Genomic DNA, 60,948 nt, shown 5'->3' with positions numbered 1-60,948 from the left:
TCTAACCAGCATTTTCCCCTCCATATGTTGCGGCCGCTACTGTGTCTTCTTTCTTCTTCGATTCAATCTAAGTATATTTGAAGATCTGTCTGTGATTAGATGAGATTATTGATTTATTATATTTTTTTTTTCATTTCGATTCTAATTCATAATTTATTTGTTCTTTGTCTATTTCGATTTAAATCTGTGTATTCTTTTATTTTTTATGATGTTACTTTTGATTTTAAATTTTTTTATTAAGAGAGTTTACGTTATTTATGATTATATTAGAATATAATTTAAAATATATTACGAATTTTAATAATTTTTTGTTTATCTCTCTTTCTTTTTTTTACATATAAAATTAACTTTTATGCTCTATGGAGAAATTTTTAAAAAGAAAAGGTTCAAGTGGAAGCAGTTTCAACAGTCTTTCTCAACCAAAATGTTCTCTATCAACACCATCATAGATAATTGAATAGATCTTACTAATATGGCTGCATTGAGTCCGCGAGAATCATTTTCTATGTTTAATGCATCAAAGTTAGTAAAGTTAAGTACATTCTATCCATATGATTTTAATAATATGGAAATAAATTTATTGGAGCGTGAACTTAACATCTACTACGAGACTATGCTTCGAAATGAAAATTTTACTAACTTAGATGGTATCACCAGGCTTGCTAGATTGATGGTGCAAACAAGAAAACACATTTCATATCCACATGTCTTTCGATTGTTGAAGCTAGCTTTGGTTTTACCAACCGCAACAACAACAGTTAAAAGATGTTGTTCTGCTATGGAACTTGTGAAGTCAGATTTGCGCAATCAGATGGCTGATGATTTTTCGAATGATTTGCTGATTTGTGCTATAGAGAAGGAAACATTTGTTAATGTTTCGAATGAAGTCGTAATTAATCGCTTCCAAAGCATGAAACTCACCAAGAACAGTTATAGAATGTAAATTGTTCGTATGTTTTTTTATTTTAATATAATAAAAACTTTTAATTTTTTTATTTTAAAATTTATATATTGTGTCACCAGTAAATAATTTTTCTAGATCCGCCTCTGGATCCATAGGTGGACAACATCGATCCGCTCCAAATTTCATACTAAACAGACCTGGCTTTGTGCGGCTCTACCAAAGTTCTTTTCCCGGCGATTAGAATGACAAATTAAGACCCAACCTTTGGTTATGATCGACCTTAGATGAACATGTCTCAATGCAGAAGTCGGCACATTATTTCAAGCCTAGACACTCATTGTAATCCGCACAAGGAAAGAGAGTTTGGGCTTGGGTTTGGATTAGAGGATTTGGGCCGAGTCTGGTGGAAGGAGTGGATCAACTATTGTATTTATCGAGGAACTCGTTAAATTAGGTTTCAAACGGCCAAAATTTCCAACATAGATCCCATCTTATTCTTACGTTTCCATCTTAATTTCTACAATATTATAATATTTTGATATATTATTCTCAATTTTCTTGCAATTTATTTCTCTAGATCCCCCTTTCGTTTATTTCCAAATCATTGATGCAAGATCGAATTTGAATATTTTGTTCAATAAGCTGAAAAATTCATCCCGACTATCCAACCTGTCAAACTCAATCGCACGTCGAAAGTGAATTTTTGAACGAGAACAAACACCATCTAAGATAAGTATATGTAAATACTGTTGCTAATGTACATATAACTTTGCTATTCTGGATCTTTTATGATGTGTTTCTTCAGTTCCGATTTCGGCCAAAATATTGTGTAAACACTGTGTACAGTGCCGATTGCACCAAATCGGGGCTGCCGTGGTCTAAAGCTGACAATTACTACAGTTGCAGCTTTACTTGTAATTTTTTTTTTACTTTCTTTTTTAAAAACTTTTAATCCTTACTCACTGGCCGTGCAAGAACCAATGCATTCATTTATTTTATATTTATAATAGTTATATTTTAATAAAATTTATACAATATATATGTCATTTCGTAAACAATAATTTTTTTTTATAATACAAATAAATAAAAAATTATAATATTTATATTTTACTAAAATATGTACAATATATAAGTCATTTCATAAAAATTAAAATTTTCTACAATAAAAATAAATAAAAATATAAAAATATATACATAGATATAATATAAATTTATACTCAAATTATACTCTTATTAATTTTAAAAATTTAAATTTAATATACATTTATATTATTATATTTATGACACATTTAAATTTAATATATATTTATATTATTATATTTATTACCCGTTAAATCAATACATATCAAAAGTTTCAAAATACAAGCCAAATCTACAAACAAAAGAACACAAATATTCAACTCATCTTAAAATTCTAATTAAACTACAAAATTTTCGAAACCACCCTTAAAAACACATCCTTAGGTCTTTTGATTTATTACTTTCACAATATATAGCAAAACCCAAATGAAAAATAATAATAAAAAAAAATAATAACAAAAGAAGAATAATATCCACACAACTATAAAACTTAAGTATTCCATATTCCAATTCAAAATAATGCGAAAAAACTTATACATAGCATGTGACGTGGAGTCCAGCCAATTTATATATGTCATGTGACTATTAAATGGGAGCTTAATAATTATGATGGGTCGGAGCCCCGATTGGACACCGGGTGTATCGAATATAGACGTTACGCATCCCGTAACGGCTACTTCCCACTTTAATTCAAATCATTCCATTCCCAACTCAATTCATCATCCCTTTATTCTTCTTCTTCTTCCCTGTTGCTCCTTTCTTCTTGGGACTTAGTAGATCGATTCATCTCTGATTTCTCTCCATCAACCAAGAAAAGGATCTTTCCTTTCTTTTTCTTCGTCTTAATTTCTCTGTAATTGTTGTGTAAATTTCAGAAATCTCGTAAGGTTTTGCGATTTTCGCAAAATAAGATTTGAGTTTTTTTTGCATCGGAGAGGGTTGATTGAGAGAGAGAGAGAAAAAACCCTAGGTCATTGTTGCAATGGCCCCTACGCCTACCCCGAAGTCGAATCACTCGACGCCTTGGTCGAAATCGAACGCAGTGCATCAGCAATCGCGGACTCCTCAGTCGAAGATCCGCCTAAATTTCACCAAAGAAAGCTCCGCCGAGCACCCGGTGGAAGTGATCGGAAGAATAAGGGATCATCCGGAGCAGAAAATCAAGCACAACACGAATCCGTCGGCCTTGCAGATCAACGGCGATGGAAAATCCGTGAGGGTGAAGACGGAAATAGGGTACAGGGATTTTACCCTAGATGGAGTCTCGGCTTCGGAGGAAGAAGATCTCGAATGTTTCTACAGAAAGTTCGTGGAGGCGAGAATCAGCGGCGTCAAACTAGGGCAGAATTGCACAATAATGATGTATGGTCCGACAGGGTCCGGCAAGAGCCACACGATGTTCGGGTGCTCGACGCAGCAGGGGATTGTCTACAGGTCGTTGAAGGACATTTTGGGCGGCGAAGGCACCGAGAAAGTAGGCCTGGGAACATTTGTGCAGGTCACTGTTCTGGAGATCTACAACGAAGAGATATACGATCTGCTCTCATCAGGCAATGCTGGTGGTGGATTTAGTCTTGGATGGCCTAGAGCTGGCTCTGCTTCTAAGGTAGATAGATATAGATTCTTCTTCACTTTCTGCAAATTAACTGTATGTAGTTTATGTGGAAATGATTATTCTGTTCATATGCATACATTGCACAGCTTGATTTTGCAGCTGGAACCTTGATTTTTAGTGGTTTTACTTAAGGTTTCTATCAGTTTAAGTGAATTTTAGCCTAGCTTGTTAATTAATGGCCAACTGACTAAGCATTGATTCTTTGATATTACAGGCAAAGCTGGAAGTTATGGGTAAGAAAGCCAAAAATGCAACCTATATTTCAGGAAATGAAGCTGGTAAAATTCTCAAGGAGATACAGAAAGTAGAGAAGAGAAGGATTGTAAAAAGTACACTATGTAATGAAAGAAGTTCCAGAAGCCATTGCATGGTATCGATCTTCTTCGAAACCCTTAATGGTTTTGTTAGTTCTTCTGTATGTATTCTCTTTTATATTTGTCTGCCTTTTCTCTTGCAGATAATTCTTGATGTTCCGACAGTTGGGGGCAGGCTAATGCTTGTGGACATGGCAGGTTCAGAAAACATCGAACAAGCCGGACAAAATGGTTTTGAAGCAAAAATGCAGGTAAGGTTTCCTTAGATATATGTCAAAAGGGAAGTCCACTACATTACACATGTTTTTTTCCTCCAACTGTTTCAATTCTCAAGTTATTAATCATGTTACAAATAATTGCAGACTGCGAAGATTAACCAAGGGAATATAGCACTGAAGAGAGTGGTTGAATCGATCGCGAATGGTGATTCTCACGTGCCATTCAGAGATAGCAAGCTAACCATGCTACTCCAGGTTTATGTTGTTCCAGCATAGGATAGTGTGTATTCTACTATACAATCCTTTGTTGGTTTTTGAAACTGGTGTGAAATTTCAAACAGGACTCGTTCGAGGATGACAAGTCGAAGATCTTGATGATTCTTTGTGCTAGTCCAGATCCAAAGGAATTGCACAAGACTATTGCTACCTTGGAATACGGTGCTAAAGCTAAATGTATTGTTCGAGGTCCTCAAACACCAGTTAAGGATGAAGACTCATCGTCAGCTGTTCTTTTGGGTTCGAGGATTGCAGCCCTTGACCAGTTTATCAGCAAGTTACAGTTGGAGAACAAGCTAAGGGAGAAAGAGTGCAACGAGGCTCAGAAAGAGCTTAAGAAGAAGGAACAAGAAGTTTCTGCATTGAGGGCTAAGCTTGCAATAGCAGAAGGGAACCGAAAGGAAGGGAGCGAGGAAGAGATAAATTTGATAGTAAAAGAGCGAACGTCTAAACTCAAATCCGAACTAGAGAAGAAGGTACAAGAATGCCAGCAAATGGCGAATGAATATGTCGAGATGGAAAGGAGGAAGATGGAAGAAAGGATGATTCAGCAGCAGCAAGAAGTTGAAATGTTGAGGCGGCGGCTGGCAGAGATCGAATCTGAACTTAATCAGACAAGAGCCGGGAGAGCCTCAGTAGACATGGAGGGAAGCAGGTTCGCAAAAAAGCTGTTGGAGGTGTGCTCTGAGGAGTCGGATATGGTTAAGTCCATGGATTTGGTCCAGTCCATCGACATGGATATGAAAGTGCTTCCGAAGACAGAAGTTTATGGATCTTCTTGCACTGTTTCGGGCTATCCCTACACGAATAATGTCTGTGAAGGAATCATAGGATTGCCAGGAAAAGCATCCTTGACCACTGTGTATGAGGAGGATGAAAACGAATCCGAGGAAGACAGAGAGAATCTTTCGGAGGAAGAAGTGCAGAAGGAGGTGATAGAAGAGAAAAAGATAACAATTGCACCTCAAGTTTCTCATCCAAACATTGAAAAGTCCGACTACTTTAATGACACAGCAAAGATCAGAGGTTCATTAGTCTTATACGACGACGAGCCTGAAAATGCTGTTGATGCTCCAGCTTCTCGTGAACTAAGGATTCAAAATATTTTCACTCTATGCGGGAATTACAGAGAACTCTCTCAGAGCAATAGCAGCACAGAAGCACCTGCTAAAACAATATCAGACGTAGATGAAAAATCCGAGGTTCATCAGAGTATTTCCAGAGATGCACCTGAGATTGAAACTTCGAAGGTCGAAGCCTCTGATCATGTCGAAGTATATGTAAAATGGGAAGCATCGAAAGAGAACCCCGGAAAATTTATCACCACATTGAAGATTTCAAAAGATTCGACTCTTGCAGACCTACGAAAGGCAATAGAGATCAATCTTGGTAGTAATCAGCAAGCTTTCACTTTCCTTGTTCTCGGGGTATGTATATGCTCTACTGCAGAATTTTATTTTGTCATCTGTTTTATTGGTATTTTCTTACACGTGCGAAATCATAGGACCCGTCGGGTGCCCCTGTGCCTAAGGAGAAAGAAGCCACAATGTCTGCAACTGCGCTTCCCGTCTGCAACAGCCAATTACAGGGCCATCTAGCTTGTCTGCGCCCGGTGAAGAGAATTCAGTCTCCCGGTCATCTACCATTCAGTTCCTTGGAGAACATGCTGGGAAACACCCCGAATTCGCAAAGGAAGAGCAATGATTGCTACTCACCCAAGGTAACTCAGCACATTAATTCGACACCTTTTATTGCTCTGTGAAGACAGATTGATTGTGTTTTGTGTTATATAGTTAGAACTTCCTGTAAAAGTATATGCGCCGACTATGACATATGTATTGTGTTTGGAGGAGTGGTGTGTCTGTCTAATGTGCACAGCTGAGTGAGTATGTTATCTGTAGTTATGTACTCCTTGTGCATGTTCTTCTATTAATGATTGTTGGTTCGATTGTTTTTGTCGTAAATTGAAGATTCTGCATCAGAATGTTGTCTGAAAGCTGGAAGAATGCATACTAAAACTACATTAACTTTAGATTCATTACAAAGTAGTAGTAAATGAGACTGCGCCGATAGTATTGGAAACTTAGGATCGAAATGAAAAGATGTGACAAAGAATATAGTGAAAATGTAGGATGGATATCTATTAGAAGTCGGAATTTCTTCAGGAACACTTCATTTCATCTAGTCCACTACTTGCCTGCACAACCCAACCACAGATTCTTGGAATCAAATAGAAAATTGAAGAGGAAATTGCAGCAGATAGGAAAGCAAGCTTACCAGATAGTTGTGGATCTCTGCGAGGACGGGGGAGAATTCTGCGCAGAGCTTGTTCATATCTTGGAAGACATTCTCTTCTGGCCCTAACACCTCCAAAAACTTGTTCCTGTCCGGAACAAGCTTCATGGCGACCTTTGTGTGTTTTTTATAAGTTAGTTATTCTGATACATACATATATGAAAATTGTTGAATGACGGGCGGTTGTTACCGAGAAGCTTGAGCTAGCGAGCCAGCCGTGCCATTTCTTCAAGGTGGTGGCGTAGGCATCGTTGCAGCACTGGGACATGGACCAGTCTTGGTGCTCGCACAGGTTGCGGAACAGCTGCACTAAGAAATCCATTGCTCTGCCGCAAACCAACCAACCGGTGGAAAAGGAATGAATGAACGAGTGAGTGAATATAGATGTAGATATAGATATAGATATACATGTACCTTGTTAGCCAGAGCAGTCCATTGGTGCAGCTGGATGAGCCTTTAGCGGTGTTAGCTTCCACCTCGGCTTTCACCAAGCTATACAGCAACTTGAATCTCGTCGGATCCGTATCATACTTAGATTCCAGCCTCTGCCAAACAAACAAACAAACACATATCTATCTATGGATAGAGGGAAGGATGTAATCCTTGAATACATACATGGATCAAGCAATTCTTTATTAATTAGATCGATCGATCTTACTTACGGATATGTTCCCGCCAATGTCAGCCTTGACGATGGTCATTGCAGCCCCAAATTTATCTGTGAATGAGAATTAATTAATTAATTAAAATCGAAAAAAATGAACAAGAAAGGAAAGAAAGAAAGGTGATAAATATAATATAATATATAACCTAAGAGAGGCAAAATATGTTTGCAGACATCCAAGAAAGGTTTGGTCTGGAAATCGCCACGGCCATCGGTTTGTTGGGTTCTTACAAGCTTCAGTCCCTCCAGACACGGCACAAACACTGTTCTTGTTTCTTTATTTGCTGTTGCCATTTCTCGATCTTCTCTTCTGCAATTGATTGGATGGATGATCAATGAAAACAAGAGAATGAATGAATATAATATAATATAATATAATATTGTTATTATTATTACTTAATTTGGATTGTCAAAATCAATGATCTATATATTGGATTATTTGCATTGCATCAAAATGATTATTTATCTATTCATTTATTTTATATGATCACGATCTGAAGAATAATGTGTGCTTGTTTTGTTTATATATGATTTATTAGAAGACTAGAAATTAATTAATTAATTAATTAAAAACAATGGTTATGGAATGGAGGCTAGCAGTAGTGGTTGGTGGGTGGTGAGTTAATAAGTTTAACTGATTTTCAAATAGCATGGCTGGCTACACCTTCGGATAAGGATTTCCAGCCAATGTAGCAGAGTACGTACTACTCCTAATTAAATATATCTGCGACTCTTTTGTGTATCTATCTCTCTACGGCTTTTCTTTATTTTTTGTTTCTTTTTTAAATAAATATTGATTGAGAATGGCAATTACACCTAATATTTTAAATATATTATATTTTAAAAAAATAGATATTCTATTATGAATAGTACAATAAAAGGAAAAACAAAAAAAAAAAAATACGAATGCAACCATATATTATAATTTTAAAAATTTGTTCAATGTGTGACAGTAAAATAATTATTTTATACTGTATAAGTAAGATGCGACCTCGTGTCATTTATTAATTAATAGTTTAAATATAATAAAATTAATAATATATTTAATAATAATAATAAATTTAGTCTAGTCAAATTAAAAGTTGTTTAAAACCACTTTATTATTATCCACGTTGATAGAACTTGAGGTAAGGATCCAACTCATCGTCTCAATCAGAAATCATCTCATCGTCCCAACCAGAAGATCCATAATGGTTTCCAACCAAGATCAATGTATAAGTATATTGCATATTTAATTGATTTTGTGAGAATCATAAAGTTGAAGGTCTGCGAATTAATCAATTTTATTTTATTTTAAATTTACAGTAAAAATATGTATTGATATAATATTTTTAATGTATTTTTTAAATGTAATATACTAAATAAAAAATTAAGTATTTAATTTAATATTGTTTGAATTATATATATATTTAAATAATAAAGTCAATATCAAAATCTCACTAAGTAATTTTTATTTTTTTATTTTTTAAGTTTTATTTCTTTCTTAACAAAGTTAACTGTAGGATGTGGAATATTAAGGGTGTGTTTCTTCTGCCTAGTATTTGCACAATAAACCAGCCCAAATCTGAGTTGTCTGGTTTTGGGGCAGCCGTTGATACATGTTTTTTTTTTTTTTCATATAATTTAAATTAAAAATATAAATTAAATTTTTTATAATATGTATAATTTAATAAAATATATACAATATATTTAACTACAGATACATAAAAATTTAAAAATATATGTGTAAATATAATATAAATTTATAATTAAATTATACAAATTAATACACGTTTATATTATTATATTCATCACCATCAAATAAATATACGTCAAAATTTCTTAAACTCAACCTAAACTTAAACACAAAAGAAAACACATAAATTCAAATAAAAATCAAACTCAATTTTCCCAAACCCGCAAGACACACACCCTAAGATGTATTTAGATATATTTTCAAATATTATTGAAAATTTGAAAAATAATAGGAATACTAAAAGAATTCAATGAAAATTATTGGTTCCTGTTTGAGTTTAGATTTGTAATTTGAATTTGAATTTAAATAATAATTTAAAATTATAAAAAAAAGTATATTTTTATTAAAAATTATGGGGTTGAATAATACTTATTTATATTTGAACTTAAAATAAAACAAACCCTATATATACTACTCCCTCTGTCAAATTTCTATTGTTCTAAAGTATATTTGGACGGTTTTTTTTAGGTGATTGTCTTTTTATTATTATTTGACAAATTTTCCGTTAATTGTATGATAGAAATTAAAAGTAATAAATAAATGAAAGATAAAAACGTAAAATTTGTGTTTAAAATAAAAAATAAAATAGGACAATAATTGTTGGATATCCCAAATAAAAAAAATAGTACATTAATTTATAGACGGATGGAGTATAATATAAATAAAGATTAGGTTAATATATACTCCATCCGTCCCATGTAATATGGGTGTATTACTGTAGACACGGGAATTTAGGTAAAGTATAATTAGTAAGTAATTAAGAAGTTCATTAGTAAAAATAATTATTATTTAGTAAAAATAATTATAGATTAACATTAAGATAAATAAATAGTTTAATTAAAATTAAAAAAATTATAAAATTTAAAATTTAAAATGCGATTAAAGTATATAATTATATTTTCAAAAATAGAAAGGACAAGTTATGTGGGACGGACGAAAATAGAAAATAGGAATAAATTATGTGGGACGGAGGAAGTATTATAATAATACATTTTTTATGTTATATCCTTAGGTCAGGTTCGATTCTATTATGGTACATATATTTGCATAGCATATATGGTAATTACTAATTTGCATAATGAGCAGCACTAACTCGGTTTTGCTACGAGATTTATTGGTACCAAGTACAAAATTATGATTAAAATTTATTTTAAAGAACTTTTATCCGATTAATTTACCGTAAAGTAATTTTTTAAATGAGTTCATTTCTAAAAATCTAATTTATTCAAGATTTTAAAGAGGTTTTTTCACTTTAATTTTATTTATTTTATATTTATCCTTAAAAATTAATAATTTATTTCATATTTGTCTCCAGGTCCACTTGCCACACATGATTCGCCTAGTGTGACTTGCTTTATCAAGCCTAGTTTGCAGGGTATTAGGTTCCGCCGGAAATTTTACCAAGTGCGCACTTTCGGATAGCGACTACGAGTTTCCACGTTATCAAAAATATATGTATATATAATTTTATTGTAGTATTTATTAACTATTTTTAATACTCCCTACGTCCGACTCCAAAGGTCCCATTAAGTTTTTGCGTGTGATATTTGAATATTAATTATTATATGAAAATGTAGTACAAATAGGAAAAAATGGCAAAATACTTATATTAGTATCTTATAATAATATTGTAATGATATTTGTACAAAAAATAATAGAAATATGAGGATATTTTTAACGTTAAGTACAATGACGCAAAAAATAAACGAGATCCTTAGAGCCGGACGAAGAAAATATAATTTATTTATTAAATTATAATTTTATTTTTATAAATTTAAAATAATTACTATTATTAATTATTACATATAAATTATTTTATTTTTAAAATATATAAATCTATTAAAATTAAATCCAAATAGAAGAGACAAATATTATTAATTTAGTTATATATATATTTTTATAATATAAATTTTATATTAAAAATAAATAAATTAGAATAAATTAATAAACAATAACTAACATAATAAAAATATAAATACGGAAGATTTATTATTTTATATTTTACACAATTTAAATAAAAATTATTATTATATTTAATAAAAATATTTTTCTCATATCTAAAAAATAAAAACAAATATTTTATAATTTTCAATAATCAATAACAAAAATTCTTAAAAATTCTAAAACAAAATAAACAAAATTGAATATTTTAAATAATAACATATAAATATCTTTAATTGTTATTTTACGTATAAATAGTTAATATCAAACGTAGTTTTATGAAACACTTTAATAAAAAAACTAATGGAATAAGCTAGTCAAATCAGTTAATACAGTTAATAGCTAATTGAATCAGTTAATACAATACCGCTAAAAACTATCAACTAATTGTCAACCGCACCCTAAATATTATTTTTGTCATTGTCAATGTGTGTTTTAATTTATGTGCAAAAAATAGTGTTATTTATGTAATAATAATAATATAAAAATGATGAATGATAGTTTTTGTTAGAAAATTTAATTTAATTTTGTGCTAATGTATCCCATAAACATTGTATTTGATTGTAAATCAAAGTAAGCGATAAGATCAAAAGCATATCAAAATCAGAACCGAAGTTGTTACATTAGAGAATATTACAAGAAAATTGGAGAGATATTACAACATCCACGTGACATTATTTGAAGTAACTAACAAATAGTTTGTTTTGAGCTGAAAAGGTTAGTTGGGGTGTGTCGTGGATTATTGATCAACGAATTTTATTCGAACAATACTTCGTATACAAAATACAAAATATTAATAACATAAACAATTAAATCGAATAAACCCAAATTAACTAAGTCGAACCGAAATGAAATTAAACACATAATATCAAAGGCATATTCTGGAAATTAAAGCAAACACAAACAAAAATGACCCAAAAATTAACGAAAGTAATTGAATTAAGTTCCTTCATGTTCGTATATGTTTCTCTCTTTGTGAATCTGAGTCCAAATTGGACGAATGACAACAGCGGATTTGATCGTCTTCTTGGGAGGATAGACCTGATGAACAGCAACAGATTGTCGGCGACGGCGACTTCTCATCCGATCGTCATCTCTGGTGGACTTTGATCTTCTTCGATTTTTTCCGGCGATTTTCGGCTCAGTTCATGGTGCGAAAATGGCCCGATATAACCACGCCTCAATGTGGAGGTCGACGCTTCACTCTAAGCCACGACATCCAACGGAATCGGCACTCGGAAAGGTTTCTCACTCACCATAATTCACTCGTGGTTCTCTTCTCTCCCTCTCCTCTCAAATTGTTTTTTCTCACTGAAACTAACTCTCTTTTGGTTAGGCTTTGGATATATGGGTTTGGATTTACAGGAATTGGACCGATTCGGTGGGGCGGGTTAAGGAGTAGCCCAACTTATTTTTATTTATCGAGGGACTTGTCTAGTTAGGTCTCGAACGGCCAAAATTCTTAACATACTCCACCTAGTTTGGCCGTGATTTAACCAAATCTCAAAATACATATTTACTAGATATAGACTTACCTTGCACCAATGGATTTCATCACCGCCTTTTGTCCCTCGTTGTATCAACGAACAAATGTTAACACAGACAAAATATAGTACACATAGATCTTAACATGCATCTAGATAGCTCACATAGCAACCTAGCATAGAATGAACACAAGCTACTAACAATCCAACAACATACATGCATATACACAAAGACAATCAATCACATGCATAATTCAAAATTTTAGAATCATACAACAGGACTCCACCTTATTTGATATCAACTAGAGAACACTCAACACTATACAAAAAGAATACCTAGGCACTAAACTCTACGACTATAGCACAAAGTCCTACGGCCTAAGAACCTATATCGACCGATCACTAACACTAAGATCTCCAGAGACAAAACCACTTAAACATCCTACCTAGAAGAACATTAAGTAACCTAGGAGGAAACCTAGAAGAACACTAAGAAACAAGGACGAAAGCTAACTCTAGAAGAACACTAAGCGACTAGACCAAAAATAAAATACTAAGCACTTAGTCCGGCTGAACACTACCACAAAGAATATTCGGGAACACAATCACAAAGCAATCAATCAATATGACTAGCAAACAACTAATCACATATTATACAAATTAAGAATCATGCATTTTCACCAGAAATCAGATAATGCAACATTTTTATTCTTGATTATTCTTTAATTTACAATTCTTTTTAGGCATTTTCACTAACACCTAAAATGCAATATCTAACACACAAAAAAAGATTTAGCATGCATTCTACTACAATAATTTGACTAGCACAAAACAATTCACAAAACTATCAACATAACCCAAGAAACACAACAAAAATATAATAAAAGAACAAAAAAAATCCAAGAAATATCACAATAATAATAATAATAATAATAATAATAATAATAATAATAATAATAACAATCAATTCTATTATTCAATCTAATCACCAGAAATGCATAAACAATCAACAAAGAAATTCAGCATATTATTTAATCACAAATTCACCAAGAAAAAAGTAATACTGAATATAAAGAGACGATGGTTAAGCCTTTTTACCACTGATTGAGTCCTATCAATCTCGAACAAAAAAATTCTTTCAATTTTGGAATCGGTTGCTGGGCTCTGATACCACTGCTGTGAATTTATTTCCGGATCGATAGACTTTCTTCAAACAATACCTCATATGCAAAATATAAATTATTAATAACATAAACAATTAAATCGAATAACCTAAATTAACTAAATCGAAAGGAAATTAAACACAATATCAAAGGCATACTCTGGAAAGTAAAGCAAACACAAACAAACAGGACCCAAAAATTAATGAAATCAATTCAATGAAGTTACTTCTTGTTCCTGTTTGTTTCTCTGTTCGTGAATCTGATTCAAAATCAGATGAACGACGGCGGCGGCTTTGATCGTCTGCTTGGACGGACAGACCCGATGAACAGAAGGCGATGGGCGGCGGTGGCGACTTCTCCTCCGATCATCATCTCCGGTGGACTTTGATCTCCTTGGATTTTGTCCGGCTGTTTTCGGCTCAGTTCATGGTGCGAAAATGGCCCAAGATAACCATGCTTCAAGGTGGAGGTTGATGCTTTATCCTAAGCCACTACACCTGCTGGAATCGGCACTCCGAAAGGTTTCTCACTCACCGGAATTCACTCGCAGCTCTCTTCTCTCCTTCTCCTCTTGGTTCTTCTCACTGAAACTAACCCACTCTTTTGGTTAGGCTTAGAGTTTTGGATATATGAGTTTGGGTTTAAAGGAATTGGGTAGATCTGGTGGGCCGAAAAAAAAAAAATTAAAAAAATGGACCAACTTATTTTATTTATCAAGAGATTTATTGAGTGTTTTTTGGAAAATTTTGGAAAATCCTAATGTTCATTTATTATGCAGGAATTCGGACGGGAGACATACTCTACTCCGACAGCTTGCATAGCCTAAGCATATAGGCCCGTGTAAAGGTGAGTGTATTTTATTTATTTTTTTCTTTTTATTGTATATACGTGGTTGGTGAGGGGTGTGTACACCTACCCGTGTGTTTGTTTGGGGGATTGAATTTTAAATTCACTATTCATCCCATCCCCCCCCCCCAAAAAAAAATATCAAATCAAACACCTATTTTTTATTTTTATATTATACTAAAAATTAATTTTATATTCAAAAAATTACATCAACACCTATTTATATCACATCATACAACTATTCAAATTCAAAATTTTTACTATTCAAATCTCTAACTAAAAATCCAAACCTCCAAACAAAGAAGGAAATCCAAGTACTTTTTAATTCTTTTTTATCTTGACTTTTTTTAGGGAAAGTTAGGTTAAAATCTCTATCAGACAAATACACTTGCAATTCAGTCAATATTAGAAATTAGTTAGTCTGCAGTCCCTACTTTATGAATTAGGTTTGTTATAGCTCCCCAATGTATATTTTTCCCCCAATCACATTGTATACGCAACATGTACTCGAAATAGGTTGATCAATACTTCAAATGTTTTAATATATACCTATATTACTTCCCGCTCTACCCCTATTGTAACATTATATACTTTTAGTTAGAAATCGCGTACCTTTTCTTTTTTTGAATTAAAGAAAAAAAAAATTAATTCACGATTTAATAGGGGCAAAGGCAGGAAACCTCTCATAACTCTCCTCACACCGATTTTAAACCCTTTTTCTTCAATCTCTAGGCAAACCGATGCTCTCGAACCTCCGGCAATAAAGTAACAACCGATTCGGTGCAAAAATGTGAAGAAAACAGCTAACCGCTCCCATCCCCCAAGACAAGCTCGAAGAAGTAAATGTCAGGTTGGACCTTTTTCAAGTTTTGATTTGTTGACCTTGATATTATACCGTAGTTTGTTCGATTATTTAAGGTGTACGTCTTGGTCCCATGTTTGTATGCATTGGTTTGGTGTTGAGAAGCCCTAAGTGATCGGTGTAGTTTTATTTGTTAATCAGATTTGAAATAGTTCGTATATTTGCCCAGATACACCGAGTTGGGTGTTTTTATTTTGGCACCGATTTTGGATTATTTTATTTATTTAATTTGTGATTTTTGTTAATTTTGTAGATGTACATTTTGTTTAGTTACCCGAAGTCGCATATTTTAGTTTTTTTGTTTGAGTGTTTGGGTAATGTGAACTGGTGGTATTTATTTACAAATCAGGGAAAGAATACAAATAGGTTATCATCCGATTTGCAGTACTATATTTCCCTAACGAGGTGGAGAAAATGAAGAAACGCATATTAGATGAACATATTAGAGCCATCAAAATGACTCAATTTGGTCATTTTCTGGATTGCCCAAAAATGAGGTTGTAGTGGCACCGCCTGCTTGCCTTGATTAATAACTTTAGCCCGGAGCCCACGTCATTCAACATCGGAGTTGACATTATGGAAACAACATGATATTATATTTACCATTTGTTCCCACATGTTAGCATCACCGGATAGCTCAGTCCATTACCAACATGCTTGCAGAATACATATATATACCTGTAATATTAACATATATAACTTCATAATAGCAATGTAGTTGTGTGGCATGTGGAAATTTGGTGTTTAGTTGTGCTATATAGGGAATGGTTGTACTTAGCAACAATCAACTATTAGAACTCCAAATGATTACCCAATAATAGAATTCAAATACCGTGGAAATAACAGGATAATATATTTATCATTCGTTTTTACAGAGCTGCATCATCAAATACCTCAGTACATTAGTAATATACCTGCAAAATATATTTACAAACCTCTACTATTTCATTATATACTTGTGTAATAGAGTTACATACAACTTACTATAGTAGAATATGCCAGCGGATCCAACCGGCTATATCCTATTGACGCATAAAAGTAATTATATTACACCCATTGAATAACGTTACATGCTTTGTAATCACGCTATTGAAAAATATGGCATAAGTTGTTGAATGTAAATGTATTATGCCCAAACCTTTCCACCGAGTATCTATGCCCTGGTAACTTGTGTTTCGGAAATAGATCGTTCTTTGTTTGAAACATTTAATTATTGTCGGTAATCAGGGATGAATGTATCATTATAGTATTCCTGTGAATCCTAGAACTCTACGTAAAGATAAATAACACATATTGTGGATGACTGAACAAGTCATAAAGGACTTAGTTAAACTATGTTGGTTGTTACTTGTACATGCTTTATTGTCTTGCCATTGAAAAGTGTGGGCATGTGCTGTCGAATGTAAATGTACTATGCCCAAATTTTTCCATCGGGACTGGGAGAAGAAGTACTCACACCGAGTTCGTGAATTGGCCCCTGCATAAGAGGATCAACTGCAATCAAGCACATTCACGGATACCTGCTACTACACAGATAATACCTAAGCAACTATTATTTATACCTTGAATGTCGGTGTTTGTACCCGGAGCACATACTAACATACCTGCATCAAATACCAATATGCCCTAGCGCAGATCTTACGTACCGATAATGTTGGTATCACATGCTTCAATATCAGGTATATATACCCTGGTAACCTGTGCTTAGGTAACCGACCATTTTCGGTTCAAAATATTCACATATTGTCGGCAATCAGAGATGAATTCATTGTGATAGTATTTTCATAAAACTCTAAATTATAAAAAGAGATAAACAAAATATTTACTATAGATGGCTAAAAGGGTAAAAAAAATGACTTAAATTATATTGTATGATATATGTAAAATTATACCCTAACCTCCACTTGTAGATGGCTAAACAAGTTATAAATAACTAATTTAAATTATATTAGTTGTTAGAATACATGATTTCTGTCACGAATTGAAATTTTTGAGACTTATTACATAGTAATCTACATCGTAGCACACACAACAACGTTCAAGTGAAAACGCTAGTTGTAATCTGCTAATAGGACTTTAAGTATTTTTTGCGTAATAGGACAAACACATCTTGTCTAAAATATTTTGACCCATGACATAATAATCTAAACTACTGCACACTTATAAACTCAATATTAATTAGCCAGAAACATTTCAAATAAGTATAACTTGGTTGAGCTGGTAAGTACTTCAGCATGGCTCCGATGTACCCCCTATTGATTTTAATGTACCAATTCTTATCAAATTATGTACCCGGGCTCTGCTTTCATGTAAATAAAAAATATAACATTATGACATAGGTGGGTAATTGTGTACCTGTATACTTTAAATGAATGCTCGTTTCAATGTACTCAATGACATAAAGTGAGCTCGATAGATTTATATTAGAACAAGAATTTATAACCCTTTTAGTATGAGTCTAACAATTGCAACACAATATGCTACTTACTTTTTGCCATTTAGAAAATTAATTATCATAAATTTACTATAAGTTTTAAATGGATAATACGCTACAGAACCATGTATTTCGTGACACCAACTATATATTCTTGAATATAAACAAAAATACTGACCCACAATTTGTGTACCTGCGTTACATTTTAATAAACATCTATCGTCAACGAATCATATATAAAAGATCATCATCATATACCCGTAATTCTCATTCATCTACCACATTACATCAAATTTACAAAATAGCATCAATGCAACACTCTTATTGTTGTATATTTATATACAATATTACATTATGTCTAGTACATAAAAAATAATTATAATGAAAGGATTGACGAACATCCTATAAAAATATAAAATTACACCTCTACAACAATCGCGCCTGGCTTTAACCAATTTCCAGTGGGGCTAATAGAAAAAAATCATTGATCTGGTAATTGTCTTCTCCATCACGGGATTGACTGAAATCTACCACACTCAAGGATATCTGCTACTACACAGAGAATACCTAAGCAACCATCATTTATACCTTGCATATCAGTGTTTGTACCCAAAGCACCTACTTATACACATGCATCAAATACCGACATACCCTAACGCAGATCTTACAAACCTATAATAATAGTGTCATATGCTTCTATAAAGTGTACATATGCCCTGGTAACGTGTGCTTGGGAAACCGACCATCTTCAATTCAAAATATTCACTTGTTGTCAATAACCATAGATGAATTCATCATGATAGTGTTACCAAGATGATCATATATGTTACAATGACAGAGCTTATCTACAATGTTACAATTACGAATCATATACTCATAGAAAAATAGGGTCTTGCTTGGCCAATGATGATCAACTAACAATTGAAAAAAACAAATGTCTATATATAAAACAAAAATAAATGTATGGATTTATGTGTGCAATCAAAACTTACACCAACTGTATCGTCTTTTAGTAACAACATCTCTTACATTGTATAAAACATATAACATACCTAGTACATTTTTTAGATGTTCATATTTCCAAATAAGCAGTACTGCTATAATCACAGGCGTGAGGACCCATACTACACAGAACAACACTCTTTAATTCAACCAATAACTCAAGCTAGTAAGATCTTTTATCTGTGAGCAATTGCATTCTGTTACGAATATTGCACTTTAATTCCAAATCTAATCATTAAAAATTATGGCTAAAAATAGAAGGAAAAAGCGTGAGCGGCATGCCATCTCCTCCACCCTTCAAGTTAAGACAACCACCGCCACCACGAAAGCAACAAGTAGAAGCTAAATAAACGAAGAACAAAGGTTAAATATACATTGACAAAACATCTGGCAGACATCAATCAAATCACATTTGTTACAATCGAACGCAAGAATTCAATATCCAAGCCAAAACCACTTCAGACACATAGCAGAAGATAACAACTTACTTAATCAAAACAAAGAAGTTCAACTACAAAGTAAATATGCAAAGCTTGGAAGACTGGAAGTAGAACTGAATTCTTCTTTGGCAATGGAGATTAGAACTCGGGAATGGTAGAGGATAAATCTGCGCTGCATTTTGGTTTCTCTCGTTGGTGACGGTGATCCGTAGAGAAAGAACAAAATCAAAATGAATTTTGTGTAACACTTGCACCAAAACAAGTGGCCACCAACACTTTTAGAACAAATTTAAGATTCATAAAAATACACATTATATGTTAATAAAGTTTTATTACAAGTAATGAGTTCGAATAAAATTGAGTTTTGATTTAGGGAGAGTTGGTCTGCATCGATTCAACATATAACTATTCAATCCAAAATGATGGAGTACCTTCAATCGACTTCAACCAATTGCATCAAATGCCCGATGGAAGCTCCACGGAGTTATATAAAAAACGAAGGAAAAAAGAAAAATAGCAGAAGAAAACCTTGTTGGAGGAGCTGCTGGAGCTACAATCTGTAAGATCGGATTTTGCGTTGTTTAAATCCCGACAGTATCCTAACATAGAACATGATTTTTATCGCAAAATTTAATAGCTTACTCTTTTCCACCGATTTTCTTCTTCTTCAAGATTTGAGCGTGCTTCTCTGTTAACAATAGGACTGAGATATCTGTGTCAGCACAACACATTCCAAATATATTACTAACCTTAGGAAACTCTAAGGTGTTTCAATTCTTGCCGGATACATAGCGCAACCGACTGGATGGAAACATCAATTTCGAAGGGAAGAGAGAGATCTACAACTGGAGAATGAATGGGTCTTCAAGATTGGAAAATCGTGGGCAAGCAAATGGTCAGTTCGATTTTACAGTTGTCAATTTTTTCCTCTCCGATTTTGCGCGAAGAAAACGATGAATTTCGAGAGATTACAGTAGTTTGGGTGAGAGAGTGAGGAGAGAGTAAACAACACGATAAAGAAAGGAGTGCAATGCAAGGGATTTAAAATAGGGATTGAATTTAAAGATTATTACGCATGAAGGGATTTAAACCTAATTATCCGTTTTTTTTAATTCAATAATTAGTTCAAAATTTTAAAAGAAAATATTTTTAAATTGCTTTCTTATTTTAATTGAAAAAAATGTTCATAAAATTATTTTAAAAATTATTTTTTATTTCTGCATTGATTTTTTAAATATTCTTTCCAATGAAAAGAGTTGAAATTCGAACATAATTTACAAAAATTGAAAAATATATCTAAAATAAAATTAATTTTCAAAAAAATACATATATAATATAAGAATGAAAAATTAATTATTAAAAAATAATAAATAATTTAAAAATATATAAACAATAAAAATAAATGTACTAAAATAAAAGTGCAGTTTTCATTCTAATATTTATTCCAATCAAAATATTTGAAATTTGAATATAATTTACAAAATTAAAAAAAAAAAACTCATAATATATTACTCGAAATTAAATTAATTAAAAAAATACATACTGTATAGAAAAAATACAAACATTGTATAAAATAAGTTTAATTGGTCCGTCACTCATTCTTATTAAGAAATTGAAATAAATCTAAAAAACGGAAACTTCTCTTCCGAAAAGAGAAAGGAGATCCGAACAAAATCGACAATAAGAATAAAATAAACAATATAAAAAAAGACGATAGTTAATGTCTTTATATGCAAAAATAAACTATGAAAGAGAAATAATATTTTTCATGTGTAAAATCATTCACTCTCTTGAAAGACTACAAAGAACCGAACTAATTATATTGACAAATAAAATATGAAAGAGATTAAACAAATTTTTAACGTGAAAAACCTTCAAAGTAAAGGGAAAAACAAACCATGGATCGTTCAAACCAAAGTAGAAAATTCACTATAATCAGATAAAATATATGGGTTTTTAAAAAATGCATATAAACACACTCAATCACCGCTCAATCAACCAACGAAAACCATAAATATAAAAAAATTAAGATAAACATAAAAAAATATTTCATGTAAATTTCTGATCGAATTGCAAACATCTAATAAAAAATCCCACTGTTGAATTCAAAACGTAACGAATTACGAACATTTCTTAAAAATTTCAGCTTGATCTTACGGTTATCCAAGCGGTGATCGCCGTTTTTTCGAACTTGGGTAGTGTTATGCGAAAATCTCATTATACTTTTTGTTGTAGACGATTTTGACTTGATTATTTAACTTAATCTCTCAAGTGTATATATATATATTATTTTTGTTATTTATTATCCCAATAAATTCTAATTTTATTAAATTATTTGTTATTAATTTTATTTTATTATCCAACAAATTTTATTTGTTATTCTAACAAATTTTAATTAATTATCCAAATTTAATATTTAAAAAGTAAAATAACTCCGAAAACATATATATATATATGTGATTAATAAATTTAAATATTATTGTAATTTGATTTATCATATTCATAATATGTTTTTAAGATCATATATCTCAGAAATAATGAAATAAAATTATAGTACAAAATATAAGATTATTGGGGGTACAAATCAAATTTTACTTTTTGGTATACTAATTCTCAATTAAAATGTACCATTTTTTTTTATAGAATATGAAATTAAAACACTAATTAAAATAAAATTTAAATAAAAAGTTCAAATTAAATACAAACTAACAAACTTTTAGTTTAAATAATTTTCATATGAAATATATAAATATATTTAAATAAATAATTATGGTAAATTTATATTTAAAATAAAAATAAAATCTTAATATTTTTAAAAATAAATTAAATAATTAGAAGAAAAAAGAAAAATCTATAGGTAAAATTTATCTATATATAGGTGAGAGAGAGGGAAAATTGAAAAATGAAAGTCGTCTTGTTTGACTTAGACCCCTCTTTCACATTAATCACACAATAATATTAATCTATATTACATTTTCAGTTGCTAATTAATCCCTCTTTCTCGTGAGTTTGTTCGCTTCCTTAATTGCTAGCTCTGCTCTGTTCTTCTCTGCTTATTCATTCAGGGATCGGATTACATGTGATGTTCTTCATGCCAAATCTCTGTTAACTCTCTCTGTGTTGTGTCAAATATGACGAGACTAAAAGATCTTCGTATCAAGCTCAAGGTATGTATGTATTTATGAATGTATGTCTGTGGATTTGGAGTGCATGTTCATTCTGAATGTTGTTTATGTTAAAGGCCACTCTGTGATTTCTCTATGTGTATGTGTTCGTGGTTATGGTAACAAATTCAGGATCATATACTCAATTAATAATACAGTCAGTTTCGAGACGTCTTTCCGTTGGTTGAATTGCTTTGTTGTCGTTGGAATTCAAATTTCTGCGAATATTCTACCGCCATTAACGGACCTCGATATTCTCTATTCGTGAATCTAATTATTGTTCGATAACAATCGACTGGCGTTGGATTTAATTATTAATGATTTCCATATGAGTGTTTAGAGAGGGTTGATTCATTCTTCTTGTCGATCGCCAATAGAAAGTAAGAACTGTCGAGTGGTGCAGTGTTTGATAATATGCAATTTTTTTCAATTTCATTCCCTATAAAATTGCTTGGATTAGGAACGAATCGCGTATTCTGTTAAGATCCTCTCGAAATTGTCTCAGGCAACGACGCTGAGCAAATTCCTGATTAAATACGGAAGCAGGAGGAGGTCAGGGAAAACAGAGAATGCGAAGAAGAGGGCAAAGTGGCTGAATCACGTGTCGCACGGTTATCACGCTGTCCCGTCGCCAAAAGAGCAGTACACGCATGGGGATAGTGTGATCAGTGATGTTTCAGATTCTGTTGTGGTGCAGAGGGAAGGATCACAACAATGTGAATTATGGTTTTTTGGGGTTTTCGACCATACTCACCTAAGCAATGCAATCACCAACTATCTGCACTCCAATTTCTTCCAGAACTTGCCTCCACAGGTTGGGTGGTTTTCGGAATATTATCCTCTTTAACGAGAACTAAATCTTTTCTTTAGAATGGAAAATATGGATTCGAATAGGGTTTAGGGTGTTCATTTCCTTTCCTTTTCAGTTATATTATTGGTAATAACAATGCGAGATCAAGGTAATTTGAAAATGTACTTATACACACTGCTGCAGCCATTAATGGAAAAGCAGGGGAAGGAAGCCATGAAAAGGGCTCATCAGAGTGCAATATCAAATCTCCACGGTGTAAACCAGGAAGAGGAGGAGGCATTATATCCGACGACAGGGTCGGCATCAGCCATGGTGATCAATGGGGAGAAGCTTGTGATGGCGAACATGGGCGCGTGCCGAGCAGTGGTGTGCAGGGACGGAGAGGCCTATGGCATCGGGGCAACAAAATTTTGGCCTAAAACATCACATTGGTCTCTGGAATTCATTTCAGGCATATACATACCATCATCACACATTAATTCAACTTCTTATATTCGTTTGCGCCGCCTAAATATAAATTAATCGGTTATGATTCTTGTGGATTTGATCATTACATCAGGTTTTCTACGTGTGTCTAAAGATTACAAGAATGGAAATCCTTCCAGAAGCTCACAGTTGATGATTGGATCCGAAAGAATCGATCCTGAAATTGAGTTTGTCATATTGGCAAGTGCCGGAATCTGGGAGGTATATGATATACGTGTATATATATATATATATATATATTTTGCGAGCATCATCGAACCCCATAAAATGCTACTCTAATTCTACCTTTTACAGAAAACTTGATATGATGAAAATGAGGTAATAATACGAGGGTGCAGTGCAGGTAATGAAGAATCAAGAGGCAGTGAACCTGATAAGGCATATCGAAGATCCACAAGCAGCTGCAGAATGTTTGGCTACTGAGGCTTTAACAAGATTTGCGAGAGCCACCATTGCCTGCTTAATAATCCGGTTCGACTACAACTTTTCATGATCAAATAACTTAAGGTTGTCTAATTTTTGAGGTATTTATAGTATTGATGGCATCTTTCCTAATCTCCTTTTTGTTTTTTTGTTTCACTCTATTTAACATAATTGACCTTTTTCTATAACTGACACATTATTTAAAAAATTAATATTTAATTAGTCAATAAGAGTGATAGTTTTAAAAAATTTAATATATATATGACTAACACAATTTTTATATGTAGTTTAAATATTTTAAAAATTACTATATGACAATAAAAAAATATATGTCATATGAGTATTATTTTGTAAAGAATAAATTTTTTATAATACAAATAAATAAAAAAAATACTTTTATTTATTTATAATTAATGTAAACTAATTTAAATATAGATAAAAATATCTAATTTTTTTAGGAGGGTGATAGTAATAAATAAATTTTGAATGAATACTTACATAATTTAATATTATATGTTATATAATTAATTAAATTAATTTATATCTGTTAAATATATTTTAATTTAGAAAATTTTACTCAAAATAAAAAAATGCCAACCTCCCATGGTTATGCTTTGACTGCCTGGAAATTTATATATATTATTTATAACAAACATTTACCTATAAATAATTATTTATATTTTAACAAATAATAATTAGTTTACTATTCTTTCTATCCCGTAAAATTAGTCTATCTTTTCTTTTTTGGCCGTCCCTTGAAATTGGTCATATTTCATAATATAGTAATAATTAGTAAATTCTAATTACAATTACAAATTTAATTATATCTTATTCAATTATTAATACTTCCAACTTTTATTGTTTGTACGTGATGTCTAAAATTTTCCTTTAATTTTTAATATAATATAAAAATTATTTGATTTGATATTTAACAATTGAAAATTAATTAATAATGAGATTTGATTTGAAATTTAATTTTTATATTTCATTAAAAAAATTCATTTAACACTATTATTAAAAATGAAAAATATCAATTTGCTCAAATAATGCAGGTACAGAATGAAAAAATAGTGTCAAAATTGTATATCGTAAATTTTTATATTCACATGGTACTGTACTGAACATTTTCATTACAATAATTGGATATACTTTTAGCATTATTGGTATAATATATACCGAAAATATCAATACAATTTGATATTTTAGTATTTGATATATCGGTATATATCAATAATTTAGTATATTGATACTCAAAGTTGTAAAATTATTTTTAATTTTTATATTTCAGTGTAAAATATTATATTCTGATACCATACATGTAAGTTGATTAGAAATGACTTGATAATATATTCCGATAATACCGAATCATACTGTATACCGCACCAAAGTTTTTGGTATATTAAAAAAAAATATCGATACAATACAAAAAAATTTCGGTATACCGAAATTTGGCATTTTCGGTATCTTTTAGTACGGTATGTGTTATTTCGGTAATTCAATATTTTTCCATCTATAAATTCTATATACCAAATTATTGGTACAATATCTCATTACATTACAATAAGCATACTAAAAATTTTGGTACGATATATAAAATGTGCGTTATAAATTTTGTTTATATTAAAAATTTTAGTATTATGACTGTTATTTTTTTATTTAAAATATTACAATTAATTTATTTTTATTTTATCTAATTGCATAATTTACAATCAATATAATAATAATTTTAAAACTAAAACAATTTCAATAAATAAAATATTAAATATTAAAAAATAAAATAAAATAAAATAAAAATATTTCAACTTTTATTTCAATATTTTATCACATAAAAAAAGGTTAAAATAACATTTTATTGCATATATTACATTAACTAATCACATTAATTAACTATATAAACTAAATTTTTTTAAATTGCGGCGAAAAAAAAAAAAAAAAATTGGACTAATTTCACGGAATGGAAAGTATTATTTTTCTACTTATTCGACTATTTTTTTTTTTACTTCATTTTTACATTAAATTTCAACAAAGAGACTACAAAATATGCAACCATGCTATGGGCAAGAGTATTATATTATATTTAATTTAATTTTTGTTAATTAAACTTATTAATATTATCAAAATTTTATAAGTATTTTTTTAAAAAAATATTTTTCTATAAAAAACGAAATTTCAAATATAATAAACTTTAAAAAAGAAATCTAACAAAAAATTATTTTATTTATTTTTATAGACATTTTTTTATATAGTTTTAATCACAAATTTTGTAATAATATTTATATATTAAATTAATTTAAAATTTAAAATAACTTATTAATCAACTTTACCTAAAATACTTATTAATATATAAAATAATATTTATATATTAAATTAATTATTTTATTTATTTTTATAGACATTTTTCAACTCGCAGTCGCTACTCGAAAGTCCGCCCTGGATAAATCTCCGGCCGAACCTAATACGACAGACAAATCACACTAGGCGAACCATGTGTTGCAGGTGACCTGAAGCATCGGGGATTTGAACTCATAACCTCACGGTCACACGTCCTACCCCACACCATCAGACCGTCCCTTATGGGACAAACAAAGCTCATCTTTACTAGGACGGAGAGAGTACTAAAGTCATTTCCAACCCATTAGCAACTATAGTAAAAATACAGTTGATTTACTCCAATTACAAATTTCAATTTTTACTCTAAAAAGTATGTTCCTTATATATTTTTCTTTTATTTTAGTTTATATAACCCTTTATATTTATAAATTACAACATAACTTTAATTTATTTTTACATTATCACTAAAAAAAATATATAATTCGTATTTTATTTATAAAGTTATATATCACTTTTTAAAAAGTAAATTATATTATATTTTTTAAAAAATAAAATTACTTATCACTTTCCAAAAATAAAATTATATATCATTTTAAAAAATAAAATTATATATTATTTTTTAAAAAGTAAAATTATACCCACTCTCCTTTGTCCCGTAACTAAGTATTTATTTATTTTTTGTGTGTTGATTTTTTAATATTAATTATTATATCAAAATATATTACAAATCAAGGAAAATTGACAAAAATACTTATATTAGTGTTTTATAATACTAATATAATGATATTTGTACACAAAATTATATAAATATAAGGACATTTTTAATATTAAGTACAATGACGCAAATAGTAAATGAATACCTTATTATGGGACAGAGGGAGTATATCACTTTCCAAAAATAAAATTATATATCATTTAAAAAAATAAAATTACATAATACACCCAAAAAATAAAAAAAAAATACGCAACATAATCCACTTAAAAAATGGAATAAAGCTACAGTGTTACCCTATTTTTGGAGTAACATTATAGCTATCCCCAGAAATAGGAGAGGAAATAGGGTTGGGTTGGAGCGCAACACCTCCATTTTTTTGGTTTTGGTCTAATTAATAAAATATATAAAAGTATGACTAATAAAAGAAAAAAAAATTGAAAATATAATAATATTTTCTCCGTTCCAAGTCAAATGATCCTTTAAAATTTTATATTATATTAAGAAATAATAAAATTTTATTAATCTGTAAAAAATGTGTAAATTTTTTTGATAATTTACCTTTTTAATTTGATGTACAAAATAATTGTACATTTAATGGAGTTTAGTAGACTCTTCTCCTGCTATCAGTACAAATGCACTGACACATGACAGTGCATTTTAATAACTTCTTTTATTGCTTTTTAATTTGTTTATTTATATTAATTATTAATTTAGTATGGTTATTAATGATGTAGTTTAATATGACATTGTATTTGTTATTCTTGTATTTTGTTTTATTTATAACTTTATGGTTAATATAATGGAGTAATTTTATTTTTTATCACTCTCTAAACATATTTATATATATGTATATATAAACCAGTAAACACATGTTTATGTTATATTTCATTTGTCATTTAAAATTTATTTTTATTTTTTTTATAAATATATAGTATAATAAAATAGTGTAATATTAATTTATCCTTGACAATAAAATAAAAGTAATGTGAAAAATAAAATTTAGGGATATTTTAGTATTTAAATGACTTAGTTTTTCTTATAAAAACAAAATGAGAAGTTTTAATTTGAATAAACTAAAATGATAAAATAAGAAGTTTATTAATGGACGGAGTGAGTATTTTTTTATGAAATTGTTGATTTTTATGAATTTATAGAATATATATTGTGGAGGTATATAAACACACCCATAACCGTCGATTTCAAAATTATCTAAATTTCTTTTATTTAAAATAAATGCAAAATTGTTCATAAATTTTCTGTGGTTTCGAAACTTATCGTAAATTTTCGTATATTTTAAAAATTGCATGACATCTCCTTATACTTTAAAAAATATTGAATGAAATATCTTTTTATATTTTTTGTGTGATAAAAAGATGATTTTTTGTTTATATTTTTTTGCATAGCGAAAGGTTTTATGTAATAGCTTTTAAACTATAAATGACACTATATAATTTTAATAATAGAAAGAAAATTTACACCCACATAGAATGTATGAACAATTTTGTCTAAAATAAAATATAAAAAATTAAATTAAAAATAAAATAGTAGTAGGAAATATTTAATTAAAAAGAAATAAAAATAATTATATTATTCCATTGAAATTGAGTTTATTCGTCTTTCTAATATGACATTTTCAATCAATGAAGATGACAGACATCTCTAATGTCTGCAACAAATTGACTGCTTTAATAAAAAACGTACGATGCCGTAAGGGATGACTGGTGGTGTGGGAAGTAAAGTTTTGATCGTGAGGTTATGGGGTCAGATCCCGATGTCTCCATGTTTACCTAGGGTGCGTTTGTCAATTAGCTGTTACCTGTTAGCGGATTCAATTAACGGTTTGTATTAAAGTATTTGATAAAATTAACTGTTTGACATTACCTAAAATGATTATTAAAGATATTGATACGTTATTTTTTAAAATATTTAATTTTGTTCATTTTGATTTGAAATTTATGAAAATTTTTGTTATTAATTATTGAAAATTATAAAAGTATTATAAAATATTTATTTTTATTTTTATTATTTAGATTTAGAAAATTAGTTTAACTAAATAAATAATAATTTTTTATTGAAATTATGTAAAATATAAAATAATAAATCTTTCGTATATATATTTTTATTATGTTAATTATTATTTTAATATATATAAATAAATTAGTAATTTTTGTTTTTTCTATTTGATTTAGTTTTAAATATTTATATATTTTACAAATAAAATAATTTATATGTAATAATTAATAATATTAATTATTTTAAATTTACAAAAATCAAAAAAATAATTTAATAAATTAAATATATTAAAAATAATTAATAAATATTGCTATAAAAATATATTTATATGTATAAAATAAATAATTAAGTTTTAAGGGTAAATAAGGAATAACCAAAATTAAAATGAAAAAGCTCTTTCAACGCTGGGTAGATGAGCTTTTCAGAAATTAGCTTTTTGGGTCCAAAAAGCTCTTTAAAAAAAGCTAATTTACCAAACACCTAAATTAGCTTTTTGACGGGTCAAACAGCTAAAATGTTCAATAAGCTAAAACCTCTTCGAAAAGCTCTTTCCCAAACACCCTACTAGTGTGATTTGCATTGTCGGTTAAAATATTATATTAATAAATTAAATTTATAATTTTTTATTATTCAATCATACAAAGTAATAAATATTTTTTAAAATTTTAATATAATTAAATAATATTTATGTAAAATATAAATAAAAACACTATATAATATCATTTGATTTAATATAATAAATACAATATAAAAAATAATATTAATTATAAAATTAAAATATAAATATAAAATATAATTTTATTTTATAAATACTAAAATAAAATCATTAAAAGTAAAATAAATAAGTGAAAATATGATTTTTTAAAATAAATTTTAATCTGGAATAAAATAAAAAAAATTAAGAAAAAGTAACTCTCTCAATGGAGAGAGTGCCCTCTTGGATGATGACGGCCGAAATTCAAGATAGAATCTCGTTGTTTTAAGTTGGCAAAGGATCTAAGGGCTGAAAAAGAAGTTTATTAGCCTTTTGAAGAGCTTAAGCAACGTATCACATTTAGAATGAAGTGGAGAGGGAAAAGAAATCGGAAACCAATGAGATACAATATTGTTCAAGAAACTCCAAGATGCAAACGTGGTCATCAATAACAACTTGATGGAGCAAAAAACATGTTATGCATTCACGAAATGATGAACGAAGAACCAACTTGTGTTGTAGATTGGATCCTTATAGCTCTACTTGAAGGTCATGAAATTCTATCCCGTTACTTGATTTGCAATTATTTAATTGCTTTCGATTAAAAATAAGGGATAGAGAAAAAAAATAATTAAAAAAATTGACTTGAAGGAAAAGAAATCATTATTGTTGTCCTTCTACTTGAGATTATATGTTGTTGGGGATAAAGTGCATGATGATGAGGAAGCCGGCCCTTGATCCCTCCTTTTGGGCCTCTCTGCAATGCAAGGGGAAGAAGATGCAGCAAGTCAGGGAAGCGTGTGCAGTTAAGGGGGAATCCTTGGATGTTGGAAGTGTTAGTACTGTCCTTTGCTAACTATGTTTAATTTATACCGTATTTTGTGATCTGTGATGTTTGGTTGATGTTACAACAACATTTGGATATCAAAGTCTTCTGTGGCTTCTTGAATTGATGACTTGTAATAAATGCGAGTGGATTCTGTTTGTGTGTGTATGGTGTGTTTGTTTGCTACTTTGTATGCCTTACTTCATTGCCAAAAAAAGGGAGATTGTTGGAGCAAGCAAAAAGCCAAAACCTTCTTTTCGCTATTTTGACAATGAACAAGCACTGACATGTTGTTGTAGCTACCTAATAACGCAGATCTGACACGAAACATGTTTGACCATCGGATTTTAAATGCTGAGGGACAAAAGGACTTGTCCTATGTGGAAGAGATGCAACCTGACTTTGAAGTATTTTATACCTCATGCATGACATTAAATGGTATTGAACACGCTGTCCCAAAAGTTATCATAGTCAACTTTGTCCTTTGTGTAGTATCTGTATATTTTGTTTGTATGTTTTTGTTTGTGTATCTCACACACAACTATTAGAACACTTGTGAGTGTATTCTCTTCACTTTGAGTGAATGTTTCTTTCCAATGGGTGTTCCTTGTAGTTACCGTCTATATTTCATTATTTTCCTTTTTTTTTTTTTTTTTATGTATCTATCTCATTCATATCAATATTTAAAATTCCTTAGGTTAACATCTCTTAATTTTTTAGTTTTATATATTTTTATAATTATCTAATAATATATAAATAATATTTATTATATAATATTATATTTTAATTTAATTTAAAAATATTAATTTATATAAATTTTGATAATGTTATACTTCCTTCTCTCAACTCAACATATTTTTTTTTTAACATTTTCGTTTATTCCAATCTAAATTATTTATTTCATATTTTAGTAAAAGTAATTATATATTTATTCAAAAATATCCTTTAACTTTAACTAAAGTACAAACATATCATTACACATATAATACTTTATATATAAAATAAAAAATATCAAAATTTCTTACACACTTTCACTAACCAATCAAATACTATTATTTCTTAATCTACTACAAAATCCTAAAAGACCATTTGGAACGAAATATAGATGGAGTATAATTTTTATTATTATTTTAAACATTAATCATATTCGAATTTATCAGATTATTGGCATTTAGAAATTTAAATATTGAAATAAAGTTGGATTAATGCATTTCTCGAAAATATTTTGTTTCTGATTATTTTGTTAACGATCTAGTTGAAAAAATTACTATTTTCACTGTTCAGTTGGTTTAAATTGCATATGAACATTTTAAAAATAAAATAAAATAAAATAAATCTTAGAGGTAAATTAAGTTGTGATATTTTGAAATACATTTAAATTATATATGTATAGATAAATTATTGATAAATTTAAAATTTTGGATAATAGATAATTAATTAATTTTTGAACGTTTTTTTATTAGAGGTAAAGAATTCTTAAAAAATGAGAACCAAAAGCATTTATGTTTGAGCAAACAAAAATCATAAAATTATATATATATATATATGAGAAGAAATAATATATTGAATCAACAAATTCACTAACATGTTCAACTTCAATTTCGAGATTCATATTAACTAAAGTTTGTTTTTGACTATCCTTCGTTCACGATATCATATGTTAAAAATAAAAAATAAAAAAATCTTCATATTGATCATTGTCTTCGGAATCACTACGAATAAATTAACAATAGGTATGTTGGTATTCATACATAAACCTTAAAAATTTTAATACTATTAATAAAAGATGAAATACTATATCATAAAAGAAGAATACATAAATGTTATTTTTAATGAAAAAAAATTATATTACTAAGAAAAATAAAATAAAATTCGTTTGCACCAAAAAAACAATAAAATTAACTGTTATTTGTAATAAGAATATAGATAAATTAATTGATCATAAAATAATCTTTTACTATACTAATATACCATTAATTAGTATTTTGTATTGGCATAATCTGCCCATTTAGTAGTGTCCCACAAATCGAGTGTGCATTCTTATGTTTCTTAAGTTTTTTTATTCAATATTTATAGATCCAGAGTAAGATAGTTGGGATACACTGCTGCAGCAGTTGTTCCATAGGAAACAGTAACTACAAAGAATACTCATTGAAAAGAAATATGTTGAAAATTTTGACGGTTTGAGCCTCTCAATTAATAAAATAAATTGACTAATTCTCAGTCCAGCCACCGGATCGGCCCATTCTTTTAATACAAAGACAACTCTGTTTTTCAAACCCTAAGCCCAACTTTAATTTGTTATTTTTGGGGAATTTATTAGATATAGATATTGGATGCCAGAGTTAGTTTTTCAAGAGAGGAAACCGTGAGTGAAAATCAGGGAGAAAAGAAATGAGAGGTCTTCGGTGAGTTTCGGGCTGTTCTGAGAGAGTGTTTTCGGTGAGAGTGCTTTTTGAGTGCCGATTCCGGTTGGCGTTGAGGCTTTTAGTAAGGAGCTGAACTCCAATCTTGCGGCGTGGTTACCTCGGCCATGTAACAATATGGACTGAGCCGAATATCATCTGTCCTCTCCCATGAGATGATGGGAGGAGCTGCTGGCCGGAGTTCTCCCGCAGTCCCTTCGGGTCGAATCAGAGAAGAAACAACTGTCGCAAGGCTGTTCCGGAGAAGATCCTGTTGCCGTCGTATTGCTGCCTGGAGCCACCGCTGTGTGTCGGAGTTTGTCCGTCGATCATCCGATAGGAGTTGCTGTTCGCTGCCGGAGAACTGTTCGCCGCTCCATCGAATAGAGCGTGTTGGAAATTCGATCGGTCCCAAAGAGGTCCAATGCCTCCGATTTTTATCCGCAGCGGAAAATATAAAATTGTGGGTGATAGAAACAGCTTTGAACTCATGGTTGCCTTGTGGTTGTAGCAACAATGTGTTCATGCATAGATTGCAGTTTGTTTATCCAGTTCGATTTTCAATCCAGGAGTCTTAACTAAACCAAACACTTGGTTTACACATATAAGACACCAACCTGAACTACCTAAACTATCTTCTACCTAATCTCCATTTAGTTTTACAAACTCTCATTGACTGGTTGTTACTACACCATAACGACACCAGCAGACCAGCGGTCAAGCTAAGAATAAGGTTGCATACCGGATGGTTATCTCATTCGGCTTCGACTCTAAGAATCATTCTTCTTCGTCGCTTTAAACCTCCATTGAAGAACCTCTCAACACTCACTCAAAGTGGAGAGAATACACTCACAAGTGTTCTAATTATTGTGTGTGAGATACACAAACAAAAACATACAAACAAAATATATAGATACTACACAAAGGATAAAGTTGACTATGAGAACTTTTGGGGCAGCGTGTTCAAAACCATTTAATGTCATGCAGGAGGTATAAAATACTCCACAATCATGTCTGCATCTCTTCCAATTAGAACAAGTCCTTTTGTCCCTATCATTTAAAATCCGATGATCAAACCTGCTTCATGTCAGATTTGCGTTACTGGGTAGCTGCAACAACGTGTCAGTGCTTGTCATTGCCAAAATAACAAAAAAAAGTTTTGACTTTTTGCTTGTTCCAACAATCTCTCCATTTTTTGGTAATGAAGTGATAACTCTTAATTTTGCCATATTTTATAGCTTATATTTATTTAATTATTTATTTATTTATGTCAAATTTTGATATTATTTATGTTAACTTATTCTAATAATTGTATTCATTTCATCTTGTTTGTATAATATTAAATTATTAGTTTTTAAGTGTAATTTATAATTATTTTGGTGTATAAATTAAAATAATTGATATGTTTCTTGAATTATATTTTTTTGCATTATTTATGTGTTATTTAAGTATTTAATTTTAACTAAATTAATTTTATTTAATAAGTATTATTTATTTAAATAAATATTTATAAAATGTTCATTATTTATATAGGTGAAATAATGTTTGAAAACTGATATGGGAGTCCAAAACTGACCTTAAAAAGTGAAAAAATGGCTTCAGAAGCGGAAAAACAGTCACCGGCGCGAAAGTCAACGGTCAACGCCAAAAGTCAACGCACGAAAGTCAAAGTCAACCGAGCACGGAAGACAAGCGACGGCCGCACGGAAGGCGAGCGGCGACTGTATTTATGAGTGCGGAAGGCAAGCGATGGCTGGCACGGAAGGCGAGCGAGCGCGGAAAGCGAAGCCATGACGACTGCACGGAAACTTTGGCGTTGAAGTGAGCGAAGCGATGGCGGCTGGTACGGAAGGCAAGCGGCGGCTGACACAGAAATGTGAGCGGAGCGGAAGGCCATGCGTGGAAGTGAGCGAAGCGGCGGCTGGTGCGGAATTTGAGCGGCGGCTGGCACGGACTCCATGACCGGCAGCTGCATTAATTCTCGCTGCAATCATTGCCTGTATTTATTGCTCTGCACCCCCAGCTCCTGCATTTATTCCAACCCTGCATTTTATGCACTCTCCCAGCTCCTTTATTAAATTCATGCACTACTTTTTAGCCAATTTTTGGCTATTTTTGTGTAATTTTTATTCTAGAACCTTCTAGAAAATAGGTAGTTATTAGTAGTTATATTAGTAGCTATTATTAGAGTTAGTTATTTATGGTTATTTTCAGAGGTAGTTAGTAGTTATTTTTAGAAGTAGTTATTTATTGGCGGTTGTAACCGCCAAGCTTCTAGAAGCTTTTCCCCTTATAAATATCCCCTCTAATTGTACCATATATATATACATCATATATACACAATAATATACATTTCATTTTCTCCATTTCTTTTCTTCCGTATTTTTATCTAGTTTAATAATACAAGATTTTCGGTTTTGTGTCGCGAGCAAACTGATTTTCTCCCATTTTTTCTTTTAATTTCAGCATAGTATTTTAGCTAGTAAAATTCCTATCATATTTCTCCACCTCACCTTTACTCAAAAATTCCATGTTCGATTTGAATTGTTCAAGTTGGATTTCGACAAGGTTGCGGAAGGGCGATAGAAGAATCGACTATTTCAGCCTTGTTATGCGCCAAAAGCGGTTTTCGGGTAGTTCAACGTAGGTAAGTACGCGGGAGCCTTGTCGACCTGCTTAGTTGCTGTTCTGAATTTGATTCCGATTAAAGAGAGGTAATAAAAGGGGTAGAGCCACTAGCGGAACGGTTGGAAGAATAATTCATGGGGCATAGGCGGTGGTCTATTGGGTCACAGAGATTCCTAGTGACAGTAGGGTTTCTTGCTTATAATGTTCTTCACCGGGTGTCGCTGAAGCCTCGTTGTAAATCCCCCAAGGTCAAGTACCAACCGAGTCGAGAATCGGCTTAAGCGAGCAAATGCGATCACGTTCATTCCTCCGAGCCGCCCCGCAGTTATACATATATCTTTCGCTATCACGCCATCGTCATCCCGATCATTTCATCCATGGAAATCTAGCCATTAAGGAACGCAAAAGTCAGACAGAAACGCCTCGCTTCATCCTTTTCGAGATACGTATATTTTGTCACTCTTTAGTTAGATTTAATTTCCGCAATTTATCTATTCAGTTTCTTCGATTGCATTAACTCATTGGACTTTTTCTAATTAGATATAGGATATTCGCATATTCCCTGAGTTCGACCCGGACACTCACCGGTTAAAGAGATTTTTTTTTTTTTTGATGAAGTTTTTGGAGTTACTACGCGAACACGCACGACACTATTTTGATTTTATACATATATCATTTTTTTGTATCTTACAAGATATTTTTAAATCTCTCCAAAATTCTTCGATCAAATTTTGGCGCCGTTGCCGGGGAATAAGCCTAGTATCTTTGTTTTAATTGAAAAATATTGATTTAATGCTAATTTAATTTTAATATTGAATTTTATTTTATTTTGAACATTTAATCCATCGGCGGTATGCTTTGTAGGTTTCGAGAGTGCGATATCCTTCAAAGGATCAAACCTGCACAACAATGCATCTTTCGGAGAAAATTAGAAAAATTTTCAAAAAAAAAAAAAAAAAAAAAGGCTGGGCAGCGGCCTCTGCAGTTGTGTTCTAAATATAGATATAGTAATAATCATATAATAATAAAAATAATAATAATATTTACTATATATATAATAAATAAATCATAATAAATAATAATATTACTATAATGATAAATCAACAATAATAAAATAATAGTAATAATAAGAATAAGAATAAGAATAATTAGAATAAATAAAAATTAGGTTTAGGAGCCGCTGCTCCATTTTTCTCCCCTTTATATATATAATAAAAATATTTTTTATATAAAATAATAATAATTTTATTTTATTGTTCATTCAGGATTCTCAAGATGATCTACTCGTTCGTTCAGATTGAATTTTAAAGCTGAAGCAGACATCTATCCTTGTGAACCAGCGGTGATGGCAAGCAGAGCGGTGACTGCGAGCGAAGCGGCATTAATGTCTCTGTGTGCAAGCGAAGCGGCGAAAACAAGCCGGGGAGATGGGGTCTGCAAGCGAAGCCAATTTCAGGTAAGTGCAGCGAAGCGACGCAGACCAGCCCTTCATGCAAGCGAAGCGATGAATTTATCTTTAAATATAAGAAGCCGTGTGGGCGGATTGGTCCGAGTCGAGAGAAAAAAAAAAAAAAAAGAACTCTTCTTTATTTTGGGCAAAGGTTCATTTTTTTTGGACGGCGCTTATTAAGAATATTCCCGAATCATAGTTTGGGCTAGAGAGATTCCAGGATTTCGAATCAATAGTCGGTAATTCCAGGTAAGAAGATTTTTATTTGTATATTATTTCTTCCCCAAATTATTTTTCTCCCTTTTCCATCGTTCTCCCTTTTCCATCGTTCACCCAGTACTTTCTTCCCTAAAATTTTCGCCATTTCAGTAAGCCCTATCTACTTACGCCTTCAATCTCTTCCTTCCTTCCGTCATCTTCATCACCTAATTCTGAGAAAAAAATCTGAATTTCACACCTGATTTTCTATCAATTTCGTCAAGCCCTAATTCTTTTACCGTAAATTTCTCCAATTTATTTACCGTAACCTCTTTTCTCCCACTGACGACGATGAAGCCAACCACACCACTTGCTCAAATTCTAGCTGACTACGAATCCACCGGTAAACATCGGAAGAAAGGTTGTATTATTCAATTTCACCTTCTCTTGCCTATTTTCATCGAATTTCTTAATTTCGAACATAACACTAATAATCTGAAAATTTGCAGGGCTGCTAGGGGATGGATTGTACTTCTTGTAATTATGTTAATTATGCTCCTTCTGATATTTAATTTAGGATTTAGTTGTGATTGGAATTAAATTATGTTGGAATTTGGATTTAGTTTAGATTGGAATTAGTTGTCGAATTTGTATACATAATTGGTATATGATTGGTGAATTGCAGACTGTCTAGGAGATTTTTTTTTTTATTTTATTTTTTTATGATGATTTTAAGATTAATCGATAATTTAGACAAGGCACAACAGCCTCCAAGGGCTGATTGCAAGTTGTGTTGAATTGATTTGATTTGAGTAATTTAGGGCATTCGATGAAAATCTGCATATAACAAGTTGTTGCTGTGCGCATATTCTGGAATTTTCAGAATGTTCAGAAATAGATTTGACACTTAGTTTGCAATAAGTGTAAGGATGTCGATGTTTGGAAAGTTCCTAAACCACGAAGATACTTCCATGATGTCGAGAAAGGGAGTTCTATCGCATCATATTTTGAATGTTGCATTACATCTATGATAAATTATGCTATGTTGAAGTGTTGTTTGGTTTGATTGTAGCTCCCTCCGATTTTTATCAAGGTTGTTCGTGGACAAACAACAATTCAAGTGCGAGGAGGGAAATCATTGGCACCACCAAAAATTTTGAAAAAAAAAAAAAAAATATGGTTGCACAAGACATGAATCAGGGAAGTTCTTGATTCCCTTTTCAATTATTTATGCCGGCTTATTTATTGATTGTTAATTTGTTAGATTATAGAATAATTGCTTCGTAGATAAATTAACAACGTGTCAGTGCTTGTCATTGCCAAAATAGCAAAAAAAGAGTTTTGGCTTTTTGCTTGTTCCAACAATCTCTCCATTTTTTGGTAATGAAGTAAGGCATACAAAGCAGGAAACAAACACACCATATACACACAAATATAATCCACCCATAGTTATTACAAGCCATCAATTCGAGAAACCACAGACGGCTTTGACATCCAAATATTTTTGTAACATCCAACAAACATCACAAATCACATAACATGATAGAAATTAAACATAGTTAGCAAATGACAATACAACACTTCCAGCATCCAAGGACTCCCCTAAACTGCATACACTCCCCCTGACTTTCTGCATCTTCTTCCACTTGCATTGCAGCAGAGGCCCAACAGGAGGGATCAAGGGTCGACTTCCTCATCATCATGCACTTTCTCTCCAAAAACATATAATCTCAAGTAGAAGGGATAGAATTTCATTATCTTCAACTAGAGCTATAAGGATCCAATCTACAACACAAGTTGGTTCCTCGTTGATCTTATCGTGAATGCATAACATGTCTTTTTGTTCCATAAAGTTGTTGTTGATGACCACCTTTGCATCTTGGAGTTTCTGTAACAATATTGCATCTAATTGGTTTATGATTTCTTCTGGCTTTCCACTCTATTTTGAATTTGATACGTTGCTTAAGCTCTTCAGAAGACCAATAAACCTTTCTTCTAGCCATTAGATCATTTGCCAATGTAAAACAATGGGATTCAACATTACCAAATCGATAACAGTATTTGCAGCTACTTTGTTGTTGTGACATCGGATTGGCACATCTGTTCCTTCTCCGATTTTGATTTTGCCTCTCATTTCTATTTTTCTTAGGACCTTCAGTTACCTTCTCCTTTGGGGATTTATCTGGAATTTTTACATCAGTAAGGAGACCTCCATTCAAAAAAGTAGTGGGTTTCATCACCATTGATTCTTGATAACCAATTCTTTTATGACATCCGAATGGCTTTCCAATCGACAACACTTCATCAAGTTTGTCCTTTCCTTTTCTGAACCTTTTATTTTCTTCTTTCAGCTTATCATTCTCCATTTTCAGTTGTTCGATTTCCTTTTGAAGACTTTCACAACTCTCGAACATTTTTTCATTAATTTCTTCGGCCTTTTCAACTCGAGTTTCCAATCGATAAATTGTGTTGATCAACTTCTTGTTTCTTGAAACACATATCTTTTGTTCAGCAACAACTTCTTCATAAGCTTCCATCAGCTCATAGATATCCACAATCATCTTTGGAACATTCTTCAAAGCATACATTCTCATGAATTTTACTTGATTAACCATTTTTGACCATAAATGCAACAACTTCTTCATCATCAATAAAAGAAGTACCTTCACCATCATCACTCCATGCCACTTGGTAGGCACGTTTCTTTCTTTTCTTGACCGTTGCACATTCTGTTTTGATGTGACCAACTCCTCCACATCCAAAACAAATTGATTCCTTCACAACATTATGTTGTGAGGACACATTGAACTTCTTTGTTAGACCACTTTGAGATGAACCTTTGAGATTACTGACATTCATAAAATTTTGCTCAGAAAATCTTCGTTGTTGTCCTGTTGCTTTGACATCTGTCTGATTTCGAGTATGGGACTTACCAAAATATTTTTGAGCTCGTTTTTCACTTATCATTCGAGACAATTTCTTGGATAGCAGGGAAAGTTCTTCATCAGATTCGACAAGCTCCAAATTTTTAGCAGAAAGAACAATCCCTTTTGAGCTTTCTTTTTCAATATGATTCATCTCCCAATTCATAAGAATACCATTTAATGTTTCAAAACGACATGTTCTTGATTTTCTTTTTATCCTCAAAAGTAGAGACTTTGACTTCGAATTTTTTGTTAACAGATCTCATCATCTTTCGAACCAGCCTTTGTTCATCATATTCCAAGCCAAGAGCATAAGCTTGATTCACCACATCTTTGAATCGAGTGTAGAACTGAGATATTATTTTTTCATCAGTCATTTTCAAAGTTTCGAACATACTTTCAACCCTTTGAAGTTTCGATTCCTTCACTTTAGCAGTTCTTTCGAAAGCATTTTCCAAGGGTTTCCATGCATCTTTGGCCTTTTTACATTTGGAAATAACATGAAACTGAATTTCATCAATTGATGCAAAAATAACATTTATCGCCTTGGCATTTTCGGCGGCTGCAATCTTTTCTTTGATAGTCTATTCATACTTTGGCTTGAGGGTAATCGTAGGAGGATCATTCTGAGTTTGTCCAGGCACAAGTTTTGTTAGAGCAGTCCAGCCAAGCTCTACAGCTTCCATGTTTCATCTCCAAGCGTCAACAAGTAAGCTTCCATTCGATTTTTCCAATAGCCATAGCTACTTCCATCTCTAGATATGGATGAAGTTGTTTCACGACTCATCTTGAACCACAAATGGATCTACTCGGGCTATTGAGCATGCTGCTCTGATACCAGATGTTGGAAATTTGATCGGTCCCAAAGAGGTCGAACGCCTCCGAGTTTTGTGCGCATAATGCATTTTGTATTATTGTATATTAGGTATTGTTCAAATAAAGTTCATTGATTTAGGATATAAATTCACAAAAAAATAATAGAATTTAATTTGAAGGCTTGTTGGTGAAAAAATCGTATGGAATGAAATGTGAATAGGAAAATAGATAAGTTGTAAAAAATTGTTGAGAAAAAAAAAAAAGATAAATACATAAATATCTAAAAATAGAATTAAACAGATATAAATAGACTGTAGTTACTGTTAGGATTTATTTTACTAATTATAGATTAAGCAGTTATTTCGTCCGTCTATTCAGGGATACTTGAGTAGTGCTGTGTCAGTTTCCATTCGTGGAGTAATAGACTCATTCTTTCTTGCTTTTCAGTTGCTTTTTGTATGGCAGTATTTAGCCAAATTTCCTCTCTAGATTTGGTATTGAATGAACCAGACTTTTCATTGCTTGTTTTATTCAACATGTGTTTTAGAAAGCAGCAACTCTCTATGTGATAGATTAAGATGGCAAGTGAATCTTCATTTGTTCAACCATCCGTTCCAAATTTGATGGACACTATGATCATTGGGCAATGCTCATGGAAAATTTTCTACGATCAAAAGAATATTGGATTGTAGTGGAGAAAGGGATATCTGCAGCAGCAGAAGGCAGCGCAACAGATGCTCAAAGGAAACAAATTGAGGATCTGACCCTTAAAGATTTGAAGGCGAAGAACTATCTATTTCAAGCATTAGATCATTCGATCCTTGAGACGATCCTCAATAAGGATACATCAAAGGCCATATGGGATTCTATGAAGCAGAAATTTCAAGGAGCAACAAAAGTGAAGCACGCACACTTACAAGCACTGCGAAGGGAGTACGAGGTCCTTGAAATGAAGACAGGTGAATATGTAAATGAGTATTTTGCTCGAACTCTCACCATAGTCAACAAAATGAAAGCCAATGGTGAGAACAAAAACACTGATGATATTGTCTCAAAACTTCTGAGATCAATGACCTCTAAATTAACTATGTTGTGTGCTCCATTGAAGAATCAAAAGACACACGCATTTTGACTATTGATGAATTGCAGAGTAGTTTACTTGTGCATGAACAACGTATCAACATGAGTTCTTTAGCAGAAGAAGCTCAAGCCTTAAAGATCACATCCGAGGAGCAATTTAGCGGCAGAGGTCGAGGCCGAGGAAGTTATAGAGGAAGAGGAAGGGGAAGCAATAGGCAAAATTTTGATAAATCCATTATTGAATGCTACAAATGTCACAAGTTAGGACACTTCCAGTGGGAATGTTCTAGTAAGGAAACAAATTTTACAGAAGCTGAAGAAATGCTACTAATGGGTTTTGTTGGTACAGAGGAAGTCAATAAAGAAGATGCTTGGTTTCTTGATTCAGGATGCAACAATCACATGTGTGGGAAGAAGGAATATTTCATTGAGCTTGATGAAAGTTTTGAAAATAAGGTGAAGCTAGGCAACAACACCAGCTTAGCTGTAATTGGAAAAGGCAATGTAAGATTGGAAGTGGCAGGCATGGTGCAGGTCATTACAGAAGTATTCTTCGTACTAGATTTGAAGAATAATTTGTTGAGTATTGGGCAGTTGCAGGAGAAGGAACTAGCCATCTTGTTTCAACATGACAGATGCAAAGCATTCTGAGAAAGGACTGATCATGAATACAAATATGACTGTGAATCGAATGTTCAAGCTAAATGCTGTAACAGTACCACCTACTTGTTTAAGCACTATAACAGAAGAAAATGTCCAGCTTTGGCATTGTAGATATGGTCATTTGAGTTATAAAGGTCTCAAGACACTCCACCATAAGAAGATGGTAAACGATTTACCAGAACTAAAATCCCCATCAAAGTTGTGCACAGATTGTATGGTAGGAAAGCAACAAAGAACACCATTTCCAAAGAAAAGTTCTTGGAGAGTGACTCAAGTCCTTCAGTTGATCCATGCTGATATTTGTGGACCAATAAAACCCGCGTCAAACAATGGAAAAAGGTACATGATTACTTTCATTGATGACTATAGTCGAAAAGTTTGGGTTTATTTCTTAAAGGAAAAATTGGAAGCTCTTGTGATCCTCCAAACCTTCAAAGTTCATGTTGAAAAGAAATCAAATTCAGTCATCAAGTGTTTGCGAACTGATCGAGGAGGAGAATTTACATCACAAAAATTCACCAAATTTTGTAATGACAATGGTATTCAACGGAAATTGACAGCTGCATATACGCCACAACAAAACGGAGTGGCAGAACGCAAGAATAGAACCATTATAAATATGGTACGCAGCATGCTTTCTGCGAAGAAGGTACCCAAAAGTTTCTGGCCTGAAGCAGTTAATTGGACAATACATGTTCTGAATCGTAGTCCGACACTTGCCGTTAAAGATCAGACTCCGGAAGAAGCATGGAGTGGCACAAAACCCTCAGTTGAGTACTTTCGTGTTTTTGGTTGCATTTCACATGTTCATGTTTCTGATCATAACATAACAAAGTTAGATGATAAAAGCAAGAAGTGTGTTCTGTTGGGGGTTAGCGAGACGTCAAAGGCATATCGACTATTTGATCCAAATTCAAACAAAATCATCATAAGTAGAGATGTTGTCTTCGAGGAAGATGAAGCTTGGGATTGGGATCAAAAGCATGAAAACTCCATTCTATGTGATTTGGAATGGGAAGATCATAAAATGGTTGGCATGGATGATAATGAAGATGAGGATGATATTGAAGATGGAGGTGCTGCCGAACAAGATGCAGATATAGAACAGTCTGAACAAGATGCAGATGTGAATTCTTTGTTGGATTCGCCATCTAGAAATGTTGTCTCTAGTGTAGATGACAAAAGAACGAGGGCACCACCAGTCTGGATGAGAGATTATGAAACTGGAGAAGGGCTTTCTGAAGAAGACAATGAAGCCTTTTTGGCTATGTCTATTGCTCATGATCCTGTTCAATTTGAAGAAGCTATTAAGAGTGACAGATGGAGAAAAGCAATGGATGCAGAAATGGAAGGGATTGAGAAAAATAATACATGAGAATTAACAGAACTACCAAATGGAGTGAAGAAAGTCGGGGTAAAATGGGTTTACAAGACCAAGTTCAATGAGTTTGGAGAGGTGGATAAATACAAAGCTCGATTAGTAGTGAAGGGGTATTCACAACAGTACGGAGTAGATTATACTGAGGTATTTGCACCAGTTGCTCGTATGGAAACAATTCGGATGGTTGTGGCATTTGCAGCTCAAAGAGGATGGACTATCTACCAACTAGATGTGAAATCTGCATTTTTGAATGGTGAATTGAGTGAGACTATTTTTGTGGAGCAGCCAAGTGGCTATGTCCAAAAAGGAAATGAGGGAAAGGTTTATAAATTGAAAAAGGCACTCTACGGGCTTAAACAAGCTCCACGTGCCTGGTACACTCGAATAGATGCTCACTTTTTGAAGGTAGGTTTTGAGAAATGTGATTATGAGCATACATTGTATGTCAAAAGACAAGGGAAGAACATGGTAATTGTCAGTTTATATGTCGACGATCTTATTGTTTCTGGAAATGATGAGCTGATGATACTTGAGTTCAGAGAATCCATGAAACATAAATTCGACATGACAGATCTCGGGAAGATGAGATATTTTCTAGGTCTTGAAGTCTTACAACGACCAGATGGTATTTTTATAAATCAAAGCAAGTATGCATCCGAGTTGTTGAGACGATTTGGAATGGATAAAAGCAACTCTGTTCATAATCCAATGGCTCCTGGGGTTAAGCTGAACAAGGATGAAGATGGTGTCAATGTGGATAAGACTTACTACAAGCAACTTGTAGGCAGTCTAATGTATCTCACTGCGACGCGACCGGACATGATGTTTGTGGTAAGCCTTGCTAGTAGATATATGGAAAATCTCACTGAGTTGCATTTGAAGGTGGTAAAACGAGCTTTGAGATATTTGAAGGGAACTAGTGGTTTTGGGATTTTCTACAAAAAGGAAGACGATGATGGACTTATTGCTTACACAGACAGTGATTATGCTGGAGATGTAGAAGATAGAAAGAGCACATCAGGTTATGTGTTTCTATTGAGCTCGGGAGCAATTTCATGGTCTTCTAAGAAGCAACCAGTCGTAAGTTTGTCGACAACGGAATCTGAGTTTATTGCCGCGGCATCGTGTGCGTGTCAAGCAGTGTGGTTGAGCAGGTTGTTAGCAAAATTGGATCAGAAGTATGAGAAATTGGTCACTGTTTTTTGTGATAATAGCTCAACTATTAAACTTTTGAAGAATCCAGTAATGCATGGTCGCAGTAAGCATATTGATGTACGTTTTCATTTTCTTCGAGAGCTCACAAAGACATGTAGTGTTGAATTGGTGCATTGTGATTCAAAGGATCAACTAGCTGATGTGATGACAAAGCCTCTCAAGTTGGATCAAATTTTGAAGCTGCGAAGACTCTTAGGAATGTGTCAAGAGGATGATATATAGCATTTCAGTTTAAGGGAGGAAATGTTAGGATTTATTTTACTAATTATAGATTAAGCAATTATTTCATCCGTCTATTCAGGGATACTTGAGTAGTGCTGTGTCAGTTTCAATTCGTGGAGTAATAGACTCCTTCTTTCTTGCTTTTCAGTTGCTTTTTGTATGGCAGTATTTAGCCAAATTTCCTCTCTAGAGTATTGAATGAACCAAACTTTTCATTGCTTGTTTTATTCAACAGTTACAATGTTGAATTTAAAATTTAGTTTTATTTGAACAATATGCTAACTAACAATATATTACTATTAACAACACATCGTTTATATTAATATAATACAAATACAATACATATGCAACGGTTGATTTTAGTATATGACATACTCTTATACAATTATGTCTATTATTTTTCGATTGTCTGCTAACGATATGTCTATTTCATTTATATTAAACAACTTTATTTATTTATAATTTTACTACCCATATTTTAACAAATAATAATCAATTTACTAATATTTTTTCTACTTATCCTTGACTTTTTTATATTTTATTTTTTCTATTCTTTTATTTTAATATTAATTCTTTAATAATTTTCTCATAATACTCAAAAATTACTTTTTACCTAATCCATTTAACATTTAAATATATTTTTTTTTTTTATTTTTCATCTCCAAACAAAATTACATAAGTTTACCGACGAAAGGAATATTAAAAATGGATAAGAACAATAGATTAAGAACATATAATAAGAATAGGAAAATAGAGGATATCATAAATTTTTTCCAAGACCTAAGTAAACACACCTTTCACTTCCGATCGAGATGAAAATTAAAAATTAAATTATAAAATTGAATTTTTCAATAAAAAATTGTATAATATTTTAGGGAAAATATCATCGCCGCTGCTTGCACTCGTAAATATAAAAGAAAAATTGCAAAAAATATTTTTCATGTATACATAATTATTATTTTTGTCATTTTTTTATTTCGTTAGTAAAATATATTTTACATATTTACAAAAGTTGTCATTTATGTCCTTTGGACACGAGTGGACAACTGTTGTGTGAACATTTCACGGAGCCAAATAAAATAAATGACGACTTTTGCAAACGTATTCCATTAGAAAAATAAATAAATGACAAAAATGATAATTGGATATACATGCAAAATATATTTTTTTAAAATTTTCGATAAATATAAAAATATAAAATAACGAAAACTAAAATTGAACAATGAGCAACCTCATCAATTTGAAATAGTATATAGTTTAATTAATGCTATAATTATCTTTAGTGATATATTTTTATAATATATATTTTATTTAGAGATAGATATAATAGTTAATTTTTTTTTTTTTTTTTATATGTACATAGTTTTAATTATTTTAATGTTTCATCTTTTAAAACTAAAGTTTATTAATAAATCATAAAACGTTTTGCTATTAAACTGAAATTAAGAGCAACCAATCGCTACCTATCATAGGAATTGAATTATTATTATTATTATTATTATTATTATTATTATTATTACATAACCTTAATTAGTTAATAACAGATTCAGAACCTGCTAATATTTACTCAAATCCAGATGAAAATCAACTTGAACAAGTTGATGGGCCACATACAAATATCTGATAGTTATAAAAGTACATTCCAGTACATCGAGACTATACAAAAAAGTCAGGATTTAGTGTTTTGAAGAGGACATTAAGAAAGGAAAAAAATGCGTATGTGGGCATGCGATAAATCACGAATACTCTCGACATAAAATATTTTCAAAAGAGTAGGATGTCTCGCCCATCTTAATGTCAAAAAACAAGAAGATAGATCATGAATTATTTCAAAAATAGTTACAACACAATCATGATCTTGATTTAAATATATCAAGTCCAATGCTTGCTCACACGAAAATTGGTGTTCACATTAAGAGACAATTGTAGACTAATGATATTCCGGGTATAAGGCCAAGTAAGAATATTTGATTGCGTAAAATTTAAGCTAATGGTCTTGAAAATATTAGATATATTCCAAATATTGTATTGTAGGAATTTTTATAGAGAGTAAAAGAATGTTAAGACTAGGCTATGAAGATGCAGAAGTTATCTGAAAGTTTTTTGCGAAATTGCAACATTAAGATAGAAACTTTTGTAATGTGATAGACACTGATGACGAGGGAAGGTCACGAAATGTTTCGTCGATTAATCTGAAAAGTCGAGTTGTGTATAAAAACTTGAATGATGTAGTAAGCTTTGATACAACATGTATTGTCAATAAGTACAACATGTCTATGGAGCTGTTCTTGGGATTAATAATCACAATCAATCTATAATACTAGGATACGTTTTGGTCACACATGAGGACTCAACCTCATTTAAATAAATTTTTGAAAACTGGATTCAAGCAATAGATGGGGTGCAACCTAAAACCATATTGACTTATTAATGTGAAAGTATTACAATAGCAGCAAGAGAGGTATTTCCGGACACTATACATCGATATTATTTGGGTCATATAATATCGAAATTGCCTTTGAAATTTAAGGGTATTTATGAGTATAATAAGACGATGGTCGTATTCAAAGGAATTGCATATGATAGTATTACGGTTTCTAATTTTGAGAAAAATTGGGTTGAAACTTTTTGTTAAATACGGGTTGAGAAACAAGGTTTGGTTTCAAGATTATATGCTGAGAAAGAAAAGTGGGTTACAATTTACTTGAGTCATATCTTTTGAGCTGATATGATTTCGACATAAAGAAATAAAGAAATGCACACATATTTTGATGATTATATCCACTCAAGATGCACGCTGAGGGAACTAGTGGAACAATATGAAGTGACAATTGACAAGAAGATTCAAAAGAAATTTATGGTGGACTTTGCTTCAAAGACAAAGATCAAATAATACAAAACTAAATTTTCGTGGAGGGTCACTTCCAAAAAGTTTATACAAATGTCATTTTTGGACAATTCACAAGCAAATTGACAAAATGCAAGATTACAATATTATTTCAAATCCTAAAGATGATGTTGTTGAAGTTGGTATTGAAAAACTTCTTTATGATGAAAGGATATTTCAAGATGATATATCTGTGAAATAATTCACTTATAAAGTTGAGTATTGTCCAAATGAAAAATATTTTGACTATGAATGCAATAATTTTGAGTTTAAAAGAATAGTTTGTTGTCATATATTTAAGGTGATGACATTAAAGGATATACAATTTATTAATGAAAGATACATTTTAAATAGATAGAAAAAAGATGTGCATAACAAATATTTTTCAATATTTTTTAGCAAGTTAAAAATTATTTTAAAGAATGTGCTATTATAGCTACGGATAATCCTTGAAAGATAAATTTTCTTGAAGAAAAAATGATTGAATTGAAAGAACTTTTGAATTGGGAACCTATAATGGATGAAAAATAAATTTTTGACACCAACAATAAAAAGTCTTGATACAAGGTTCCCATTTATATTATTTTCATGTTATTCTATCACGGGAAAGACCTAGACGTAATTGTAGAATGTCGGATAATGAAGTTGCTCAGAGAACCAAATTTAGAAGATAGAGAGAGGACAATCAATAATCAAAATATGAATAATATTGATTTGAATGATCCTAATCCAATACTTGGTGATGATTTGAATATAGAATTTAAAACACAAAATGAAGATGATTAGAAAAAAAAATATCTTAATCATGATTTGACAAGTATTTCTTATATTTATCCTAAAAAAATATTTTTCTTTTTTAATTGGAATAATACACGAAAAATATATTTATTCAATTTTAAATGACAATATTATTTTAATATATTTAAAGGCTGAATTCTTTAATGCAGAATTTCAAGAAATATTATATGGTGCTGATTGTAGAAAATATAATGAGGCAGTTTTAAAATATTATATGAATGAAGTTGACAACTTGGACACTGAATTGAATTATCGATAAATTTTTAAATTTTTTATTTTTAAATAAATTAGTTATATCATGCCAAATAACCAACTCTGCTTTAATTATTTGACGATCAAGGTATATCCATTAACTACTTTTCTAATTAGACTAGAGCCCCATCGATACAAAAAAATTACCAGCCAACCACATTTTGAACTAGAAGAACTCAATTCAATTTAACAATTACCTACTCCAAATTGTTTAAAACTGATATCACGATTTCTTAGGTTTTTCTATTCTAGTTGCTACTTAAATCAAATTAAAATGTAGTTACGGATACTTAATTTTTTTTAGAAATTAATTTAATCCAATTGAAATTTGAAATCATAGATATATTTATCAATTAACAAAATATCATAAATTAGAATGATTCTAATCTAAAAAATTCATACAAAATTGTGTTCACTCCTAACTTAGATTAGCAATCTACTCGCTAATCATAGGAAAATATATATATATATATATAAAGAATAGACATTGCCTTAGATTGAACTATCAAAAGGGGGAAGAATTCGAAATATCCTTAAAAGAACATTTCTCCTTCTCGTCTCATGTGTTACGATAATTAATTCCATTCATAACAAGAGAAAATTTAGCTATCTTTGCATCTCTCCCTAATGACTAGATTGCATTTTTTTTTTAAATTTTTGCAAAGCCATGATAAAGGAGAATATTATCCACATTTTTCATTTCTCTCTCTTTTCAATGATCCTATGTTTGACATAAAAAAAAAAAAAAATACTTGAAGTATAATTTATCGTCAAAATAAGTATTAAAACCTAATATATAAAAATAAATTCTACTAATGTGCGTCAATTAGTTATATATGGATATGAAAGGTCTCTACATTTTTTTTTCTTAAATCAAAAATCAAAATTTTAAATCACATCTATAATTCATCCCTTTATTAATAATGGAAATTTATCTCTTCCCATAAGAACAATGGTCGGTACTCCAGGCAAACAATCCGTCTTAAAAAAAGAATAGGTAGTGCCTCCCTGTACGAGCGTTCTAGAATACATCATGCTAATTTATAAAATGATGTTTCAGAGCTTTTGAAATGATTTGTATACATCATATTGTGGGAAAAAATATCTGGACCAAATTCTTTTGTAAGGATAGCCATTGATGAATGTTTATAATTTGTATTTAGAGATTATCAAAGAGAAAAAGAAGAATATTCTATTGTTGTTCTTTCTGATTCTACATCATTACTCCTAAAGTTTCTAATGATGTTGATGTTCCATGAAGATTTGTTTGAAAATTTACGAAGTATGTCAACTATAGATAGCTTTTTATCTTTAACGAAAAATTGTATAATTATGTTATTTTTAGTTTTTTCGACTATGTATCGTTCCCTTACCATTATAAACAATAATTTTTTTCGGTTATATCTTTTTATTATATATTTCTTTTATTTATTTTTTTTATACAAATAATGTGGGCAAGAGACGGTAGTTTGAATAACTTCACTATTGAATTTGTAATGTTGAACTTATCTGTAGTTTTAAAATTGCTTCTAAAAAAATTCAATTTTCTAGCACCCAAGCATATGTATGTATATGAAAAAAGAATGTATCTTGAAATGGAAAGCCATAAAGATATCTTTGAAGAACTTTGTCGAGCACATATCATACACAATGCTAAAAGCATAACCTAAGCAAATTATATTGGATTTTGGATCAAATATATGTATCAGACATATTATTAAATCCATTGTTTTAATCAGTCATATTATTTTAAGTGATTTAATTAATTTAATTATGTCTGATGAGCTTGATTGTTCTGGAAATGAAAATGTAGATACCCACATATAATACTCCCTCCATCCCATAAGTAAATATCCATTTGCTTTTTGCACGTAGCTTTAGAAATATTAGTATTATATTGGGATATAGTAAAAATAAAATAGAACTGACTAAAATAACCTTATTAGTATGTGTGATATAAAAGTAATGACATTTGTGTAATATATTGTAAGTTATTAGGGTATTTATAATGTTAGGTAGACAGTACAATTATTAAAAAAGGAAATTGATACTTTGTTATGAGACGGACTAAAATGGAAAAATAGATATTTTGTTATGGGACGGAGGAAATATTATTTTTTTATGACGTGATAAAATAATAATATTAATTAATGACATAATTGTAATTACAGTTATATTTCTCATAAATAAATACGTTAGGATTAGGTTCCCAAAATATAGCACCATACAGAGATCTCAATCTCCTTGCAGTTTCTATTCCTACCCCGTCAAGAATAAACAAGAAGCCAACACTTTGATCTTGGAAGAAAATCTGATTAATCACCTAAGATTCGTCTATGTTTTTATCTTCAGATACGCTTTCATTTAAAGATTCGTGCGATAAATTCAACAATTGATATAAAAGTTATGTTAAATTTTAATTGTCAATAATTACTTTACGGATTAAGATTCCATCTTCTTTTGAGAAAATTTGGGTTTCGATTTCAAAATTATTTGGAGAAAATAATTACTGAAATCATGTATTATAAGGTACGTGTGAAGATATTAAATCAAATAGGCATGAATCTTTGCATTCTTGATTATTATTGTTTATTCATTTTTATTATTGTTGATTTTCTAAATAATCATAATGTTAAATTTCATCTGGAACCATATATATATATATGTGCGCGTGTAAGATTATAAATATAATAACAAATAGAAATAATGAATTATTTTTCCGTTAATTACTATTTTATATATATATTTTATATAGTATAAATAATATTAATAGCATCTATATGTATATATAACAAGTTGTTTGAATGACTATTTTTTTTACCTTTGTATCTCTCATAATATAAAATTTCTTTGTCTTTATGTGTAATTCATACTACATCATTGTTCGAAAATGTAAATTACATATGCAAATATTCTTTACACCGATTCACTTTTTTTTTTTTTTTTTTTTTTTTACACCGATTCACTTTTTTCTTTTTTTTTTTTTTACACCGATTCACTTTTTGTCAGATAAGAGGTGGTTCCCGTTGACCGAATTGCTTTTTGGTTTCTTCCTTTGACCTATTTGTTGCCTCAACCGTTCGTTTTATATCTTATAAATATTATTTTTATTTTATATTAAAATGTTTTCTTTTTAAATTAAATTACAAATAAAAGAAATTATAACAATACATATATCATTTTGCAGACAATTTTTTATATATAATAAAAAAATAAAAATTTATATAATATAAAAAGATATTTAAGAAAAAAAAATTAGATTTTCTTTTTTTTTTTTAAATTGGGGGTTTGAAAAAATACTTTACTTATTTTCTCATCATTAATCACTGATGACCGATTTTTAACATTGACAAAAATCAACAGCTTTTGATAAGACCGAATTGTATAATTCAACTGTTATGAAAAAACGAGAAAAGAAGCAAATAAAGAACATAGAGATTTTACGTGGTTTGGTGACGGTGTGTCAACCTACGTCCACGGACAGGAACCAGAGATATTTTATTATATTGATTCAGAGAGTTACAATCATGTCATACAACTAGGAACCATAGCTATCTATTTATAAGCACCCCAAAACATCCTAAACCCTAAGCCTATTTGTTATTAATTAGGATAAGCCCAAAAGGAACTCTGCCAATTGAAACAGCCCTTTCGCTTTGGTTTCGGGTCGGGTAGACCGCTAAATCCAAGTCACGTTTCAACAATCTCCACCTTGATTTGGAGTTTCTCCAACCGCCAAAGGTTTGTCAGTATCTCTCAGTCGTCTCCTTCCTGCCAGATGCCCCGAGAGGACTTTACCTCCTGCGAATATTCACCAAGTCACCCCCATAATCAAAGTCTGCATAGCCAACCAAACCATCACCATGGCTTTTATCATCATATACCAGACAAATATTAGACGTTTCTTTCAAATATCACAAGATTCACTTTACAGCTCCCTAGTGAGCTTTACCCAGATTAGCCAAAAACCTGCTCACCACACTAACCGCATAAGTGAGATCCGGTCTCGTACATACCATGACAAGACTTCCAACTGCACTTGAATATGAAACCATCTTCATGTAGCTAACCTCTTCATCTGTAGCCGGTATAGTGTTTCGATCAAGTTTAAAGTGTGCCGCCAAATGGGTATTTACCGGTTTGGACTGATCAACAGAGAATGCCTGCAAAACTTTCTCAATATATTTTTCTTGAGAAACCCATAGCCGTCCTGCTTCTCTATCACGCTAGATCTCCATACCCAGTATTTTCTTTGCCGCACCCAAATCCTTAATCTCAAACTCACCTTATAGTAGAGCCTTCAAGTCATTAATTACAACAATGTTTTTAGTTGCAATTAACATATCATCCACATACAACAGCAGATACACAAAGGAATCACTAGAAACTTTCTTCGAGTAAACATAGTTATCAAATTGATTACGAGTATAACCATTAGACACAATGATACAATCAAATCTCTTATACCACTGCCTCGGATATTGCTTCAAGCCATATAGAGATTTTTTTAACAAGCATACTTGGTCCCCTTTAGAATTGTTGAACCCCTCCAGTTGAGACTTGTAAATCCATTCTTCTAGATTACCATGAAGGAATGCTGTTTTTACATCAAGCAGCTCCAGCTCCAAATCAAAAGCACCCACCATTGCCAAAAGAGCCTGGATGGTTTTTTGTTTCACCACAAGAGAAAAGACTTCATGGTAATCGATTCCTTCCTTATGTGAGAGCCCTTTTGCCACCAGTCTCGCCTTGAACCTAGCAGGTTCAACACCAGGAATTCCCTCATTTCTTTTAAAGACCCACTTGCATCCCACTGGCTTCACCCATTTTGGTAATGCAACAAGCCCAAGTCTTGTCCTATCAAAGGGCTGCATCTCTTCATTCATTGTTATAATCAAGTTTTCTGCATCTTTACTCACCACGGCTTCTTTATATGTCTTTGGCTCATCAGAGCCAAGATCATCACCAACCGCCAATGCGTAAGCAACAAAATTCATGTCACATGTGTTGACACATCCTGCAAACCTAGCTGGTTTCTAAATATTTCTTTTTCATTTCTTGCTGCTATGGAATCTTCATCCCCAGTACCAGCGTCATCAACTTCCTCCTCAACCTGTTTCCCTTGAGGTTTTGACTGATCTGGTTGATTGGATTAATCAATAGAATTATCTTGCTGCTCTTCCTTTAACACAACTCTGTCAGGAGTCTCAAACTCCACTCTATGGTTAGCACCACAATCTTTTGTACCTGCAATACTTTCACAACCTCTACTCTAATCAAGCTTAGCAGATTCATCAAAAGGTTACATCTCTGCTAATAAAAAATTTACCAGGATTTTTACCTTCTGTACACCACAGTCAATAACCTTTTACTCATGTTGCATACCCTAGAAATATGTATTTTACCGCCTTCGGCTCCAACTTACCATCATTCACGTGTGCGTATGCAGGACATCCAAATATTCTTAGATTAGAGTAATTAGAGGGTTTACCGGACAATACGTCTTGAGGAATCTTTAAGTCAATTGCAGTTGATAAAGATCTATTAACCAGATAGCTAGCAGCGTTAACTGTTTCAGCCCAAAATTGCTTCGATAAGCCAACAAATATGTGCATACACCTAGCACGCGCCATGAGGGTTTGGTTCATTTGCTCTGCAACCCCATTTTGCTGTGGTGTGTGTCGTACAGTGCGGTGCCTCACTATACCTTCTTTCTTTCAGAAGTCATCAAATGGAGCATTGCAGAACTCCAACCCATTATCAGTTCTTAGAGTCTTGACCTGTTTACCCGTCCGTTTTTCAACTATGGTCTTCCACTTCTTGAACTTCCCAAACACCTCATCTTTAATCTTCAGAAAGTACAACCAGACTTTTCTTGAATAATCATCTATGAAAGTGACAAAGTAAGAACAACCGCCCCACGATTTCATCGGAGAGGGACCCCATAGATCTGAATGAACATACTCCAAAATTTCTTTTGAAGTGTGATGGCCGGTACTAAACCTCACATTGCGTTGCTTCCCTTTTACACAAGAAAGGGAAAAATGGGTTTCCAAAAACAAAAAAGTCAAACCAAACCCACTTGACCCCACAAAAAAATAAAATTTCTACATGGAATTACCCAAAGCTATCGAAACCACATGCCTTCAAAATAGATCTTAATAAAATGTTTAGTGCAATTTACCCAAATCCACTTCTTCCCCCCGAAGTACAATAACCGTTGCTAGGTTTCCAAAGGCACCTGACCACAAAGCGGAGATTTCATAAAAACAAACAACTAAAAATTTTACAACAAATAACAAAAATTCAAATAAAAAATAAACTACTTTTTGAGAGTGGTGTACCGGAAGGACTTGAAGAGCTAACTCCGGAAAAGGTGATGGCAACGGAGCTTCAATTTAACTCGGGCAATAACAAATATATGAGAGGAGAAAGAAAACTAATTATGATAAAACATATGAGGGTATTGTTGTAACTTCCTCTCCTAATATCAATTAATTTAGAATAATACTCGCAATTTAAGTGCATCTGCTAGGATCTCCGTTAACTACTAACGTAAGGTTATTTTTTGCAATATTATTTGAACCACACATAAGTAAATATAGTTTTAGGACTAGCGGGTCATTACAACATTTTCAAATCAGAAGAGATTATTTTTCTATTACAATGATACAAACACTCTTTCAAATACAAATAAAATATTTAATTGCAATAAGAAATGGAAAAGCAAAATTGAAATGGAAAGAAACATTAATAATAGATTTCCAATATTAAGAATAACATTACATGAAATTAAGTATAAAGTGGCTCTTTTCAAAGTCCACAAGAAACAAATCTATACGCCCCTATATGCACTATATAAAAAATGTTTGGAGTGTGCACTCAAATTCATCTACAAACAAGCAAATTTTTTGTAGACATATAAAATAATCTAAGAATGTCTCATGTATATTGTGTTTTTCTTTTTCTTACATTATGGGTTTTTATAATATACTCATCACATGCTTACAGTTTAGAAGAAAATAGATATAAACCAAATACACATATTGTTGAAGACAATAAGCCCTTTGGAGGTATTGATTCCTCTGATATTGACGTTCATTCTTATCATAACTGTGACTGCTGCCATTGTTGTCATCATTCCTGTTGCCATTGCCATCGCCATGGCCATCAGCACCACAATCATCGAGCTCCTCCACCACTTAATATCTAAAAGAGCATACATATCGACTAAAAAACAAACGAGGATATGTTTACATTGTAAAACATTATAATAATCATCATTTGTAATAAAAAATTGTTAATAAATATTTGATAGTGTATATTGGGAATGCTAAAAAAAATAAATTGATTTTTTTTTATGTAACATTTGAATGAAAAATAATTTTGTACATAATAATTAAATAAAAATATGTATCTATTTATTTATGTGATGATTTTTAGAGAAAAAATAAATTACATATGTATAGTGAATATAATTGATTGAAAAGACAACCAAACAAGCTATAGTTTTTTCATTCAATTTTTTATTATTAATATATTACATAAAGACAAATGTTAATACCTCTTCGAACATTACTAGTCATCAACCGCATGCTAAATAAGGGAATTGGATGATGCACTAATATTTTAGTATTTCAAAATTTTTCATAGTACATTAAAATATATACAAATATTAAAAATAATTGCAGTAGTTATTGTGTAATTAAAATTTAGGAAAAATTGCAAAACATATCCTACATGTAGATCTCATTCACAAGGAAAATTGCAATAAATAATTTTTACTTATGGTCAATTACCATTCTTGCTTTTTAATTCTCTCCCTGGTAAAATATATCTCACATGTGTTATTTTTTCACGATCTTCATTCTCTGGCCGCATGTGAAGTTCACGACGGCTAAAATCTCATGCACTCCGGAGTAGAATTGTGCTATGGAGGACAAAAATTACGAAAAAGTGACATATATGAGATATATTTTGTTAGGGGTGACACTTAAAATACAAGAGCGACAATTGTTTGTTTATGGCCCTAAAACGCCAAAACAATAAAAAAAAAGTCATAAATCCGCTTTTATACTCAAAATTTGAAAAATTCGTACGGTTCATTCGAAATGACCAAACAAAAAAACCGGCGATATTTTTTTGTCCATCATAGGTCATTTAGGGCCCCAAAAGCTTTAAGCACTAAATAACCATACACCTATTTTTTAAATTCAAAATTATATGAAACTTGTACAATTAGTTTGAAATGACCAAACGAACCAACGAACGATATTGTTTTGTCCATCCGAGATCATTTAGGGTACCAAAAACCCTAAATACTAAAAAAATGTACACCCATTTTAAGACTCAATTACACAAAACTCTCATGATTAATCTGAAATGACTATACAAACAAACAAGTGATATTGTTTTGTTCATCTCAAGTTATTTAGGGCTCTGAAAATTGTAAATACTTAATAAATATAATAATATTTTTAGACTTAGAATTGGAGAAACTTCACACATTTGATCGATCACTCTCATCCTCATCATAAATATACCGCTCATTAACATCCTATCCGCTGCGCTCACTACCATCCTCACTTCACCCACATCCCAAAAACCACCATTCCACTCACTTTACTATATATTTTTTTTTACATTCTATATGTTTACTGCTTTTCTCACTCAAGCGATCCCTTAATGCATTTCTTTATTCAACTAGACTCACTTGTAAGTATTCTCTGATATAAATGAGTATAAATGTATATTTGACAAGAAATTTGAAAACTATAACAATACTTTCATTAAAATCAATATTTGACCATCCAAAATATGCCAAAATTCAACATCATTTTACTCCACACTCCATATAACTCCAACAACGTAATTTTCATTATCAATTACATAAAGGTTGAACTTTATAGGACATATGCAGATGGATTAGGATTATTTATATCAAATATTGATCATCTCACCTATTGAGAAGATTGCTTTACGGATTGGACATTTCAAATCACCATAGAGTTGATTGAGTTTCTTATATGGCACTGCCTTGTTCTTATACTTGGTTTGCAAAATCTCTATCATGCTTCTTTGTATTCTCAAAGATAACACATGAATATAAAAAAGAAAATTAATCATTATTTCAATAATTATGGAGGTGTATAATTGATTTTTAATGAACCACAAAATATATGGGTACAAATCAACTAATATTATAATCCATGGGTGGACTGGTATACTTTGGCACATAAAAGCTCCATGCAACATTCTATGACACCATTTTTTATGGGCTCTCCAAATAATAACTCTTGTATAGAGTCTCCAATGACATGTAGATTAAGGGAGTGCCACACAACTAACCTTCAATGAAGATAGAGATTACCTAAATTTAAATAACAAAAATTAAAATGAATCACTTACTTGAAATTTACATTATGCATGAATGAATCCACAACATTGTTTCCCATTTCCTATAAAAAGTCCATATTGCACTAATCCAAAGAAGTTTGGAATGTCTTATATTTTGACTACAGATCAATCTGATTTACATCAACATCGTCTTGCATATCACCATCAACCTAAAAAAATAGAAATAAGCAAGTCATTCATCTACTCTTTTCCAAATAAATTAAATATATGCATTATAAGTACATGCTTCTATACATGTTGGTAAATTCTTTAACTTCGTTCAGTTATAAGACAATATGGTGCTATTAAGAGTAACAAACACATCAATTATATCTTTTTCAATCCAATTGGGGGATCAAACACTTTGGGCAATGTATGATATTTTCAAGAATTTCCTTGTATTATTCTTCATAATAGTTTATGAAACATACAACACAATTCTAATAGAATATTCCAACTGTTGTGCCTTGCTCTTAATAGAGGCCAACACATTTTCCTTTAGTCCTATGAGGAAGATTTGAAATCCGTATTTTTAGAGAATTCATGTTCTTCATTCATGTTCTTCATTTATATCATACTTTTGTAGACATTTTGAGGAGAAGTATTTTTAAGAGATAATATTTGAATCTTAGCCCAAAAACCTCTTAACCTCTAGGGAATTCTTAATGGTAAAATTTTATTTACAGCAGTGAAAAAGTAGTAAAATATGAAAAATAACAAATAATATGAAGTACACCTCCTACTAAAACTGCAATAGCAATGATAAATTTTACTTCACATATCATAGAGGGGAATTCCACTATATTCATATGATCAACTTTTGACAATAGCTTCTTTGTTTCACTTACTCTTGTCAATGGACTTTATACATTGAGCACACCAAGGTATGGTGTAATACTCCTGGATTTGAGCTAGTGCTAGGGCAACTTCCATTTATAGATGAGCCGATTTTAGGCCATCTGAAATTGAATAAATATTAAATTGATTTATTAGACTACTTATATTAACAATGTGTATATTTATTTTTGAGATCCCATTAATTTAGGATGAGTGACCCCCTAGGAAGTCTCTTAGATGCACATGAGTGAGGACAAAGCGCGCTGAAAGGACTTGTATTGACTTGTGGAGCTACTCTCAATCCCGACATGCTCGACTTGTGGCACTAGTGGGGTTGGGTGTTACAGTTGGTATCGGATTACATTATTATGTGGGAAAGAATGTATTACCCCCGGAGGTTTTACAATTGGTATCATACCTGATCCACCACATCCCAAAGGTGGTGCCAGACTATTAAGAGGCCGAGTAGTTGACGGATCTTTGGGGTGCAATGTAGACATTGTATTCTTAAATTAGGGATGATGTAAAAGACAACTCCATGGTATGCAATGCACATAAATGGTCTTCCAAATAAAATAGATGAGGGATTGAGAGATTCGTCATCATCTATATCAACCACATAACAATTAACCGAAATAATTAAATTTTTAATTTGCACTAGGACATCTTGAATAATTCTTTCATGATAAGCATTTGTCCTATTGACTAATTGTATAATAATTTTAATCTCTTTTAAAGGCCCTACCCAACAGTGAATAGAGGTTAAATAAATTGATTAAACTATTCATGTCAATAATGTGTATATTTTTTTAGGCGCTTACTTGAGAGAACTCTAAAATTAAGTGTACTTGCTCTATGATAATATCAGGATGGGTGACCCTCTTGTGTTGGAGTGTTACATATGGTCAAGACAAAGCATGCTTGAACGACTTGTGTCATTGTATTTAACATATAAAATATCTTTATATTTGTATAATTTACTCCACAAATATCATTGTATTTTTATTATAAGAGAGCAATAGAGGTACTTTTATATTTTCTCTTGATTTGTACTACGTAT

The 60,948-nt window shown here is 31.4% G+C and overlaps 3 protein-coding genes across 5 annotated transcripts; 2 read left to right on the top strand and 1 right to left on the bottom strand.

Annotated features, from left to right (window-relative positions):
* The first annotated feature begins 2,719 nt into the window (after positions 1 to 2,719).
* Positions 2,720 to 6,371, top strand: LOC127247398 (kinesin-like protein KIN-10A). The gene is made up of 6 exons (XM_051269230.1): positions 2,720 to 3,590; positions 3,814 to 3,969; positions 4,057 to 4,164; positions 4,276 to 4,386; positions 4,473 to 5,834; positions 5,912 to 6,371. Exons 1-6 carry the CDS (start codon positions 2,967 to 2,969, stop codon positions 6,167 to 6,169), a joined length of 2,619 nt encoding a protein of 872 aa, XP_051125187.1. The 5' UTR covers positions 2,720 to 2,966; the 3' UTR covers positions 6,170 to 6,371.
* A 6-nt stretch (positions 6,372 to 6,377) lies between these two features.
* LOC127247409 (glycolipid transfer protein 1-like) lies at positions 6,378 to 7,777 on the bottom strand. Of its 2 annotated transcripts, XM_051269246.1 has the most exons (7): positions 7,763 to 7,777; positions 7,513 to 7,676; positions 7,365 to 7,420; positions 7,117 to 7,247; positions 6,893 to 7,028; positions 6,685 to 6,816; positions 6,378 to 6,604 (listed from the first exon to the last, which is right to left on the bottom strand). In XM_051269246.1, the coding sequence occupies exons 2-7, from the start codon at positions 7,658 to 7,660 to the stop codon at positions 6,569 to 6,571; spliced, it is 639 nt and encodes a 212-aa protein (XP_051125203.1). In that variant the 5' UTR covers positions 7,661 to 7,676; positions 7,763 to 7,777; the 3' UTR covers positions 6,378 to 6,568. The 2 variants fall into 2 exon arrangements, with proteins under 2 accessions (XP_051125203.1, XP_051125196.1); XM_051269239.1 differs by lacking the exon at positions 7,763 to 7,777 and having other exon boundaries at positions 7,513 to 7,719.
* Positions 7,778 to 22,311: 14,534 nt separating this feature from the next.
* LOC127250402 (putative protein phosphatase 2C-like protein 44) lies at positions 22,312 to 24,333 on the top strand. Of its 2 annotated transcripts, none has more exons than XM_051273687.1 (5): positions 22,312 to 22,440; positions 22,943 to 23,251; positions 23,432 to 23,699; positions 23,808 to 23,935; positions 24,078 to 24,333. In XM_051273687.1, the coding sequence occupies exons 1-5, from the start codon at positions 22,405 to 22,407 to the stop codon at positions 24,225 to 24,227; spliced, it is 891 nt and encodes a 296-aa protein (XP_051129644.1). In that variant the 5' UTR covers positions 22,312 to 22,404; the 3' UTR covers positions 24,228 to 24,333. The 2 variants fall into 2 exon arrangements, with proteins under 2 accessions (XP_051129644.1, XP_051129650.1); XM_051273693.1 differs by having other exon boundaries at positions 24,073 to 24,178.
* The last annotated feature ends 36,615 nt before the right edge of the window (positions 24,334 to 60,948 follow it).

This window comes from Andrographis paniculata, unplaced genomic scaffold, assembly GCF_009805555.1.
Source record: "Andrographis paniculata isolate CXL003 unplaced genomic scaffold, ASM980555v1 Contig11END, whole genome shotgun sequence".
NCBI classification, from domain to species: domain Eukaryota; kingdom Viridiplantae; phylum Streptophyta; class Magnoliopsida; order Lamiales; family Acanthaceae; genus Andrographis; species Andrographis paniculata.
The sequence above is the reverse complement of the archived record's forward strand: the minus strand, read 5'-3'. Positions and strand labels throughout refer to the sequence as shown.

Coding starts and splice junctions, on each gene's coding strand:
- LOC127247398 (XM_051269230.1), top strand. CDS start 2,967: ATGGCCCCTACGCCTACCCCGAAGTCGAATCACTCGACGCCTTGGTCG. Junction 3,970..4,056: donor GTTCCAGAAGCCATTGCATG/GTATCGATCTTC, acceptor TTTCTCTTGCAG/ATAATTCTTGATGTTCCGAC. Junction 4,387..4,472: donor AGCTAACCATGCTACTCCAG/GTTTATGTTGTT, acceptor AATTTCAAACAG/GACTCGTTCGAGGATGACAA.
- LOC127250402 (XM_051273687.1), top strand. CDS start 22,405: ATGACGAGACTAAAAGATCTTCGTATCAAGCTCAAG. Junction 22,441..22,942: donor ATCTTCGTATCAAGCTCAAG/GTATGTATGTAT, acceptor AAATTGTCTCAG/GCAACGACGCTGAGCAAATT. Junction 23,252..23,431: donor TCCAGAACTTGCCTCCACAG/GTTGGGTGGTTT, acceptor ACACTGCTGCAG/CCATTAATGGAAAAGCAGGG.
- LOC127247409 (XM_051269246.1), bottom strand. CDS start 7,660: ATGGCAACAGCAAATAAAGAAACAAGAACAGTGTTTGTGCCGTGTCTG. Junction 7,029..7,116: donor GGACTGCTCTGGCTAACAAG/GTACATGTATAT, acceptor GGTTTGCGGCAG/AGCAATGGATTTCTTAGTGC. Junction 6,605..6,684: donor CAGAGATCCACAACTATCTG/GTAAGCTTGCTT, acceptor TGGGTTGTGCAG/GCAAGTAGTGGACTAGATGA.